Consider the following 72,089-nt stretch of genomic DNA (forward strand, 5'->3'; position numbering starts at 1 on the left):
GTCTCGAGACGACCAAGCTTGGTCGGTCTTGGCCGATTAGTCTGGTATACAGACGGCGGGCTGGTGTACACGTCCATACCTTAATACCTCATAGAAACGTGATCTGAGCCACTCAATTTGTCCGTAAAAGTTGAGTGGTCGAGATTAGTTTGCAATTGGGAGGTGTGACCACGCCTAGTTTGGGCGTGCGAATCGAGACGACCAGGCATGATATGCCTTGGCCGATCGGGTGTGGAGATATGTGGGCTCACAATGATCGTGTTGATACTTACTGGACCTGCTTAATCGACTCCTAGACCCTTCGTTCGATCAGGTGAAAATGGACGCTCGTGATCGAAAACCCTAATTAGGGTTTTGCCAGCCTTGCGCCATGCCTTGTTTGGGCGCACGAATTGGGGCAACCATCCATGTTTGGCCCTGACCGATCGGTCATGTATGTAGGCGGGCCCACAATGTTTGTGTTGACATGTTCTGGGCCCTTTGAATCTACATCTACACCCTCCATCTATGCCTGCGAAGATGGATGGTTGAGACTGATTTGCGACACATGTAATGTGTTGCAAACCCTAATTTGGCTGGAAGAATTGGCAAGAAGTGCTACCCTTTTGGGGATGCCGACCATGCGGGGTCCGCATTGCTCCGGTGTTGAACATTCCAATACCTGCTTGAGGGTTATGGATTCGATCTAAGTCATCCAATCATGCTGGTAAAGTTGGATGGTCGTGACTGTTTCTGAGACTGATACGGACAGTCCAGATGCTCGATCGGGCTAGTATAACACTCTGAGAGTTATAGCTTGTACGGGTATTTCGTACGTGCCTCCTTATTTAATGCTTGGAGATTCGTGTTGCTCTGCTCAGAGCAACACTCAGTCGTCATGCCGCACCAATATTGATAAGAGTGAAGCAATACAGGAAATACAAGGCTGGTCATGCATTAATTGGTAATGTTATAAGTTTATAGTGAAGAAGTATTCTCCACTTTATCAGTGGATTTATCCTTTGCAGGATGTTAGCGCATAGTTTTGTCTTTTACAATTTTAGCCTTAAATGAAAATCCACCATCCACAACACAGTAACAAAGAAAGACCATTTTCCTCTTCCCTTCATTGACCAAATGCTAGAAAGTTTGTCAAGACATAGTCACTATTGTTTCTTAGATGGCTATTCGGGTTATAACCAAATTCACATAGCACCCGAAGACCAACAAAATACCACATTTACCTGTCCTTATGGAACATTTGCTTATCGTCGTATGCCTTTTGGGTTGTGTAATGCACCCGCTACTTTTCAACGTTGCATGATGAGCATTTTCTCTGACATGATATATGAGTTTCTTGAAATTTTCATGGATGATTTCTCTGTGTTTGGGTCTTCTTTTGATGAATGTTTGCATCATCTTACTCTTGTGCTAATTCGATGTAAAGAAAAGAATTTGGTTTTGAATTGGGGAAAATGTCATTTCATGGTTAACTCAGGCATAGTTCTAGGGCATATCATTTCTGAAAAAGGCATAGAAGTAGATAAAGCTAAAGTTGATCTCATTCAACACTTTCCTCAACCTCGCTCTGTGAGGGAGATAAGGTCATTCTTAGGCCATGCCGGTTTTTACCGGAGATTCATCAAAGACTTTAGTAAAATTTCAAGACCATTGTGTAGTCTTCTTGCAAAAGATGTTGCATTTGTCTTTGATGACGCTTGTAAGGAAGTGTGGAAGAAATTGAAAGCTCTTCTCACATCTTCCCCTATAGTCAGAATACCCGATTGGACCTTACCATTTGAAATTATGTGTGATGCGTCTGACTATGCTGTAGGAGATGTTTTAGGTTGTAGAGTAGACAAACTCCCTTATGTGATATACTATGATAGTAAAATACTTAATGATGTGCAACTGAATAATTCCACCACTGAGAAAGAATTACTAGTTGTTGTGTTTGTATTGGACAAGTTTAGATCTTATTTGACCATGCTGCATTGAAATATCTTCTCTCTAAAAAAGATGCTAAAGCTCGTCTAATTCGCTGGATACTCTTGTTACAAGAGTTCAATCTCGAAATTCGAGATAAGAAAGGGTCTGAAAATGTTGTCGCTGATCACTTGTCTAGGTTGAATGGTGAATCTGTTGATGAATATTTGCTTATTAGAGAATCATTCCCTGACGAACAATTGATGCTTGTGTCTGAAATGCCTTGGTTTGTTGATATTGTCAACTACCTCGTCACTGGTAGAATGCCCTTGCATTGGTCTAAACAAGACCATTCTAAATTCTTGGCTGAAGTGAAATATTTCTTTTAGGATGACCAATACTTGTTTAAATACTGCCATGGCCAACTCATTAGGAGATGTGTCCCCAATTCTGAACAAAGAGATATCATCTCTTTCTGTCATGACCATGCATGTGGAGGCCATTTTAGTGCCAAGAAAACTGCTGCAAATATCTTGTGAAGTGGTTTTTATTGGCCATCGTTGTTCAAAGATAGTCATGCCTTTTGTATTGCTTGTGAACGATGTCAGAAATTAGGAAGTATCTCACGAAGAAACATGACGCCCTTACAACCTATTTTGATTATGGAATTGTTTGATGTGTGGGGTATTGATTTCATGGGTCCATTTCCTAACTCAGAAGGTATGTTATACATTCTTGTTGTTGTTGATTATGTCTCTAAGTGGATAGAGGCCATTGCATCCAATACAAATGACCATAAAGTAGTTCTTTCTTTTCTTAAAGAAAACATTTTCTCTCTTTTTGGAACACCTAGAGCAATAATCAGTGATGGTGGTACTCATTTTGTAATAGACCTTTTGAATCACTTATGCGCAAGTATGAAATCACTCACAAGGTAGCAACACCATACCATCCATAAACCAGTGGCCAAGTAGAAGTTTCTAATAGGGAAATTAAGCACATTCTTGAAAAGACTGTTAATCCGACTAGGAAATATTGGTCTTTACGTTTAAATGATGCTTTGTGGACCTATATAACTGCATACAAAACTCCTATTGGCATGTCCCCTTATAGACTTGTGTATGGTAAAGCATGTCATCTACCTGTAGAACTAGAACATCGTGCTTATTGGGCTGTTAAGAAATTGAACTTTGATCTTGATAAAGCTGGCACCCAAAGAAAACTTCAACTCAATGAGTTAGAAGAAATAAGACATGATGCATATGATAGTGCCAAAATGTACAAAAATAGAATGAAAGTGTTTCATGACGAACGCATTTTGCGCAAGTCTTTCACACCTGGTCAAAAAGTTTTATTGTACAACACTCGTTTGCATCTTTTTCCAGGAAAATTACGTTCTCGATGGTCAGGTCCATTCTTGGTACGTATTGTTTTCCCTCATGGAGCTATTGAAGTTGATAATCCACCAAACAATAACATCTTCAAGGTCAATGGTCAGAGATTGAAACCATTTCTGGAGTATCTTCCACCAGAAGTTGAGACCATGGACTTGGCAGACCCTGTTTATGTGGACTGAACTGGTTCACCCGTGTACATTCATATGGATTAAAAGTCCATTCTCTTTCCCTTTTCTTTTTCTTTTTGCATAATTTTTATGTGTGCTAACCAAACTTTTTGTCTTATCGTTCTATATCTTGTTGTTTGCTTTCAAAGCATTCATCCACTACTGGTTTCGCACCATCCTTTTTGCATCTGGTAATCTCTTTCCTTTAAATCTACTCTGCATTGTTCTTCTGGTATGTTGTTATAATTCTGCTTATTTATTTAAACATTGAGGACAATGTTTAGTTTAGGTGTGGGGGAGTATTTTGCATATAGAGTTTTTAGTCTTTTGCATCTTCAAAAAAAAAAAAAAATCAAAAATATTTGTAAATATTTGCATAAAACCTCCAACTTTTAGAGATCTTAGAGTCACTAGCATGCTTCTAGATATGTTTACATAGAGAGTCTGGCAGAAATAACTGAATTTGGAAGTACTGGAGAACACAATAGGGTTTCTTGGTTGTTAGAGCGTCAAAGTTGGATTTAACCATGCCGGAGGGAGAATTAGGTGCTGCAAAAATATTTGGTAGTAGAATTGTGATCACCCTTAGTGGAGACTACCTATTTTTACGTCATGCGAGGCACCAACCTTCAATTTTTATGACTATCTAAAAGTACTTTTAGAGTGTGTGTCACCGTACGTAAATTCCGGGTAGGAATGGTGAGCTACCCAACTTCGCACCACTTTCAGCACTATTTTTGATATTTTGAGTGCTAATTCCGTCAATCATGAGGATGACTAGAGCTGTCAAACGGGCAAGCTAGGGTCAACCCGTCCCTAGCTTGACAAGACATGGACGGGTTAGGGTCAGCCCTAGCCCTAGTACTATTCATGTACAAGCCAAAAACCCCAACCCTATCCCTAGACGGGTTGGCTCTAACGGGTTGCCGGTTGGCTTGTTAAATGGGGTGGTTGAAACTAAAATCACTTAAATGTATAAAAAATTTAGTGGGCAGAGGGATCACTACTCTGTAATCCTAAATCAAATGAAATTTGGATTATATTAAATCATTTAAGGAAATATGAACTTTGATTTCTAGAACAACACCCTAAAATTCTTAAATTAGTAACTTAAAATTCCTAAATTAGTAACTCACATGAAATTGACGGGTTGACGGGTAACCTGCGGGTTGACCCTAACCCGACTTGTTTTTACTAGGGCTAGATATGACAACCCTAACCCGGCTTGTTTAGACAACAAGCCAAGCCGAGCCGGGTTAAAACAAGCCAAGTTAGGTCCAACCCGCGGGCCGGGTTAGAAATTGACAGCTCTAAGGATGACGTCTAAAGATGAAAATTCCTTCTTGTAGTTTGATTTGTAGTTAGCACCACTCTCTCTCTCTCTCTCTCGAAAACATCAACAGATCCATAGAAACACATCATCATCAACGAGCAGAACAACGTCAGAATATTAGAAGAAAGTTGAAATAGTCAGAGGTTTACATGCAACAATTCAAGGAAAAGTAAAAAGTTCCAATTCAAAGTGAAGATACAGTATAAAAAGCAGAATATTATACACATTTGAAGAGGTATTTTACAAGAGCAAAGAAAAACAGAAAAAGATGAGAAATATTGAAGTTCATAAAATCAAGACAATACAGGTTGTGAAGAATTAAGTGATAAAGTCCTTCATCCATGGCTTTAGTAGTTTCATTATTATTTTGTTATTTTCAGTTTGTGCTTCAAAATCAAAAAAAAAAAAAAACCATGGTAAAGAAGAAGAATTTAAGAGGAAAATTCAAGCAACAAGGAAATTGAAGAGAAGAATTAGAAATTGTCAAGGTTCTAAGAAGTTCAAGAGTTCATCATCAACAGTTGAAGACCGAAGATCGAAGAAGTTTCTATGGATGTTGTGAGAGTGGTGTTGATTGCCGATCGGATGTGAAGGTAAGTGAGTACTCCCATCCTTGCTAATGATTGATTTCCTTTCTAAGAGATCATCAGAAAAGATTTTTTTTCCCACAATTTTGTGGAGTCTCCAGAAATTATTTCGGAAAGTTCTCCTTCCCACCATTCAACGTGTGCAGGATTTATCTCTTTACTCCTGTCTGCACACATGAGAGACTAAAAAAGCGGTCTTTTTGAGTGTAATTATCATGAAACCCTATTGGTGAGGCAGAAGTCGAGGCCTGTGATCACTCTCGAACCCGAATTCTTTCTTATGTTATGGTTATTTCTCGCTCAAATCTTAAGGATGAGAATGCGTTCTTTGGTATTTCTAACTTCGTGTTACTAGCATGCAGAAACTCTATGTCCTCATAGATCCTTGGATGCTTATGACTCTATTACGCTCTGAAGTTGGAGAAGATTTTGTGGGTACACCTCTGGTAAACCCTCACGAGACTACAACTCGTCCACTAGGGACACCTAGGGGTTTAAAGGCTTAGTGCATACGCTAAATGCATTCGATAGACCAGCGACAGTGGTATAGTTAGGATTTATTAATTTTTGTTTCACTTGAGGACAAGTAAAATTCAGGTTTGGGGGTATTTGATGAGTGCCAAATATTGCATATTTTTATACCTTTTTATTGGCATTTAACTCATCTTTTGCGCTTTAAAATCATATATCATCCCAAATTCTGTATTTTCATTGTTTTCAAGAATAAATACTTGTACTAATTAATTTTGTGTTTTCAGGTGCTAAATAAAGATTGGATGAATCGAGAGGCCAAAAGAGCAAAGAAATGGTGACAACGGAAGAGAGATAACAAAGGCTCCCGCTGGAAAGCAGTGAAGAATATCTTCTGTGAAGGATATTTTATGCACCTTATCAGCAAGTGAAGATTATCTTTTGCACCTCATCCGTAAGTGAAGAATGTAGTTTGCAAGACTCAAATACTAGGTGTGGGCTTGAGATATTAGCTTTGAAGAATGTTGGGCCTAGAAGAAGATATTTCAAGAGATAAAACCTAAGATCCCATACCCAAACTCGTTTCCGATCTGAGCCGTCAGATCCGAGTTAGATGGTCAACATCCAAGGCATCTCCACATTGCACATCAACGATTGATACTCCCGCCTCACAACCAAACTCCTACTTTTCTTCTCCAAATCAAACAGAAAGCCAAACACCTCCTTCATACTTTCATCCTCTCCATACCCTGCAAAACCATCAGTTCATCAATCTCTCCATCAATCCATTCCATCCCCGACGAATCTCTGATCTATAGCCATCGATCAACCTCCTAGTCTCTTTCTATCTTTATTATAGCTTCTTCCCAAAAACAGTAACCTTAGAAGTTATGATTGAGAGAGACAGAGCTAGGGTTAGCCTCAATAGCTAAAAGCAACCATCAAATCAAGAGTTGCAGGAAGAATTGCAGAGAGGGTTTGTCGGTAAAACACGAATTGAGTGAGTGGTGGTTCTTTAATTTATCAATTCTAGTATTTTGAGAAGGAATTGGGTATAAATAGGGTTCTCCGTGAATTATGTAATCATCCAATTTCAGTTTGACCAACTAGTTATCTTAATTAATTTGTGTTTTAATCATCTTCACCATGTTCTAAATTCACCTGCTAGGGTTTAGATGAAGCCCTAGTTTGCTACTTGTTATTTATGTTAATGGCAGTAACCTTGTTGTGCTTAATTATCTTAGAATAAAATTCAATCTTAGGACTTCAATACTTTACTTTCACAGTGTATGCCATGTATCCATTGTAGTTAGAATAATATTGTATTGAAGAACTACAACTCATGCTTAATCCAAAATATTGATCTTTTGATTAGTTGTGCCCTGAAAAGACAGTTAATGCTTAGGAGAAATACCTTAGTTGTGATTGAATCATTCATATCAAAGTGACCTTAGATATACAGAGGATTGACATCTCTTTTATTATCAGTTTTAAGGACAAGGTTAGTGTTATGAGCAGAATAACTGGTGTAAGTTAGTGGTGGACTCATAGGCCCTAGTACCCTCCTCATCATTTGTTTTACAATATCTTGCTTTACACTCTACTTTGTTATTTCATTTACTTGAAAATAATCTAGTCGTATCGGCAAAACCCCTTGTTGTTACTCTCATTCTGAATCAGTATAGTGATATAGTTTCAGCCTTACACCCTCAAAGTCTCTGTGGGATCGACATATGTTTGCACCTTACACAATTTCCACTGTGCACTTGCAGTCATTGTAGGTACTGTTTATAATCCTACCATCAATCTTCTTCTATTAGAGGAACCAACAGCACCGAAACGGACCAATGAAAAATTAGACCAGGAGGAATTGTAACCACACCCAAAAAATTCCTAGACTACATCGAGAAGGTTCGATGAAATAAGAGCTTAGCCACGGAAGGAAGCAAAAACCGTTGCCGCCGAATGGGGCGGTGAATTAGGGTTGCAGGAGGAAATAACTGGTTTTTAGGTGGGAAAGCGAAAAGTTAGAACACCCTGTTATTTGATGGTGTATGCTTAGATTTAGAGCTTTTGATGCATTATACTTATGACACATAATTAATAGGTTAGAAATCTACTTTTAGTAAAGAATCAGAATCAATAATATAAGCTATAATTATTCATAATTAATGTATGAATCACTCGAATATGATTGATGGTGGAATCATGACTCTCAATTATTCTCAATATTGATATCATCCTTTACTTATTGCTAGTTTAATTGAGAAATAGGTCTAGAACAACTATTCACAAATTTCAGAGAACGAACTCTATATTGTCACTTTTTTAAAACGAGCATCATTGTTCAAAGCTGCATGTCCATAAAAGCACAAGTTATAACTCTTACAAGGAGCTAATGGGCCAAGTAATTGAAGATCGCAAAATTATGGACCGAGGAATATTGCAGGAGAATAATTGATTTCACAAAAGGGAAGAAATATTTAATGTCTTGGCAAAATCAAAGAATCGTAAAAGAAACTAAACGTTTTCTACAAGTTTTTCTAACTTTTTGGGTTTCAATTTTATTAGCAGATCAAGGAACAATGCAGCTGATATTTTGGCTTTTGATGCAAGAAAATCTTTTCTGCATTATGTCGTGTTGCATACAATACCAAATTTCTTAGTTTTTATTTTATATTTAGATAAAATAATAATATTAGGAATATTGTTCCTAGTTTAACAAATGGACACAATGATATTTCTTGTTGCCTGATTCTCTAACCAGTTAGCATGTTTCCTGGTTATGGGCAAGCAATAGTTATGTTATCCGTTTCTTTTGCTTTGGTTTCTTAGAATTTGATGTTTTATAGTTATGAGGTATTTGGTTGGTAATAAGATCCTTATTCACAAAATAAATAAAAAATATTTACTTGACATATTGATAAATAAAAGAGTATTTTTTTAGATTAAGAAAAGTAGAAACTACCATTTAGTCCTAGAAATTATATAATGGAGTGAGTTTGGTCAAGTTAACTTAGTCAACTGTCTGTTTGGTTCTTTTTTTAAAGTATATATTATTGTTTGGTCCTAGAAATTATTATTTGGTCCTAGGATGGACAATACTCACGCGGGATGATGTCATGGATGATGTAATTGTATTTTGATAGCTACAGAAATACCCTTTTGGGACCATATATGTACTCAATTATTAAGAGATGAGGGAATCATTTAATTTTTGTTTTCTCTCTCCTCATGTTTCTAGATATACTTTCTCTCTGTTTTTTTCTTCTTCTTTTTGTTGATGAAGAAACGACGATGGTGATGATTGATTTTGAAGATTGATTTTCAGGTCTATAAAGATTGATTTGAAGATTACTAGATCGATTTTTCCGTTGTTGAAGACGATGAATATTTGGGTATGTTTTTCTTCTTTGTTGTTGTTGCTGCTGTTGAAGATGATGGAGACGATGAAGACGAGTTGTTGTTGATGTTGAAGATTCGAAGATTGTGAAGAGACAATTTACAAAGATTGATTTGATTTTCTCGTGAGCTTCATTTAATCTCTGTAAATCATCTTTTCATTCTTCGATTTTGTAGATCTGTGTTTTTTAATAGGTGTACATTTTGAATGAACTATGTTTTTTGTTCATAATAATGAAAGTTTTGTTATGTGCTCATTTGAAAGAATGAACTCTGTTTTTTTTGTTATGTATTCATTTTTAAGAATGAACCATATTCTAGTTTTTATTTAGTTTGTTTTGATTAGGTGTTCATATGAAAGAATAAACTCTGTTTTTTGTTCATAATAATGAACTTTGATTAGGTGTTCATTTGAAAAAATGAACTTTTTTTAGTTTTGGTTTTATTAGGTGTTCATTTGAAAGAATGAACTCTGTTTTTGTTCATAATAATGGAAGTTTTGTTGGGTGTCCATTTTAAAGAATGAACTCTATTCTAATTTGAATTTGGTTTGTTCTTGTTGTGTGTTCATTAGAAAGAATGAACTCTTTTTTTTTTGTCATAATAATGAAGTTTTGCTTTGTGTTCATTTTAAAGAATGAACTTTGTTTTCATATGTATTTTTAGTTTGGTTTTATTAGGTGTTCATTTGAAAGAATGAACTATGATAGTTCATCAGATAGAATGAACTCAAGTACGAAAATAAGTAGGAAGTTCAGAGTTCATCAAAGAGTGTGAACTAAAATAATTATGGAATAGAAGAGTTACGGAAATTAATGCTGAAATAGCACGAACGAGTGTCTTTGTCCATTTGATATTTTTAAATAATTATGTACCAAACAAAATGCGTTTTCCCAAAGGACCAAACAGACTTGTGAGTGTGACCACCTAAAAAAGGACCAAACGATTATTTCCTAGTAAGAAAAAAAAAAGGAAAGAAAAAGAAACAAAAATGATAAATCACAAATTACGACAGTCATCTATATATTGATCTGTTTTTTCTTTTCTTTTTAAAGTGCGTGCACGTTAGACTGAGTCTAGTCCAAACCGACAAAAAAAAAATCAAAAACCATGGAGCCAAAAGATCTAGTAATCCAAAAATCCAGAGGCTGAAAAACTATTTTTTTTGATATTGGTTTTTGTTTTAAATTTAAATATTATTTATCTTATGGGTTGTTTATGATTTGCTTTATTTATAATGAAACTAAAATTAATTAAGTAAAAAACTGAATTCTAGTTTTAGTTTTGGTTTCCATAATCATAAATTGATTGAGCTCATGCACTTCATTAAAACTTCAAAGGAAGCTCCATGGTATATCTCTGAAATGATTGAAGAAATCATTCATCGAATGCATCAAATCCCATGTCGTGTCATTCAACATAATTATAGAGAAGGAAACCAAGCAACGATGGACTAGCAAATTTTGCGGCAGACGGCAGCCAGGCGGGAAACCTCTCAACATCAATTTGGGACCAGAGAAATCGTCGTTTCATAATCAAATTCTTTTGAACAACTCTATGGGAATCACATTCCCACGTGTAATAACAATTTCGTTGGTTTTTATATTATCTGCATGCTTCACAAAAAAAGAAAAACATGATTGAGGAGCTACAAATTGAGGGACCTACAATGCAAAATAAAAATATCTCAAGGAGCTGTGTACAATTAGATATTTATTAGACAGCTGCCTCCTTAATTTAAAGCCTTAGCCCGATAAAGAGATAGATAATTCAATCTAACGGTTCAAACTCTGCTAGCCTCGGATGTTCTCCTAAACCTGAGGTTAGTTTAAAAGGAAAGAAAAAATAAAAATCAAAAGATGAACTTCATCTGATTAACTTCATCTTCCCCTTTGAATTAAAAAGTAAATTGTGGGCTTTTACTCTCTAACTGCCATTCAGTTTTCCTATTGCTTCTTGAGTAGCTTGGGTTCCTAAAATCTTACTTCGATCGCTCAGGTACTCTCTCGAACTTGTCTCTTGCGTTCAATTTGTGATCTGCCTTAGTTGTTGGAGATATGATTTTATTTTATTATTTGTTTACTTATTTTCAAATCACGGGTTTTGCTTACTATCATGTTTTCTGCTATTTTCGGTTCTATTGATGAAAATATTTGTATTAGTTTTTGAGTCTGGTGGAGATAATACATTGGTTGTTGCTCAGTAAGTGCTTGTTGAAATGTCAAAGAGAAATTGTGTTATGTATTTGAGTGAAGAAGAATAATGATTTCCCAATCAGAGTTCTTAGATTGTTCTTAACGTAATCCACATGGGTGTCAATAGTCTTTACCGTTTATACTGTTTTAAAACATATTGGTCACAGCATATTTTCTTAATCAACTTCAGCTCGGGCTGGAAAGAGATATGTTTGGATTAGCTCAATTTCTTTTAGATTGGCCTGTTAATTTTCGTGAATATGCCCATTTTGCACATCTAACCTATCATGATCGTTGACTTGGATATGTCGAGACGTTGAATTAAGTTTGTGACAAGCTGATTGTACTTTACCAAAATAACAACGATTGAGCTGACACCTTTGTTTCATATGGCACTTGTGGTGAAAATACCTAGGAGATACGTGTTGACCTAGTTATTTCTTTTTCGTATTCGTGTATTCTTATCACAACCAACACTGGTTCATTTCCTAAACTATTCTTGTAAATGTATACACACGCATATGCTTGCTTATATTGTTATACTGGGAACTAAAGTAATTCCAAACAAATCAGATGCTAGTGAAAGGAAGAAAAGTTGCAGGTAGGGGAGAAGAAATGGCTGCACATTATGCTTTTGCTCCACTTGAAGACGACACTATCATCAAACACAGGCTTCTTACTCGGACAACCACTACCAGGGGTGAGCCCCCATTGAAGAAAATTCAGAAAAAGTTCATCTCTTTTGCCCTTGAGATTGATAGGGACGCGGATAACTATGGTGCGTGTGAAAAGATGTACAAAGCCTTCTTACAGGAGATGGCCACTTTTGAACTTCCACTCCTCAAGAGCAAGGCAGTTATTGACGCAAACCTTAGAGAAAAGGAGAACTTCAACGAGCTACAAGGTGAATTACATCGACAGATCTCGCAAACACAGGCCGATATCGAAGATCTTAAGAAACACCTTGAAAAAAGTAAAATTGAAAGACAGCACAAGGAAGAATGTGAAGCTATCCGGAGGCTGATCTCGATGCAACCACCAAGGTCTGACACACAAAAGGATATAACTGAACTCGAGAAGGAGATTGCAGCATTGGAAGCAGAGAATACTGCTGGTTCAAGAACATTAGAGCTTCGCAAGAAACAGTTTTCGCTTTTGCTCCATGTGGTGAGTTTTTGGCATACAACACAACTTAATCTTTGTTGAATCTTAGATGAACTATTTTAGGTTTGCAACATTGTTCCAGGATAGATTTATCGTCATGGCCTGAACACCAGACCCACAGTTGCATAAAATTATAAAAAATTGTGTGCTTATTATTGTTGCAATCGTTGGATTTATGGTATGAGCAAATCATATGCACTCATTCATTACCTCCTAATATCTTGAAATTCCGAAGATCAGGGGATGACCAAATTCTTTTTTACTTGCAGGTGGATGAACTTCAAAATACCATAGAAGATGAGCAAAAGAGCTTGGCTGGGGAGCTTAGGGTGGCCATGGAGGAACAGAAAATCAGTCTGGAGGATGCAACTGGTGATGCAACTGGTGGTACAGAAGCAATGGCTATTGATTAGTCACTTTGTACTCCGTGAACTCTTCTGAAGAACACCTTGTAGTTACAAAATCAAGGATATTTATATATTCTTGTATGCGAACTCAGTAATGCGACTTGTCAGATAGCTTGTAGTGTGGGAATCTTGTGTTCTTTCCTCGAACTTGTGTGTCAAAGTCTGAAAATTGTTCCCTGAAGTTCACTTTTGTGTTGTTTTCAGTAATCTTAGCATGAAATTTGCTTCTTAAAATTAATTGCTCAGAAACCTTGTTCGTAAAAGCTAGCGTTGAACTGTAAAGTACAGTTTTAAGTTCAGGACTATGCATTCTGCTTAAAGTTCTTGTGAATGCGGACTGAATAAAATTATTTACTCAATCGGAAGGAAATGCTACAATACAACTAACAAACTGATGTGACCAAGTTAAGTTAAGAATTGATAATTACACAACATGAAAATAAGAATATTACACAAGTTATTAAACACACTGACAACCATCACTATCAGAGGTAATATTCCTCTTATTTTGGGCTGTTAAAAGACGACTACTTTCCTTACATTTAGACCATCTTGACACCTTTTCCTCACTCTTCCATAGCCTTGTGACCATTAACTTGAAAAAGCTTTTAACGTAGGCTGCGACGGTTGCTACAATCTCTCTGCAAAATAGAGTCCACAACATCAGAAAAAGTATTTTAACAAATACAAGTACACAAATACAAACCTATAGAATTGATAGTAAAGGTAAATTCAATATTCGGTTACATTCTGGGGTTCATAAGAGGCCGTGTGTAAAGGACTATATTACTCTTTCTGGTAGATGTGCGGAGATATAATCTTTTATTTCTTTCTTATTCTTTTGCCGTATAAATTTGAAATGGTGATGCAGTTCTACCACTTTTGTAGCTAGAGCAAGAGGGTTAATTACTCCTAAGATTTCTTAAGCGAAGGTGCCTTCCAATCTTTCCCACCAAAGTCTTAATAATATCAAGATTCCTGAAGAAGATATGAAGTACATTAGCACTCATTTTAGAAGAATGAAACTTCCTTTTAACAACACCATAAGTAATAAACCATGTGTGACTGGCAACAATCACAAACGTATTGTGTTTTACCAAAGTTGGGTTTTTTTCTACAGCAATCAGAGTGGCGGATTGAAATTCTGCGCTGTTTCTTTCTTGTACTGTTTATTTATGTGTCAACTATAACTCACATTATGCATACAGGTTTTAGCTAATGGCCTTTTCAAACTTGCTAACTAAGAAGTATATTCAACCCCAGTCATTTTATATGACAGAATAAGTAATAAATCATAAGTTTGGTGATTGACATCATTATGCAGAACCTAAAGTTAAAGACATATCACTTACAGTGGGGAACAAGGAGATCGACCGCCATTCACATAGTACACGAACAAAAGCGAATCATAATGTTGGCCTTGGATGTAATAAAACCCCGATAATCTCCGTACGAATTTAAAGCACAACTTCTTGTAGAATTGAATTGCAGGATTATTGTAAGATATGACGTGCAAGTAAACTGCTTGACAATGTGCTAGGTTTGATGCATACTTTATAACCTCTCGAGTAAGTGCAGCAGCTGAAAGTCCAACAGAAGATACATAAACATTTCAGATTTTCTCTAAATAATCATAACAAAACTCTAATATTTGTTCAACTTACATATAATAATGGGCCATTATAATTACAATGAAGACAGAATCATATAAGAAAACGGAAGTAGAAAATTGGAAAGAAAAATCCCACCTATTCCACGATTACGATAAGACTCTACCACGCCTAATGTAAGAATATAAACTAGTGTTTGATCTGTCCTGGTAGGATCATATCTGAGCATATCCCCTATCTGCCATAACAATTATAAAAATCTGAGTCAGATTACAAACTACAAAGATTTAGGGGTAACTACCTAATCAACAACTGTGACACAAACAACGGCCAGTGAAAACCTCGCTATCATTTGCTAAAATAGTACGTGCAGTAACAAATCCAACAAGTTCATCGCTTCGGCCATCAGTTCGACTACAGTCAACTGCCCCCCAAGACACAATATCCCGACCACTTACAGCGTTGTGGAAGAACTCACTTTCATACCTGAGAATATAATTGAAGTAAATTGCAAAGCTTTAAGGAAAAAGAAAAAAGTAATTAAACAATTTTGACATGAAGAAAGAGTTTTATTACCTAATGGGAAATAGATCACAATGAATTCGCTCAAGAACTCCAATATCAGAAGGTCGTAATTGCCTATACACAATATCTTGGTCTACCATTGAAATTTTTGGTGTCAATCCCCTTGAAAGATTTGATATATATGTTATGCATAACAACTTTTTTCTCCATCTATTCCATGTCAACAGGAGCCATGAAGTTGTATGTCGTCATCATAAACCTATATCTCAGTATCATCCAAATCCTATATATAAACCACAAATTAACCATAACTTAATGCATAAAAGATTCATTTCTTTTATTAACGAAATCAAAGAAATTAACTAAGAATAATGACTCAAATCTAATGGAAACTTCGTACCTGATTCCAAGTTAGTGTTTTTAGAAGAGAAACAAATGGATCGACTTTGTTCAAGTTTTTTCTAGAGAGAGAGAGAGATGCTTTGTCCGACTCTTGTTGTACAGAGAGGGGGGATGGGTTTCGCACTCCACAAACTCGGTTTGATTGTTACGGCCTACGGGTTATGTATTTCGTTAACCCTCAAGAGAATATGTTTTAGACACGTTACTTGGGGCACAGCTGAAGTGAGTCGACCTGACTGAGTTTTGTCTATCGCATTCAAGCGTAATAAAACCTACTGGAATTTATTTTATTTTTTTGCTGGGTCACCTACCGGAAAACTTCGAATCACGTTGGTTATTTGGGTCCGACTCGCGATCAGATATCTAACTTGGCTCATACATTTGACGGGGGATTATTTGAGTTTGGTATCATTTTATACCTGACATGTTCGACACATATTTGACTGGATTCAAAAAAAAAAAAAAAAATCATAACTCTACTTGTTAGCGCACAGCTCGGTCGAACTCGCAAGTTTCAAGTTTATTGTCAATGTTAGATGCACATAACTATATCTTGATTTCTACTCTATTAAAGTCAAGTCTTGGACTAGGATTAGAGTGTGGTAATTGAGTATAAGACATCATGGAATAACCCTCGAAGATTGAAGACAGAAGAACAAACAAAGAAATTTGCGAGAACTTCATCAACAAAGAGGTATGTGAAGAATGAATCATCATATTTACTCACAACATTTACCATTCTATTTATCAGGCTATGTCGTAGGATTTTAGCAGATTTAATATTGTAAAGAAGAAATTTCGAGTCAAGCTTATCTTGATAAATCTCTCAAAAATATGATTCATGCAATATCCTTGACAATCTAGGTTGAGAACATTTTATTGTTCATGAACTATTTTTGTTTCAAGTTGATCATTTTGAAAATTTCCAATCAATGATGTTTATGATCTATGGCAATTGGAAATGTTTCAAATCGTTTAAAGAGAGTTTTTAGAACATCTGAATTCCGCAAACAGGGTAGGTATGCATACCCGGTACGCGTACCGTGTTGATATGAGTTCCAGAATGTGGGGGAGGTACGCATACCCTTGGGATCTGAGTTTGCAGACTGGCCAAGGGACGCACACATGTTACGCGTACCCTTAGAGCCTAAGCTTTTGGATTGTCCATAAGTATGCATACCTATCCAGTTCTGATTTAAGCAGTGTTGATCTAAGATAACTTTGTTCACAAAATATCTTGAACTTGTGGATCATGGTTTAATTCTTGAGTGTTAGTGAATACCACTCATGCTTGTAAGTTCAATAGGCATACTTGCCAACATGAAACATCATTGTGCACAAATTCCATAACCCTGGACCATAATGCATATTCTGATGTATGATTTCAAGGAGGACTCTTCATATGCTTACATGGATTCCTAATAAGAATTTTATTAAAGGCGAGAAAGTGATTGCTTGGATCTCAAGTTATCTTAACTTGAATTCAAAGCTACTCAGAGCCTCGAAAGTATATCAATAGAGAGATTCTTGCAACATGATTTCTTAATCCCTTGCATTCTTGTGTCTGAGTTACTAAGCTAGAGCCGTCCTCTATAACGTAGGTTATTCGCGAACTACATTCAAGGTTACGATTTTGAAGACTTCAATTAGGGATTCATGAAGCCGGACCAGACTATATTTTACATGATAGTTCTTGTATCCATATCTCGTTGTTATTGATCTTTGAGGTTTTAGTTTTCTCAGATCAGATTCGAGATAGATAAAACTCACAAAGTTCTCTTCGTCTCAGACTTTGTGATTCTTCAAGATAAATATCTAAACTCTTTTTTGATTTGTTTGGATTGTACCTGAGATGTGGCTATTAATTCATGCTTCTAAACTAATTGAGTGCAAGTGTTCCGATTCCGTGAGGTTTGCTGGACTTTGTCTACTGCAAACAAATTTCCAGACTTAGATTGAAAAATCAAAAGGGAAATCAAATAGGCTTATCTGTTAGAGGCAGATTGGTATCAGAAATCTTCACTGACGTTGAAGCAATTCTTAGACTTTAAAAGATATCATCTAAGGGAATCAAGTGTGTGGAATCTTGCGAGGTTCAAAAGACATAAGGAACACGACTGCAGCTAAATTACTTAGAGGGTTAATTCGGTCAACTGCATTCCAGTTTGAAGTATGATAGTATGCTAGTGTCTGTAGCGGTTTAATATAGTATGGTGTTCAAAGCTGGACGAGGTCTTCTTTTTTTTTTGCAGTTTTCCTCGTTAACAAAACTTATGGTGTCTTGTATTTTTCCTTTTCCGCATTATATTGTTTTATCTTTATAATAGGAATAACATAACTAGTACGTAACTAATCAAGATAGTTTAAGTCCTTATTAATTGGGATAAAAAACAAGACTGGTTCTTCTTGAATTCGTATCTTGAAAGATAGATTTCAATTTGAAAGTATCATACTTGTTAGAATTTGGATACGACTAGATTGATCTTGGATATTGATTTTTGAGATTGTTCAAGAACTCTTCTACACAATCAGGTTCACGAATTTTTAGTCTAAACTTATATTGGTTATGGAAGAGAAAGATTTTTTTTTACATATATATATATATATATTGTTCAAGGGTCTTTGCTTTAGACCTACTTGCAACTGTATTGGTATTTTTCCATAAAGGTTTTCGAACGAAAAAGTTGGTGGTGTACTTGGTACCCCCTCCTTTTCACTATTAACGAACAATTTCTCAGTCATACTCAACGAGTCATGTTCGGGTGTAATGAGTCAAATCTGGATGACTCAGATCCATATGAGTCAGTTGAGTAAGAAAAAATACAAACTACCTGTAAGTTTATTTGAATCTATAGGATGTATATTTTCGTAAAAGATTCACGGATTTCTATAGATATTTAGTTTTGGATTAATTTAGATTTATAGGGATTCAAATAAAATTCCGACCTCTACAAAATTTATCAAAAATAAGACACATGCTTTGGAAAAAAATTCAATTCAATTTTTTTTTTGTACTACTCGTGAGTCAACCTGACTACAGAGGTAAAATTTCAGCAACGTTAGTAGCTTGCCATTTATTTGCAACCTCGCGATGACGGTGTTTTCTTTGAATAATTTGTTCCGAATCTTCTTCATCATCTGAAGAAGGCTCCGAAGATGAAGAATCACATCATTTTCTTTAGTGGAAATTCATTTGATTAACATTCTTTGCGAAGAAAATTATGCAACCCAAGCTAGTACAATATGTGTTTATGTCTCATACGGAAATGGAGGTGTTGTTCTAAAGATAGTGAAACAATATACACCAAATATCCATTATATTATATTTCTAACAAAAGCATGACGAAGATTTAACAACTCATTTTTAGTATGTGCATATACCAACTCATATTTTATGATGATGACCTTCACCATAAAAATCTTGTAGATGATATCAAACACCAAGATACAGAGCCAAAATTGTCGATGATTTGTAAAGAAACAATCCACCCAAAAGTATTTTCCCATTTATATTTACATAGATTTTATGTGGGGGTAATACTTAATTCTTACAGATGACTAAGATTGTTTGGTTATTACTTTTGTAAAATTATTCTCCAAGTTCTTGTTTATTGTGAACCATCACGAGTTTCAAAGTAAAACTGGTGTATCATGTGCATTACATGATCTATATAAGACATGTAAATACATCAATGATGAATAATGATAGACACATTTTTGTGTCTAAATTTTCCTCAATGTCTGTTTTGTTGGAATTCGATTTTTGTGCTAATATGGTGTTTTTATGTATTTTTAGGTATTTTTGGAAATAAACATTTTCTAAAATAATCGGCTCAAAAAAAGTTGCTAAAGGCACCCTCGGAAAACAGGTGTTAAACGGACTCCCAGCATGGTTAAGGGGCAACCCAATTGCTATGGGGCATCCCAATGCTACTCGCACCACTACTCTGGTTAGGGGGCATCTACTTCAACATTTCAAACAAAGAATTTGGCAGGAAACTCTTGCAGACGGCTGGTGAATTTTTGGATCAGAGGTTGAACGTGATTTTATCAGATTCAATCATTCAATTTGGTTGGGCTGGTCCTGTTAGGACTAAACAGGGTCGATATGTCTTCTTGGATCGAGTAAATTGGGCTGGATAATCGTTTCTCGACGAAACAAAGATGAGGATAAACTCGGATTTTCTGTATTGATTTCGGAGAGATTTTATCGAGATCTTCTGTTGGTTTTGGATTGATACCTTCCTGTGTAATCGAAACAGGGATGGTAAGTGTTTTAAATACGAGAAAAAAGGCAAGTTATGAGGATTATCCGTAAACAGAGAGTGTCTTATTCTCGGAATATTTTTGTTGAATATATATGGAAGATACGAATTGATTGGGGAGAACATTATCATTGGATGTTATTTTGCATTCACTGGGGGAAATGTGATCGTGTTGAATGGAGATAGGTAGTTGCAGACGCGTAAGAAGATAAAACAGGAAGGAAAATATTCCCGACTTAATGGTTTGGCAGCGAGAAGATTTGGGAGTTTATTACGAAGATTTTTGGTGCGGTGACTATATAAATGCGTGACAGGACTCACAGTGGGGTTGAGGAGCGTTAGGGGACGGAATAGAGGTGAGAATCGGGAGTTGCAGAGCTGGTCTCTGCTGCTGCCATTAATGAAAAAGAACACAGAACAGCAGTCAAGAACAGTCGCAGAAACCGTTGCCTATAGTTTCAAATTCAATATCTTTGTAACATTTTATGTAACAATTATTTCGAAATCGCAACAGTCTATTAGTGTTTCTCTGTAACAGTCCGTTTTGTAACAATTATAGCTGTTACAAAGGCCCTGTTTTATACCTTTTCTCCTTGTAAACACCTTTTTGAGTAATGAAAAATTCCTTTGAGTGTGTTTTCACCATGCGGAGCTAGACCCCATCACTGGGACAACGGAGGAAGCAACTTTTCATGATTGTGGTAAATGAATTAATTCTTTTATTGACTTTTTGCATAGATTAAATTTCTTTATGATTTCTATTAATCATTTGTTATTTTGTTAGATGCCGCATGCTTAGTTCTAAATACTTTAGATGCGTCATGCTTTTAACTTACAAATAATATTTTACGAAATCTATTTTTGGCAAAGAACTAGAGTCAAAACTTCTTTTGTTTGAGCTATATTATCTAGAGTTAATGACTGAACCATAACAATATGAAAACTAGTGGAATCCGGCGTCTCAGCGTCTCTTCATCTTGTGACAAATTGTGTATATATATTTTTCCTTATTTTCTTTATTAAGTCTTAAAACAAATTTTCAACAAATCTGAGTGAACGAATCATCTTACTACAACATCATTGAAAAATACCATCAATTTTTGGCGCCGCCGATGCGGATTTGTTTATAAATTTGTTTTTAGGTTTTATTTTATTTGTTCTTTTTTACGCGTTTTGGTATTTTTGTTTGCTTTCAGATTTGGAGCTAAGCTAAAGAAAACGGGAGAAAGTGCTGAAAAGAAAGGCAAAGCCAAAAAAGGAAAGAAAAGAGAAATCCAAAAGGAGTGAAGAAGAAGATTTTGTATATTATTTTTAGAAATTGTAATTAGGGTTATATTTTTGTAATCTTTTATTTTTGGACATTTTTTATTTTCGGACATTGAACTTTGGGACTTTATTTTATTTTATTTTTTAAACCCTACGGAAGGGTAGTTTTAAATATAAACTGTGTGCAGAGAAGGACGACGATTACGATATAGTCTCGGCCCCTCGGGTTCGTACACGACATTGGAGTTGTGGCCCGAGTCGACTTCAACGGTTCATCCCCCGTCTGGAACGGGAGGTAAGAATTATAAACACCCACGAATCCCATGTCAGCGGGTTTACTGGATGATTTTGTATGCCTATATGTTGAGGACCTGAAATTGGATTTAATTTTCTAGTAAAGGGAAAGCCCTGGCCAAATCAACATAAGGACTCGGATTTCATCACTGTTTCCTTCTTGCCCGCCTTAGGAACATGTAACCTACACGAACCTAAGCTTAAAATACTGACTAGAACGAGACCGATAGGGTAACGAGCTTAATAGGAAAGTCATTCGAAAAATATTGGTTACTCTTTTAAGCATACTTCAAAGTTCATGATGGTTTATGTGAGTTGAATGCGTTACTGCGCCGCCTTGTAATTCCGGTGAGGCCTTGGGTATCAAAGCTCCACTGAGCTTCCCTCGCCTCAATTCAACTTACTTTAACTCGGATTGATTCCAGAGGGGTTTGCTCAAATTGTAACGAATTCCCTTTCGAAGGATTAGAAGCTGGTATAGAAACAATCTAAGGGAGCCATCATGATTTTTGTTTGCTAGATAAAATAGGTTTGTTGTGGTCGAGTCAGCCTTGTTTGTGCTTGTGTAGAATTCCCTTGCAGTTAGGATGTCAAACTGGTATTATAATGGCCATCACAATGAATATGATTATCCAACTGAACAATATGGACATTACTCTTACCATAGTGTGAATAGTGGTTGGGAACGCCAACCTTTAGAAGGATATGGGTCATACCCTGGTGAGCCCAATTACTATCCACACATGCATCAGTCTTACGAGCAAGAAGATTATAGTACTAGTTCTTCGTCTCTAGAGGATACAATCAAACTATTGAAAAGTAGTCCTTTTTATGATCCCTCTGTTCCTATTCCTCCTTTAGAAGAGTCCCTCAGGAAGTTAGCTGAGTCGACGCGAAAGTTAGCTGAGATGAATAGTATAATTATAGACGAAAGAACTACAATAATGAGTGAACCTTCTTTAGAAGACCACCTCAAGCGGATAGCTGAGACGAACGAAAGAATTACTCGAAATTATATGAATTTCCAACACAGTGTTCCCAGTTTTACCCTAGAAAATAAGGATAGATTTTATTCACATAATCAAGATGACGAGGTTAGAATTGGTAACACTACTTGTTTTGATGAGGTTCGATCTTTTTCATGTTATTATAAAGATGATTATGATGAGGATAGTATTGATGAAGAACATGAAATATGTAGGCATAGTGATCAGGAATTTGTTACTCCGGTTGAGATTTATAATGATAGTATTGTTTCTAGTACAAATCCAAATAATTTTAATAAATATTCACATATTCAAAAGGATGAGGATTTGACTAGAGATATCACCGCTTTAGACGATGTAGTTCATGATCCTTTAGCCTGCAGTATGTTGGATAATCTATTATTTGATGTGCCTATCAGTGAATCGGAGGAAGTAACTATGATTAACACCTTAGTTAATGAGCCTTTACTAGAAACTTTCGCTGGTAATCCTTTATATGATTGTGATGATGGTTTAGAGGAAAGAGTTTACCCTAAGAATAATGTTTTAGAGTCTAGCGATTTAGAAACACTAATCTTAGAAGACCATAAACTCTTAGAGATGAGCGAGGATGAACCAGACTTAGAAGAATCAATTGACCATTTTCAGGAATCTGATGACCTAGAAATTAGGGAAGTTGTGACTAGTCTTTCTAGAGACACATAAAACTCTAAGTTTGGGGGTCATTCTCCATGTGCTTTATCTTTTAACTCTTAGAAAGTTCCCTCGTGTAGGACTTGACATTTGTGCCTCAACCATCTTACAAGATTATCTCCATACACGTTTTCCCGAACCTAGTAATATCCAAAAAGAAGCTCAGTTGTTAGAAATCCATCCTCTGGTTGATGTGGTTTACCCAGGAGATAATACCAAAATTGACTTTGTTTTCCCGCCAAAAACTTTTCTTCCAATTGTGGGAACCTATGATTTTCAGATGTGTCGGTTATTAAGTTTTGAGACTGAACCTAATTACTTTAGGAGAATAGGGTCGACACATTTTCTTAAGGAAGACCATCTCTTTCATTGTGGTCAGCTGTGTGAGTCAAATCTGATTGACTTAGAGGATCCCCAGTTATTCAGGCTTTTGTTATGCGCTTCTAAGTTCTTACTTGAGTATTTCCAGACTCTTCATCCTGATATTCAGAATGCCTTTAAGGAAATCCCACCAATGAAAGCTTTTTATCTAGACCCTGTTATAGAAACCACAACTAGATGTAGTTGTCTTAAACAGGAAACTAGACAAGGGCGTGCTTTATTTGCTAATTTTCTTGGGATGTTGTGGGTTCCTTTTACTTGTGATAGCCCTATTTGGTTTTGGTGATCCACAGTTATTCCGGCTATTACTTTATGATTCTAAGAGGTGACTAATTCCTTTTGATGTCTGGCTGAAGACTTTAATCTTAGCACTTCTTGGGAGGTAACTCATGCAATATGGTAATATCTTTCCTTAACTCTTTTGCTTCAAGTGGTAACAGTTTCTCCTTGTTCATGCTTTTAATTTTATCTTTAGAACATTGAGGACAATGTTAGATTTAAGTTTGGGGGTATGGAGAAACTTTTTAGTTGCAGTATAAATAAACTCCAGAGCCTAGAAATTTATGCCTATTAAGGATAGCACTAACCTATCTAAGTGGATGAAAACATCTTGGTTGTAGGAGTTGAGGAACCAATCTGATTAGATGGAAACATCTAAAGAGTCTATTCATAAAAGAACAGAGCTCAGATGTTAGAATTAAAAAAAAAAACATGGTACTTTCGCTATATCTCGTTGAATCCTAATCCTTCTGTTTTTATTTTTTAAGTGATTTGGTGGGGCACACGATTCAAGTTGTTACCTTTGCTAGGGTGAAATAGGGTGATTGAGATACAAAAAAAAAAAAAAAAAGAATTAAGACCAGACCATCAGACCAACCGGAATAAATTCAATAAAGTCGACCACTGGTGCCCTTGTATATGCCAGTTGTGTTGACCTAGAGTTAGGTTTATCGACCACTGGTCCCCTTGTATATGCCAGTTGTGTTGATATAGTCAGACCGGTATCTCAGTCTATTAGGATAGGTCCATCTTGGCAGAGGCCTTCAGATAGATATGGGAAACACCGTTCACTTTAAACCATCTATCTTTTATCTTTATCCATCTTCTTAATCTTTCCATGTGATTGGTTGACTCCGGTTATGATGTACAGAAACTATCTGAGTAGAGCCCTGTCACTTTATATGAATTCTAGTATGCTTGAGTGCAAACTCGTGTACAACAATTGGAATTTCGCATCAGGGTACTTCCTCCTGTAGTCAATAAGTATGCCAACCAAGGAGATTCTTTAGTGCCTTCCAAGGTTCTGCGTAGATATCTAGGGTCTGGAGTAATGGTTTTGTGGGTACACCTCTGGTAAACCCTCCAGAGATTAACTCGGTTTTATTTTTATTAGTTTTGCTCGAGGACTAGCAAATAATAAGTTTGGGCGTATTTGATAGACACATTTGTGTGTCTAAATTATCCTCAATGTCTGTTTTGTTGGAATTCGATTTTTGTACTAATACGGTGTATTTATGTATTTTTAGGTATTTTTGGAAATAAACATTTTCGAAAATAATCGGCTCAAAAAAAGTTGCTAAAGGCACCCTCGGAAGACAGGTGTTAAACGGACTCTCAGTATGGTTAAGGGGCAACCCAATTGCTATGGGGCATCCCAGTGCTACTCGCACCCCTACTCTGGTTAAGGGGAATCTTCTTCAACATTTCAAACAAAGAATTTGGCGGGAAACTGTTGCAGACGGTTGGTGAATTTTTGGATCAGAGGTTAAACGTGATTTTATCAGATTCAATCATTCAATTTGGTTGGGCTGGTCCTGTTAAGACTAAACAGGGTCGATATGTCTTCTTGGATCAAGTAAATTGGGCTGGATAATCGTTTCTCGACGAAATAAAGATGAGGATAAACTCGGATTTTCTGTATTGATTTCGGCGAGATTTTATGGAGATCTTCTGTTGGTTTTGGATTGATACCTTCCTGTGTAATCGAAACAGGGATGGTAGTGTTTTAAATACGAGAAAAAAAAACAGAGTGTGTCTTATTCTCGGAATATTTTTGTTGAATATATATGGAAGATACGAATTGATTGGGGGGAACATTATCATTGGATGTTATTTTGCATTCACTGGGTGAAATGTGATCGTGTTGAGTGGAGATAGGCAGCTGCAGACGCGTAAGAAGATAAAACAGGAAGGAAAATATTCCTGACTTAATGGTTTGGCAGCGAGGAGATTTGGGAGTTTATTGCGAAGATTTTTGGTGCGGTGACTATATAAAGGCATGACAGGACTCACAGTGGGGTTGAGGAGCGTTAGGGGACGGAATAGAGGTGAGAATCGGGAGTTGCAGAGCTGGTCTCTGCTGCTGCCATTAATGAAAAAGAACACAGAACAGCAGTCAAGAACAGTCGCAGAAACCGTTGCCTATAGTTTCAAATTCAATATCTTTGTAACAGTTTCTGTAACAATTATTTCGAAATCGCAACAGTCTGTTAGTGTTTCTCTGTAACAGTCCGTTTTGTAACAATTATAATTGTTACAAAGGCCCTGTTTTATATCTTTTCTCCTTGTAAACACCTTTTTGAGCAATGAAAAATTCCTTTGAGTGTGTTTTCACCATGCGGAGCTAGACCCCATCACTGGGACAACGGGGGAAGCAACTTTTCATGATTGTGGTAAATGAATTAATTCTTTTATTGACTTTTTGCATAGATTAAATTGCTTTATGATTTCTATTAATCATTTATTATTTTGTTAGATGCCGCATGCTTAGTTCTAAATACTTTAGATGCGTCATGCTTTTAACTTACAAATAATATTTTACGAAATCTATTTTTGGCAAAGAACTACAGTCACAACTTCTTTAGTTTGATCTATATTGTCTAGAGTTAATGACTGAACCATAACAATATGAAAAGTAGTGGAATCTCGCGTCTCAGCGTCTCTTCATCTTGTGACAAATTGTGTATATATATTTTTTCTTATTTTCTTTATTAAGTCTTAAAACAAATTCTCAACAAATCTGAGTGAACGAATCATCTTACTACAACATCATTGAAAAATACCATCAAATAAGCTTAAAACACATATTTGATGTAGTGTGGTACTTATTATACAAAGGTTTGTATCCAAGAAACAAAACTAAACCTATGAACTAAGATCATAATGTCACAAGAAATTGTCCCAAATGATAATTTATATACGATTGGTGAAGTCGAATGCAGTGTGACATGTCGTTTTAGTAAGGACTTAGATTGTTCACTATTTCACTTGGTAGAGTTGTGCATTTAAAATACTGGTTAGAATCTATGCATAAGGATATAGATAGATTGTCTGGCATAAGTGTTATATTGTATTTCTTGAAAGTCTGTAATCTGAAGTCCTTAGGACTGATATGTTGTAACCATTAGATCTAGAATCTAATAGATGTGACAAAATTAGTTTGGCTAAAACCTTTTGGTAGGGATTTTCCTTTGAAAGAATCACATTGAATTCACTGTACACATGGGATTGTAACCTGAAAGTTATTTAGTCACTGGTAATGGTAACCCGATCAACCACTGGCAATGGGTGATAAGCGATTATTTTGAACACTAAACTTTTGGATCCTGATAGTGAAAATTAGTATTGCAGCAGAACATATATATATATATATTAATAACATCTACATATTGATACGAAATCATAGTCTCGACTTGTAAAATCACACATTTATCAACCTCCATATGTTAATAGTTTTGTGCGTTCCCGAGAGTATTAATATATGGAGGTTCTACTGTAATGTCTTCTACCTTTATGAATAAAGGTCAATTACTAGCCTTAATGAAGTCTAGTTCTTGGTGAATAAGTTTTAAAAATGACATAAAACCTATGTGCTCACGGAAGTGGTGTCGCTTCTCATTAAAGTGAGGTTTCTCTTTGGATTGCTCAGGAAACTAGGTAAGCACAAGGCCATAAAAGTGCTAAGCGACAATCAAACTCATTATTATATGGGTATGGTGTTTCCGGTTGCGTCACAAGAAGTAGGCGTTTTAAATCCAAGACCAGCATTAACTTTGACATTATTTTGAGACATGTACAGTAAACAAAAGTTTAATCTCAGTGATACTCTTGTGTATGCATAAAAACATCACATTACTCGTTTAAACTATTAACACGCTTATATTTAATCCAATGGGAGATTCTTGAATATTCTGATCAACTATTCAATATACATATTAAATATATTTTAGTTATCTATGAATAGATACGTTCCAGAGATATAATCCAAGTCGATTTATGTAACTGATTTTTGTTTAACCTAAGAAGAGAGAATTGACTTAGTTACAAACTGATTTAACTTGACTTTTCAAGTTCAAAGGTTCGTATGTTCAACACAGACATATGGATGTGTTTCATACAAGTTAGCATGAGACACAACTCTTTGGAATCTATAAAAGAATCCAGGTAAACAAGACTACAACAATAGTAATCTCTTCTCTCTTCTTTGATTGTGGCGTTATAGAACATGTAGTAAATATCAACAGAGTTCAAGGGTGATTTCCTGATACTGTTGATTGTCAATCACACGAAGACTTGTTATATCTTGGAAGCAATTTTCAATCGCTCCCTGTAACAATTCTAATCGAATGGGAACAAATAACGCTTTACAAATAGTTTCTCTAAGCATCTCAAGTCTAATTATTTCTTATCACATACCGTAAATTTCTAACATGGGCAGAAAAGAATGCCTTGACCGGTATTCAAATTTTTTATTAATGGGAGATCAATATCACTCCGACGGCAAGGCAAAAGATTTTGGACGAAGCAAGAAACATAACCGGAAATAACTAACCTTAGCTAAAGTATTTAGAATATTTGGGACACTGGACCAACACAGTAATAACATATAAGCGGGGTATTTTTTTTTTCGTGTAAAAAAACGGTAGCCAGATAGCTACGCATGTTATCTATCTACCGCTTCTTTACACCTAAAATAATACCCTACCTATGTGTCATCGTCGTATTGGTCTATAACATTCAGTTCAAGACACACCACCAGCCCCAACGGGTTCACCACTTTCCAATTAAGGGCTGAAAAGCATAGATGTGTAGCAGCTTCGGTAGAAACACCTTAAGCAGCTAATCACTTTATGCTAGCACAACACTCATTAAAGAAGAATCCTATTATTGGGGTTATAGGAGGGAGAGTTCTTGGGGGCTAAAATGATGTGTGTAGCTAAAAAAAATGGATAGGGGACTCAAGGTATATGAAAAAGTCAAAAATACTCTTGCCTAAATTTCACTATTCATTAAAAAAAAAAACCTAAATTTATAATCTTCTCCTTCTCCATCTCATTTACAAATCATGGTGATCATGATTTCATCATGATGAAGATCATTAAAAAAAAACAACTAAATCTATTATCTTCTTCCCATCCTTCTCTTCCCATTCATAAATTGTGATAAAGATGATGATCATAGTTTCATCATGATGAGAACGACGATCATAAAGAAAACCCAAAATTATAATCTTCTCTTTCTCCTTTTCATTCATAGATCATAATAAAGATGGTGATCATCATAAAAAGAAGAAACTAAGAAAACCCACCATTTATTTTTGCTTTTAAATGGTTAAAAAATATGACTCTATGGATTTCGGGTTAAAAAAAAAGTTTATGAAAGTATTTACGGTTGGGAGTTCTTAGGTTCCCAGCCGAAAGTACATGTTTCGGATTGGTTTTCCCAACTGAAATCAATTTTCTGATGTTTTTGGTTTTCAGAACCAGTTACGGCTAGGAAAACCCAGCCTTAACTTGTTCTAAAAACAAAAATAATCAGAAAAATGATTTCGTCTAGGAGTTCTTTATTTCCCCGCCGTAAACAAAAAATACGACTTGGAACACCATTATTTCCCAACCGTTTTTTCGTTCTACGATTGGGTCGACAAATTATCCCAGCCGAAAACCAAGCCGAAGTGCAGTTAAGGCTGGGAAAACCTAGCCGTAACTGGTTCTGAAAACCAAAAAAAAAATCGAAAAACTTTCGGTTGGAAAAACCAAGCCGAAACATGGAATCTCGGTTGGGTCGACAAACTATCCCAGCCGTAATCTTGATTCACGGTTGGGAATCTAAGAACTCCCAGCCGTAAATACTTTCAGAAACTTTTTTTTTTTACCCGAAATTCATCGTATTGGATTTTTTTAACCATTTAAAACAAAAATAAATAGTGGGTTTTCTTAGTTTTTCTTTTTACGATGATCATCATCTTTATCATGATCTTTGAATGTGAAGGAGAAGGAGAAGAAAATACTTTTGGGTTTTCTTGATGATCATCATCCTCATCATGATGAAATTATGCTCATCATCTTTTCAAAATTTATGAATGAGAAGAGAAGGATGGGGAGAAGATAATAGATTTAGCTTTTTATGATCTTCATCATGATGAATCATGATCATCATCTTCATCATGATTGTAAATGAGAAGGAGAAGGAGAAGATTATAGATTTAGGATCTTTTTTTTTTTTTATGAATAATGAAATTTAGGTAAGGTACATATATTGTGATAAAAGATAACCTCATTTACTATTTCATGACCCTAAAAAGCTCCAAAAGACCATTGACTTTCAAAGCCCCAATAATAGGATTCTTAAAGAACTCTTATTTTTTAAGTAACAGTTGATTATGAATAAAAGGATTTTCTATTCTCAAGAAAGATACATATATTGCACATTATTTCCCTAACTCAAATTAGAGTAACATATATCTCTTCGGCAACAACATAAATAAATAGAGGGACATAATTATTCTTCACCAAGGCTTTTGAATCGAAACCCACTTGGCCTAACTGTTGTCGCGTGCATTCTCACCATATCCATTAGGCACACAAGCTCGACTACAATCCCACACCAAACGTATAAAGAGAAAAATAGTACTCTCTCTGTTTCTAAAAGACCGTCCTTTATTCCTTTTTCGTCAGTTTCAAAATTGTGTTCAGCTTCTGTTTATAGTCATACTTTTTTAATGAACTCTCTAATATACCCTTGAATTCTTTATTATCATAAATCCATTTTTAACGTGACCCAATCTAAAATATTAAAGAAATTAGTATAATTGAGGAAATAAATATATCCTTCATTCCTTTCAAGGAAATATACATTTAACTCTAAAAATTAAATTCCTTATAAAGTTTATACTTCGTAAATTCGATATCTTTTAAATTTTTCTTTTATATTTCGTATTTATAATTCTCACAACAATTGTGGATTGTCTTTATTGCTATCATTTTTATTAAAATAAAATAGGTAAGTAACTAAGGATAGTCAAGTAAAATAATATGGTCCCCTTAATATTTTGAGAAAGTCAAAGCGGACTGTCTTTATGAAACGGAGGGATTAGTAATTAGTTTAAATTAGAAGAAAGGCAAAACACGCAAATAAATCAAAAACAGTAGGATAAATGTCCTCGGACACACTTTTCGGCTTGTTTTCATCAGCAGCATTCAGTGAGAAAGTTGAGATGAGCTCCTTGTGGCCTGATCTGAAGCTGTAGCAAGTCCTTGTAACATTCGGACTATTTCTGTAGTGTCTTCCAAATAGTACTTTGCTTTGCTTGGTTTTTGGCCAACCGTGCAAGCAAAAACTTCAGCTACAGGGGAGAGAGACGGGCCTTCCACCGCACTTGTTATGACTTCAAACATGTCCTCATCTGATCGATCGTCACCAATGCAAAGAACAAAGTCAGGTAGCATGCCCTTTTGTTGCATTGTTGATAGGAGACGTTCTGCTACCAGACCCTTGCTGACACCCTGAGCAAAAAAAGGAATTTAGAGTTTTTAAGACATAAAGCAGAACACTCACCAATTAGCTCCAAGGTTAGGGCATACCTGAGGTTTAACTTCGACAATATGTTGGCCACTCTTGACAGAGACTGGCTCGTTCGCAAGAACACTTTCTAGGTGATCAAGTAGCTCCTTAGCCTGGCATGACCCAAAATCTGGATCTGCATACTGGTAGTGCCAAACAAGTGCACTCTCTTTGGTCTCTATAGTAGAACCATCAGTTGTTTCAGTGTACAACTTCATCACGGGCTCTGCAGTCTGTTTCCAGTCAAAGTCCACCACATTCACACAAGTTTCCCAATCCTCGTCTTGGTTTAGCCTGGAGTGGAAGGAGAAACAAAAGTTTTTGACATAAGCATACAAAACCACAAATTTCACAAACTAAAACTGGGTGGTCTCGACAAACATAGAATATCCGATTGCTCAGTGAAGTACCATAAAACGAGGAAATGAGGTTACAGCATGCAATACAAGAACAAAAGATAAACAGTCCACTTTTTTACTTTTTAAGCAGATGAGAAAATTGTATACCTTGCGAAGTAACCATGTTCAGCTGCGATACCAAGCTTCTCACAAGATGAAAACCACTCAGTCAGAGTTGTCTTATCTCTCCCACTAACAAGGAAGACAACATTCTTCGGGTCCCTGCACAAACTGTTCAAGAAACCAATTGCCTCCGGATTCGGAGTTTTATTGATGGATGTCTGTGGCATCATAGTACCATCATAGTCCAACAGAATAGCTCGGTTTTTTGTTCTTTTATATGCAGAAACTATATGCTCAACTGAAAGCTTCCTGAAGTTCGGGTCAAGTGCGATAACTCTAAATCCTAAACCAAACCCAATTCCCCAACATCTTCTCCTCAAATGATCCCTGCATGCTCTCTCTAGATCCTGTAAGAAACTATGTGCCCAATACCCCACGTCGTGTGTGCTTACATATCTGTAGTGTTTTTCGTGACGTAACTGTTTCTCAGACTCAGGGACCCCCAAGGCAGAGTCCATAGCTTCAGCCACAGCATCAATGTTCCATGGATTAACACGGATCGCTCCGCTCAGTGATGGAGAACAACCAATGAACTCTGACACCACCAACATACTCTTCTTAAGGGTGGATGGGTTTACTTGCAATGCCACATCTAGTTTCTCATTTCCATGTCGGCATATAATATATTCGTAAGGTATGAGATTCATACCATCCCTCACTGCTGTAACAAGACAGCATTCAGCAATCATGTAATAAGAAATTCTCTCATAAAACTGAAGTGGGGTATCAATCAAAATCACTGGTTTATAACCAGGTCTCCCAAATTTCGCATTTATCCTCTCTGCGGTTGAGCAAGTCTCACTTTGAACCTCTTGGACATCTCGCCCTCTTCCTCTTGCAGGGTTTGCTATTTGAACCAACACAACCTTTCCCCTCCAATGAGGGTGTTGCATGAGCAGTTGTTCCATAGCGAGCAATTTCAAGCTGATCCCTTTAAAAATGTCCATGTCATCAACTCCCAGCAACACAGTTTGACCTTTAAATGTATCCATTAGCTCAGCAACTCGTGATTCAGTCTCCGGAAGATTCATCACCGACCGAAGCTGACCCATGTGAATTCCTACAGGGAGAATTTTAATACTGACTGTGCGACCATAGTACTCGAGCCCTATGTAACCTCGTTTGGACTGATAAGCTAGGCCAAGCATTCTACTACAGCATGAAAGGAAGTGCCTGGCATAATCGAAAGTGTGGAAACCAATTAGATCAGAATTTAGTAGGGCTCGAAGAAGCTCATCCCGAACAGGAAGTGTCCTGTAGATTTCAGATGACGGGAACGGACTATGAAGGAAAAACCCAAGCTTCACCCTATTAAACCTCTTTCTCAAAAAGGTTGGTAGCACCATTAAATGGTAATCGTGAACCCACACAAAATCGTCGTCAGGGTTGATTACTTCCATTACTTTATCCGCAAATATCTTGTTGACAGACACATAAGCTTGCCAGAGAGAACGATCAAACCGGCCACCAAGATCAGGTGAGAGGGGAAGCATGTAGTGAAACAAAGGCCACAAGTGCTGCTTGCAAAAACCATGGTAGAATCTAGTGAATAGGTCAGGTGGAAGAAATGCGGGAACACATTTAAAGGTCTCAAGCAAGGTTTGAGCAACATCATCTTGTTCACTCGGATCGATTTCCTCTCGTAAGCAACCTACATAGATCACTTCAACATCTTCTCCTAGACCATCTTTGAGCTGTAAAAGAAGCGAGTCCTCGTCCCAGCTGAAATTCCAACCCCCACCATCGGATCTTCGATGGGCGCGTAGAGGAAGTTGGTTTCCAACTATGATCATTCGTTCCTGAGAGATTGAGGACGGAACATCTGAACTAACACTATTGCAATTATCATCATCCAGTTCAGAGATTATCCCTGCCACAGTCATGACTCTAGGAAGCCTCTTTCCAACACGGCCAAATGTTGAAGTATCACCCGATGCAAGGTCCAAAAGGTTGGAATAAGACCTTGAAACCATTATGAATAATGTATGAAGAGCACCAAAAACAGGAAAGTTTATTCAAATGATTTCTTCTTTTCACCAATTCATACAATCAAGCCCTACCAAAACAAAAGAATAGATAACAAAGACGAAGAAAGATAATCAATATAAAAGGATGAATTTTGAAGTTTCATTTAGATATGAATTCAAATTTTTACCAGTGATCTTGGTTGTAGCAACCAGAAAGAGCTTCTCAAGATCCTTGATCATTCATGATCTTTCCTACATCAACAAACAACAGTCAAAAGAGCAAAGCTTTTCTAACCACAACAAATTACAGTTGAAGAAAACCCATCTGATCAGAACAATTAAATGCGATTAATGAAGAAAACCGCCAAGTGTCAGATTTAAGCAGTGCTCACAATAAAGAAATTAGGACACTTTTGAAAAAAAATAAATGAAAAGCAAACATAGAAAGAACATTCACCCAAACTCGAGAACAAAAAACTTTCTATCAAGTACTACTTGTATTTAGTAATCAACAGATCGACATCATGTGTTCTGAAAGAAAAAGTTACCTATAACAAACAAACATACAAAGGATGATGACTAAAAAAAAGAGTGAACTTGAGAGAGTGGTGAACAAAACGCTTACCCGGACACCATTGTGAGTACTGTTTGGGAAAGCAAACAAACATGAGAAAGAGCGATTTTTAATGAACACAACCTTTTCACTTGGGTTCTGGAGAAGGACTGAACTTTCACGCAAATAAGTGGCATTCTTTATGCTTGTATTTTCTTTTCAGACCAAAAAGCTTTTTGATTCCTTCACTCACTCATTCTCTCTCATCAGTCCCACTCACTCAAGAGGGAAGGAACGGACAACAATCAACTGCGCCTATAACTTTAATCTAGCCACTTTCAAGTTTCAACCAAGGTTACTTTTGTTTTCCCTCAGCAGGGCAACTGTTGGCTCAAATCTAGTCGGCTTCAGCTCATCTGCGTTGGCTTGTCTCGACATAAAGTGTGTATGAACCCTTGACTGTTGTTGTTTTTGTGTGCGGTCGAGGACGATCCAACGGTTTATTTCGGGGAAAAAGACATCATACCAAGTTTTTGCAATCGTTGACACTAAAATGAATGCGAGAACTTTGGATGCTATAAAGATTGCTTATCAAATTGATGGTATGGTGGGACCAAACCAACTAACAAAGGCTTTTCTGATACCTACCACGGACCCAATTTAAGACTCGGTTTCATTTCTCGCTCCAGGATAAAATTAGCACCCTCGTAAACTCTGTTTCGTTTGCGAACTAAAATCCCAAGAATTTTAATAAAATAACGTATGCGAACTTGTTTTGTAAACCGTGGCATTATGTTCGTGAATTGGTTTTTGTATAAGTACTTTGTACAACTACAAACTATTCATGAATATTTCCGTGAGATAGTGAACATTTGAACAACTCTCTTAAAACATATTTAGATTCAATTGATTATCTATCATGATTGATTGATCATCATATTTGATCAAGAAGTGTTAGATGAATATGGCTAAACTATAAGTGTGCATGTGGCTAACTTCGGTTAACTATTGTTGAGCCAACGGTTATACACGTTTAAGTATGGTTCATCCATATCTAAATATAAGTATATTTCATTTGTGTGTATCAAGCTAATATCATCTAACGGTGGAGATTGATTGCTTATTTTCTAAACAGACTTAGCTTGAATCTTAAATCAGGAGTTCATCTAACAGTGAGTATCAATTGCTTTGTTACTAAGTTATTTTAGCTTTGATTGTAAGCAACCCTGATTTGACAGACTATATAAGAGGGAACTCTAGCATCTGGGAAACCTAATCCTGACACTCTCGTGTGTCATAATTGCAAACTAGAGTCGATTCTTCATTAACCTAGGGTTTTCCGAAACCATTATTAGGTTAACGACTTGAAGACTCATTTGGGATTCGTCCAGATCCAGCTATTTTCTATGTAGTTGTGTATACTGATCTTACTTTTTCTATCTTATTGAGTTTAATCTTCTCTAAGGTTTTCTCGGATTTATCTCTGATAGGTAAGATATAAAAAGTAATCACAACAGTTCTTCGTCTCAGACACTTGTGATTCCGCAATAACTTCTTCTATTAATTAATTAGGTTATTGTGAGGTGACTAATATCTCTAGGCTGCTCTTCGGGAGTATAAGACCGGATTACTAGTTGAGTTTCCTGTACACCTTGATCTTTATCTTAAGATGGAAACAAAACTAGAATATACTTATCTGTGAGATACAAATTTGTTTATAAGTTTTAGACTTTGGGTCGTAGAAACTCTTAGTCGTGGGTGAGATCAGCTAAGGGAATCAAGTGCGTAGAGTCCCGTTGGGATTCAAGAGGCGTAAGGAACGCGACTCTACCTTAATCGGTGTGAGACTTGGTTAGGTCTCAACTACATTCCAGGCCGAAGTTAACTTGTAATAGGCTAGAGTCTGTAGTGGTTTAGTGTGGTGTTCAAATATGGACTAGGTCCCGAGGTTTTTCTACATTTGCGGTTTCCTCGTTAACAAAATTTCTGGTGTCTATGTTATCTCTTTTCCGCATTATATTTGTTTATCTAATTGAAATATCACAGGTTGTGCGTAGTTTAATCATAGTTGATAAATACGACCTTGTTTGTTGGATAGGACTTGATTGACACTTGCGCATTGGTCTTTGGTACCGTCCAAGTTATTTCTCATATCAATCAGTCTCACGGATTTCTATCTAGTTGATTTAATGATTGTATTGAGAAAGAGATAAAGCTCTTTGATATCTTTCTTGATTGAGTCTCACTTTTAAGTTGGTGCTCTCGAAATTATATTGGAGTTTAGTCCATACAGATTGTCGAACGAAATATCGGGTGTGGTTGGTATACCCCCGCGTTTTCAATAATCTTCATGCATAAAGGTCGTGCCGACACTAAGTGATTTTGTTATAGCATAGCTCGGTTGAACCCACCAAACGTTGGTATGCCAAGTTTGGTTGTCATATTTTTGTGAACCAAAACTCATTTAAAGAGTCGCTTGATTATGTACTAGAGTCAACTTCGTATAGGTTAGCTTGAAAGTACTAGGATATGAGACATTACAACTATTGCGAAGACTTGAAGAAGTGAAGAAGTAAGGAGATACAAGGACACCATCATCCTTCCACTTGAGGTTAGTGATATTTGACTTGAACTGTTTCATTCCCTAATGTATCTTTCAAGTCGTGCATATTGAAAACATAAATGCGAAGCATGAATGATTACACTCTAGTTAGACGTAGTATTAAGGAATACAATACGAAGTATGACACTTATATTTTGGACTTCGTATATAAGACATCGACATAATCGTTTGAATGCTATTGTGATTATGTATGGGTATGAGGTGAAGATTTCATCCTAGGAAACAATGTTTTACATTCGTTTAAAGGAAGTAAATTCATGAACTTGTTTCGAGAATCGAAAGGCAAATCACTAGGTTTATTGGTATTATTATTCATTGCATATCTTTTGAACTACCAATATGTGTGATTAGTATAACCGCCCATGACTTGTTTATGTTCTTGGTAAAACTATTCACAAGGCCTGACTTTTGTATTGGTATGACTTTTATTAGTGAAACCGATCTTAAGTAATCACCTGAGATGGTATGATCGATTTAGTGTTATTGGTATGACCAACTCTAGGCAAAGGGGAACCGATCCTATGAAGAGGTGTAACCGATCACAAAAGGGGAATTGATCCTTGTAAGAGGTGCAACACGTTTTTAGTAGATGGGGAAACTTATCCTATGAACATGTACAACAAGTTTTTAGTGAAAGGGGAACCGATCCTATGGACATGTGCAGCAAATACAAGTAGTTACCATAAGTATGTGGGGAACCGATCCTAGTACCTAGTCAACCGAATTTTTGGAAAGCTAGTGTGACGATGCACAATACTCACATGGAGGTAGAACCGAAACTTGTTTTGGTGGGACCGTGAAACCCATGATTTGTGATTGAGTGTTCTTAATCAATCACATAGTTCTTGAGAGTCAGATGAACCAATTCTAAACTCGTTTGGAAGTATGGCAAATCTGTTTCAAGATTGTAAGTATGAAAGAGGACTTACAAAGTAATGATGTCGACATTATTTGAACATGTGCAGTAACGCTTATCTTTTATTGTTCAAAGATATTCCTTAATAGCTAAAGGAAAAAATCCCGAATCGAAAAATAAGTTGAGAATCTTTTAATTAAGGTTTTTAATTTTATTTTTGGAAAATGAAAATTGGTAATGTGCATTTACTAATTGGAGATTTTCTAAGAGATTTTCGGTCAATGTTTGGACAAAGCATTTCCAGGAATTATGGAAACCGAATCTGGAATATATTGTGTATCTTGAGAATATTTTTGATTTTGGAAATTCCTTGGTGTCCAAACTTCCTTGGTCTATAAATACCAAAGTTTTCATTTCTAGCAAACTAATCCTCAGAGCCAGCAAAACTACCTAGTTGTGTTGTTACTCGTGGAGCCACCTATTCTTAGAGGAAAGTAACCTAATTAGGCGAAATATCTTACAGCCGCTCAGTTTAAAGACTTCTGTGGGATTGAGAAGCTCTATTAGTACCGTTGGTGGGAAACTAGATAATTGTGGTTTATTATTAGTTTTCGATTGATTTAATTGACTAACGGTTGTTGAACTTTGATTGCACCTAGTTTGTTTATGCTTGAGAATCTTCTCTTCTGATATAAGATTCACTCAAACTAGATCGAAGTTTCGACGGGGATCTGTAGACTGTTTGTAGATCTAAAGACGTCTTGTGATAATCCATTGTTAACAGACTCCGTTTTGTGCGTGATTGATCACAAGAGATTAAAGTTGATTGTGTGCAGGTGTTTATTGAAGATCTAAGAAGATTGAAGACAAAGAAGACTTTGAAGATTTCTGATTTGGGTTCATAATCTTTGGTGTGCACAATACTTGTTTCGGTTAAAGATGATCCAACTATAATCAGTTTATCCTTGTGGTAGATTGGATTGATTAGTTGAGTAGATCGGCATCAATACGTTTCTTTGTGATTCAAGGTATTGATTGTAAAATCTAGACGATTACTTCGGTAATTGTTAGTAGATAGATCTAAGGACCTGACAAAGGAGTTTATTGGGATAAACGGAAGAGCATTTTGTCGAACTCAGATCACTTGGTTGAAAAGAGTTTCTACCAAATAGATTTGTTGTTCCTTTACTGTTTGGAATACGAACCAAAGGAATTGTTCCAAATACGTGACTTATTACAAGTTGGAGGCGTGGGAATACAGACGGAACTAGGTGAACTATAGGTTTAGTTGCTTGGTTTCAACTATACGAAGTTGGTTTGATTTTGTATAGCGGCTTAATCCTGAGAGTATTCAATTCTGGACATGGTCCCGGGGCTTTTCTGCATTTGCGGTTTCCTCGTTAACAAAATCTTGATGTGTCATTTACTTTATATTTCCGCATTATAATTGTTTTATTATAATTAAAGTAAATTTCACTTTGTACGTTAACAAGGCACTTGATGTCAAATCCTATTGGTTTCGGTCATTACCGTACCTTTATCAAGTGAACACTTTGTTGTTGTATTGTCTCGATTCACATCCATAAGCGATCACACAAAGTGTATTGGATTTCTCCACTTGTCTGATATAATTATTCACGTGTTAGGTCAGTCCGGACTAACCCTATTTCAAGTGGACGCTGTGTTGAAATAGTCCTTGAGTGATTGTTGCTCCAAGAGGTTTATACACAGGGAGTCTTGTATAGGTTGTGATCAAAAGTTTAAGATTGAGGTATATTTGGGTACCCTTGTCTTTTCAGATTTTTATACTTTGATTTCTTTTTAGCACATAATTTAAAGTTCAGGCCCATTTAAACGTTGACTTGTATATCACAGAGTACATAGCATTAGTTTATCATCACGGGGACCTTGATCTTCTTCTTAATTTTACCAACTTCTTTTATTTCATTAAATTAAACTTAAAACCCTTAGATTTTCTATCACTAATTAAACTCACTCATCTAATCTAACTAGGACTACTAAACCTATATATTAACTAAGATGGAGGCAATTGATGATCATGGGGTAATAATGGTTGTGATTCAAGCACTGTCGGCATTGTCGTGTGACAATATGTTGCCGAATGTATTTTAGATAGAGGGTATTTCAATTACTTCATTGTTTATTTATCTTTTTTTATTTTTTAGTATCCCCCAATTTGTGAAAGTATCCCCAATCATGGATTCTTATTAATGGTTAACTAGTTACAAAGAGAAGATGAGACCGGCTCAAATATGCTCCCATGGAACAAAACTGAGTAGGAAAACCTAGGCGGTGATTATGTTTTTAAGTGGTTTTGTATATGGAAGTAAATGAGAGAAAAAATATAGTAAAAACAGAAAAACTTATTTATTCTTTACTTTGCTAGAATTATACTCCATCTAGAAGTTTCATTTCCACATATTATTTTAAATATAGACAGTTCAACGTTTTTATATCGACTTGTACGAGCAAGTCCAGTGGGACTTGATAAAATTTCCTATTTGATGGTTCACGTGGATAGGCTAACTCGATTTTGGAATAAAGTTTCTCGGGAATGATTTAATAGCCTCGGTTCAAATTGATCCGATCATCGGTCCAACTTGATATGGTCGGCCAAGTCTTGGTCAGCAACTAAAAATTTGTATACCATTAACCAACGACCATATTATGATTTTATTTATAGAAGTCACCTCTTATCCAGTAATTAACACACACAACTAATATTTATTTTCTAGTTTCAAAAGAATTCATCAAATTTCTTCAATTTATTACTTGATTTCAATATTTCAATCAATTTTTTTTTGTATGGATATTAACGAGCAAATGCATATAAATGCAATAATCTTTCTCTAATACCAAACAAGTGTTTATGCAGCATTTGCATCAAATTGATGAAAATCAGACGATGAAAGAATGATCACCAACACAATAATAAAATTGTGGACAGGGTAAATGCCCCGAGCTCTAGAACCAGCACTAGTATTGAGAAGAATATATACATGGAGATTCCGGGAGGAAGGCTACCAATAGATGACACATGATTCTTTTATAGATGGGTGGGTGTATTTTGATGAATATTTCCAATATCGACTTCGCATTGCCACACCACCTGGTCATTAGGATTACTGGAGAGCTTTGTAGGGTAAACCCTAAATTCAACTACCAATTTGATGCGAGAAATATACTGGGACATAGTCTTGAACAAAATGTCATAACAACACTAAGGATTTTGTCTTATGGGTGTCTAGTAGATGCTGTGATGATTATATTCATATTGAAAAGAGAACATTATACCAAAATCTTAGTATGTTTTGCAACTATGTATTCAATATTTTGGTCAATGTTATTAACGACAACCAAAGCAAGATGATGTCGAACGACTACTAAAATAAAATGCGCAAGAGGGGATTTCTCAGAATGTTGGGTAATCGTGATTGTACGCATTGGATGTGGTATGAATGTCCTTATGTTTGGGAAGGTCAATATAAGAGCCACTAGACAAAACCAATTTTTGCTCTGGAAGCGGCGGCTTCGTATGATTGTTGAATATGACATACTTTTTAGTTTTTGTTTTACTTCCAAATTTAAATAATGATATCAATATTTATCATACATCCCCTTAGTTTGATGAATTGAAGTATGAAACTGCTTCAACTGCAAATTTCACCATCAATGGAAAAAATTATAACATGGGATATTTTTTGGCAAACATAATTTATCCAGCGTGATCAACTTTAGTTCAAGATTACACTAAGATACCCGAGGAAAACAACGATCGAAGGTTCTTTAACAAGAAGCAGATAGGGAAAGGATGTCGTACGAGTATTTGAAATTTTTAAGAGGAAGTTCCACTTAATTTGTGGACCATGTCGTTCGTTTAAATCATTATAAATGATTAGGATTATGTTTACCTGCATCATTTTCAATAATATGGTAATCGAGGAAATCCAACGCCAGTTGGACAAGTTATCCAAATACATATTTGAGGCGTGATGTTGGACCTCATCGTGGAATGCCCGCAAGAGAGTATAAAATAGTGGAAATATAGTTCAAAACATAGGTTTATATTTAAGACTAGGGGAATGCGCACAGTGGGGTTGAATGCGGAATAAGGCACCCTCACAATCTTTAATTTTTTTACTTTTTAATTATCATTTCAATTAATTTATATCTTTTAATGTAGTTTGAGTTGTGTAATGAACAATCCTTGAGACTGGAATTTTTAAGTATTACATTTGAAATAAATAAGCATTTAAATTCAAAGCAAGGATTATATTGATATTAAAACTACCTATTACATCGGAAAGAAAACGAATTAATATATTACAAAAATTTAAAACTAATTAACTAAGTATTATATCCAAATTAACACTAATAACTAAACCAGTGTAATGCCACCATCGATATCCTCATGTAAGGGGTCTTCGTAATCGGCATAAATGTCAACTGTTGTTGGGTGTTGTAGGCATGCCTTCTTTGCCTGAAGTTCATCAAATTCATCTTGTCGGATTCGTAGTTGTGCAGAATTCATCCTTGACGTGTCCATTCTGAGAATTCCTCTCATGTGCACATTAAGGAAAAATTTTCAACCGCTTTACGACCTTTTTCTTTTTTGTAAGCCCTTTTCTTATGCTCTATTATTCTTTGTGAATTTTTTTCTTCATATTTAGACTCACAGAAAAAGTTTGAGATTCTGGGTGTAGAAGGTGTAATTTTTGAATTGAAAAGAGTTGAGTTTATAGAAGAAGAAAATAGAACCGTCGGATGAACTAGCATTCCTTTGCCAAAATTCAAATTTGATGAATTTGAATTTAAAATAATAATAGTAAATTTCAAAATTGATGTCCAATGCTCATTCAAGGATTGTCCGATCAACCAAGATTGAGTCGCTTGACTAAAGTTAAGTCGATCAACTCAGCTTGAGACGACAACCCTTTTGCGCCGCCCACTATGGATATGGACTATGGAGTGGGAATGGGAAAATTTGCTCCATGTATAGCCCACGTTGTCCTTGCTCTAAGGCATATTCATATGCACATGCCCAAAAAACATGTTTGGCATACCAGGTGGCATGGCAAACAAGTTGCACCATTATGGGAAAACCACGGAGCGACAGAGTTTCCAGCGAATGATCTTGACAATATCACCAGCGATAAAGTCTTTATCGCCAGCGCTACCATGAATATCGCACGATATTAACTCTAGCGCTAGCGTTATAATTAATATCGCCAACAATCGACTTTCTAACGCCTATAAATACTGCACCGTCCCATCTATTCCCTCACATTTTACCTCATCTTCCCTTCTCAACTTTTCTCTGCTCATTTGTTCTCTTCGCTAAGAAAATTCTATTTAGTTTTACTTCCTAAACATATGTGGCAAGTGAGAAAAGAAAAAGAAACAGAAAACTAAAAGGGTCTACTAGTATCCCTGCCAGTGGATTAAGTTTTGTTGTGGATAAAGAATATGAGTTTCAAAATGTTAGAAAATTAGCTGGTGATGGTGTACTCCCCATGCACATATCTAGCCATCCGAAGCGAGTTAATTCAGTCAATCTAAGAGGTAGATGGTCTGAATTCCATACGATGTTTGGGTTACTTCCCCTTGTTGTTCAAGAGAGAGACCGAAGATATCCTTGGCGACATTTATATCATATACATCCTAGAAACCACATGACTCAAGGAGTTCAAGTTATATTCGAACGATGGTGGAAGACTATAAACACGTTCTTTTTCAAAGATTGTGAATGCGGTAAGAAAGTTTTTTCTAGTAATTAAATTTTTAGATTATGTTTTTTGTTTTATAAATTCAACAAACTCTAATTATGGTGTAGTAGGGTAAAAACTGATTGTGCTGAAAATGGTAAATTGGGTGTGCCGTCGAGAAACGAATCTAAACCCTAAATAAATGTACTTCACAAGAGTACTTTAGATTCGAGAGATCAATCTGTAAAATTCTGGCCTAAACTAAGAAATGGTTGTTCCAGTCATGCTTCGGTCACAAAATGAAGGAGAAGAGTTGATCTTAGGGAGGGAAGCAAAGAAGGTGTTAAGATTAGAATGATGAACTATGAAAGTGTGGTTGTTTTATGACTTGTATCAGAATGTAGAACCCACTTCCAGAATGTAAGATATAAGTTCTTGGTGTTTTCTGAATACTTGTGTTAATGAACTCTTGTCGTTAGAAATAGATTGAAAATCTATTTATAAAAGTCATAGTCGAACACACACTGATCTTATAGGAAGTGAAAGTACTTGAGTGATGGAGAAATGGAGATCGTGTAGAATGGTAAAAACCACGTCCCTACTATGAGGGGAAGACTGGTTGGTTTTACTCCCACTACTTTTCTACTGCCACTAATTGTCCGTCTTTCCTGACACTTTCTCGTAATGGGCGTGTTGCACGCCGCACGTTGTAAACCGCCAGACCAATACCCTGATAAACATCCCCCAGTTTGTGACATGTTTGATGTCTCGAGTATTTTGGTACAAAATATGGAGCAAGTTACACAAAGAATGTAACAAGTCTCACACGTTATTTTTGAGTGGGTCTTACTTGCAAGACCTAATTATTTCGACCAATCACGCGCAAGCTAGGCGGCAGGTAGTCAGTCGTCATAGGAGGGGGATGACAGGTAGTCATCATGGCATCTCATTGGTCGATCCAAATTAGATCTAAGACGATCAAATCAGCTATCCAAGTTGGGTGGTTAGATATGATTTACGGAAGTTTATGTTATTTCATGAAATTTCATAATCAGAAAATTCAGATGTTACACCCTCACTAAAACTGTTGTAGAATTCTCATACGAACTCGGATTTTGATGATCCGCTCCTCCATTCTTATTAAAAAAAAATTATTGTCTTCCTACTCGGGAATATTTAGGTTTTGAGCTCGTTTAGGAGGTGAAAACTTCCCGACAGTAAAAACTCAGGAGGAATTCTGTCAGTTTTCAGCCATGACCTAGCTCGCCTTTTAAGATGTATCTTTTAGATCGTTAATCCGATTGATGTGATTTTTTAGTATGTTATACTAGACATCCGTATGAAACTTTTGGAATATAGATCATGTCCATATTCTTTAGAAGTTGCTCCCAGTTGTTCGGCCAACCTTGGGTGATATTTTGGATATCGTTCAACCTAGTTAAATCGATCTGATTGGTGAGAGTGGATCATGTAGGCTATAAGCAGGTAGATATCATGGAGCTTGCAACTTAGAAGCAATTTTATCGGCCGACGGAAAACCATCTTTAATTAAAAGTGTAGATTACAGCTTCAGAGTGATCTGATTGGTCGATGGGAAAGAGGGGCCGACAGACAACCATCTTTAATTAAAATTGTTGGCTGCGGATTTGGAGCAATTTGATTGGTCGATGGGAAAGAGGGACTGGAGGCCAGCAACATGGGGCATGGCCGGTTGGTGATAGGCAGCGCAAACTAGGGCAAATCGGTCGGCCAAGTGAAGCGGTCGTGCTCCTTTTTCCGCTGCCTTCATTCGTCGCAATTTCCCTTTATTCCTTATTTTCCAAATTTTAGTAGGATTCTGCTACCACTAGTTCCATGATGGATAAATTCCCTAGTTTGCCTAGGTTTAGTCTCGACCAATAGGGATCGACATATTGCGCAGGCCGCAAAAAACCTAACTTTTGTATATTGGTAAAATTAGGTTAAACATTGAATTTTGCGAGTTGACACAAAATTAATCAATTTTGGTGAATTGATACGAAATTACTAATTTTTTATCTCAGAGCGCAGCGCAGCGTGCTTCTGACTGAGTGCCTTCATGTGCATCTTAATGTTGACATTTCGGGAAACTCATGCTACCCATCTGCGAGTAAACATTAATTGTCTGTCAATATTAAGAGTTCAGCCGGGGAACATAGCATAGATACTCAGCAAGCTCCGGCATTAATGAATAATGCAGCTAGGAGCTTAAATACTCATTAGTCTCTATACTAATGAACAATTCATCTAGGAGCTTGAGTTTCAATACAATATGAAGAGAGGCATATGCACTCATCATATTTTTATATATTCTTCAAATTCCTTGCGGAATACATACATATCATGGTCTACTACTTCTGATGCCGGGACAGGTAGACAAACTTTTACAGTTTTCGCCCTAAAATAAAAACCACCATCAACATTAAGTCCCCTTCTTAGCACGTAACAGTGACATTGTTGCGGGGTAAGCACTAGATGGTGACATACGAAAAATAAAATTAATAAGATAAAGTAGATAGATGTTACTCGTGAGATATTAGTTGGTTTGGACTTCTTTGGCAGTCGTACTGGTGAAGTAGCTAGCGAGATGAAGAAGTCCTTTCCGGATTTAGAAATTCTTCAGGTATAAAGGGATATTTTTCTCTTTCCTGTTTTGCACGAACAACGTGACCAACCCATCATCGTATACGCCAATCGATAGCAAGGTAAGTTTATCTCGTCTTCGTTTTTTTTCCCGTTGTTGTTGTTGTTTTTGTCAAGTCGTATTAACTTATCAACTCTATTGACAGCTAGAAGCATCCCTTTCATTAATATCATTGGTAACAACAATTAGTTGAGTTTTGACAGCGGCGGCAGGACAGATATCAGCAGCAAGGCCAGCAGAGAGACGAACATAGAAGAAGGAGCTCGAGGTAGGTACTCTTCTTCTTCATATGTTTTTTTGAGGTATAAACCCTAGTTGTATCTTAGTCGTGAGTGTAATATCCACGAGTAGCTGATCAAAGTTGAACATTTAGCTTGGTGTGAATGACTTTCTTCGTTAGCAGCGGTAGAGTAAGCATAAACGGCAACGAAGCAATCTCCAATAGTTATGATCGGCAACAAGGGGAGCAAAGAGAACTCAAAGTAAGTGTTTTTTTTCTGTTTTGCACGTGTAGCCCCCCAACAGTAACCGAGAGCGTAAAAATTTTGTTTGGATAGGATGTCACCTGGAGATATTTTTGCTGCTAAGCAATGAGGCATTGATGATTCCAAAGACATGCCAAATACAAATGATGACTTCTCCAAAATGTCCTACATGACTGTTAGGACTCATCCTGATCACGTAACGATTCTTCTTCCTGGCCCAGAGGGTGTAGAATCTGTACCATCGATCTATCCTGAACGTGTAATAAGGTTTTGTCTCCAGAAGAATGAGTATCCAGACTCTCCAGTGGATTTCAAAATTTTCCAAATTCCATTCAGTATCCTCTAGATAAGGTAGAGGCAGTATCCGGGAGAAATAAGTTCAGTCAAAGAGGATTGCAGGTGGCTCAAATAATCTTGCTCAACTTCTTCCATAATTTTAATGTTTTGGGAAGATGAATGCCTTTGTTAGATTTGCGCTAGCTGCATGTAGTCAGGATGACAATGCATTCAAGATACCTTCAGAAGAAAAGGAGAAATCTAGTAAATATAGAATCGCTTCCATATGACAACGATGAAAACCGAACAGATTCAGGATACAATGACAACGAAGGCGGCACTCTCCATTATTTGGGATGATGTTGCAGGAAGGACCGAGAGATAATCCAGGGATGGAGGCGACCGATGATGTTGAGGATGTGACTGCGCCCTCGACCCTCAATTTGGTGCTCCTCTTGTAGATCATGTGTTAATTGGAGGGTTCAGCGTGTCAGCTAAGTATACCGAGTTGTACGCCCGAATATGGAAGAATTATGGACACATTTCCACGACCAACTGTGTGGTACGATCAGGCATGCTTCTTCTGAATGAGTGGTCGCAAATCGAGAGTATCATCAAGACATGTGTGTAGACTTCGGGTTTAATGTTTCCTGGTTATATGAAGGGATTTCCAAAATCCAAAATTCGCGAACTGAAATGGATAGACTTCCTTCCATGAATCTCATTAATCATAAAGAATTGGAAATTTGAGAAGCTGTCTCAGGAGTTGAAGTTGAAGCAGGCTGCTCTTCGGGGTATGAAAGGTGTTTTCTCCAGGAAAGATGAGACGTTCCTTTGTGGTTTGATTTGGTTTTGAACAGGTAGGCGATTGCTTTTGAAAGAATATAGGTTTTGTTTTGTGAAAGAAATGATGCTTCACTTGGCTAATAGACTGAAATCCTAACTATGAATGCAAATTGGTGCAAACATTCTGGAGGAATTGTAAACATTGTATGAAAACAAGGTAAATACTAGGGAAATGACAACATAACGTTTTAGGCATTGACATGATCATCTATCGTGTATTGTTGCTCCTTCCAGCTTGTCAGTACCAAGGAGCTTGTAATAGTAACCTTGTATGATTTCGGCAACTAGGTAAGGCTCCTGGTACTTTACCTCCAGACTTCTTGTATATTGAGACTTCTTTTAAACATTTGATAAAATATTGACAGGGAACAACTTCCTATTCACATCTCCTAGTCGCAGTTGGGTTGATGATCGAATCAAGTCCCCAATTATTGATGAGATGAGGATTATCCGGTCGTAAAAGAGGTTATTCGATAAGACTTACTTGTGCGTGGAGCATCTGTATGTACGATCTTGCATTTTCAAGAGTGATGCAGTCGTAGGCACTTATGGACTTCCCTTCGTAGTCCCTCACTATGGTTGGACAACGAGTAGCTCCTCGCTTTGGAATCCTTGCATCCTTCAGAGTCTGGATAGTGCCAACGTTGAGATCAGTGCCTACGTCAATTAGCACCTTTCCAAACTCGATATCTCCAAGATGAGCAGTGGTTAAGATCCCCAGTCATATATGCCAATCATGTCTTCCAGAAGAGATTTGGGCTTGGGGGTAGTTTCATCGATCGAAGGTAGTCTCTTGCCCGATACAACACAATTTAGAGTGGCAAAGATATCTTGACGTTGTTCCTTGGAGAAATAGAGAATTTCACATACATGCTCTATGGTTGACTGTACAATTTTATAGATGGAGTCCCCAGAAAGCATGCAACAACTTATAATAGGAAGATGGTCTTTGTATACTCCTTCAGTTCCCAGTTGAAGTTCCCATAAGTCGATATTCTCCTGCAAGATGCGCTTCAATCTATTGCAGTCGCTCGTAGGATGGTTGACGAACCTATGAAGGCGACAATACTTGGGATCTTCCATTTCTTGCTTAGTTGGAGGACGTCTGATACGAGGTGGTTTGATGACGCCATGATTAGAGATTTAATGGGGGTTGTAGTAGTAGTGGTAAGGATGATTTGAACTCTAAGACTTGTGAAGGTGAAGGATTTTTAGATTTATAAAAATTATATACAAAAATATTGACAAATTGGTAGAGAGGTACTGGGACTAGGATTCCGCCAAATTCATTTCTTAAGGTTCAAATAATAATTCTTTTATCAATAATAGCTCGAAAAATATATTAAATATATCGACTCTAATTTATTTCCAAGATAGATTCTCAAAATATTAGGTGTAAATGTTAAGCATGAGACATCAAATCATCTAAGATAAGCATGACCCATCAAATCAAATCATAACTAATTAATTTAAATCATAATTTCAATTAAAATTAATGCAAAAGTCATGAAAAGAATTAAATATAATTACCCAAGTGTGAAATAAGGCTTCCTCCATCGCCCCAGTTTGGGGTTTAGCTCCTCATATTAATCATAATCTCAAAATACATGTATAAAGCTCAAAAGTTGATTAAAGGGAGTAAAACAATTGAACAGAAAAATCGCAACAGAAATAACTGTTGCAAAGGCGTTGTTCAACCGTTACAAAAGGAACGATAAAAAGCTGAAGTGTCGTTGTCGCGCGTTGTAACTACGACTGTCAATAAACGACGGTTCTTGCAAGTCTGTTCTTCGTGTTCTTCATCTTCATCACGAACAGCAGCAGCAGCAGCAGAGAATTGGTGATTCTTCCTCTGCAGCTTCCTCTCTTCTCCTCCCCACTCTCGACACCCTCTCTCACTTCAATTGTACGTGTATTTATAGTGAATTGAGGCCAAAAATCCGACCATTGATTGCGTATATACTCTCTTTAATTCGATTATTCCTCGCTGCCAAAAATAGAGAATAATTGCCATTTAAAGAATTTTCTCACGTCAACTTGCTTCCTGCACGCTCCCATTCGACTTATTCACGCCTCAACACTCTTCCAACGCCAGCAGAACTCCCCCACGCACACAAGAACTTCAATTTTGCTCGTGTTACAGTACACGTGCTCTGTTTTGGGTGTGTGAATCATACCGAAAATTCCAGCCAAATTTGATCGATCATGTCACCCATAATATGTTCCTTAACCTATATCACATCTCTATACCAAATTTGAGCCATTGAATCGACCCATAACCCCTTCATTTTGACGATCGAAATTCTGTCAGGAGTGAAAATGGTTTTCCCGCCAAAACACGAATTTGAATGTTGAAGATGATATGCCCCTTATCCTGAACTGAGGTGCGAATAGAAGATGCCTTGGGGGTGACTTGGGGGTGCCCCTTAGTAATTAGGTTACCCCTTATCCAAAAGTGAGAGTCTGAATAACACTTGTCCTCCAGGTGCCAAAATCAACTTTTCGAGCCGAATTTTCCAAAAATGTTTATTTCCTAAAAATACATAAAAACACAATATTAGTACAAAAAAAGAGTTCCAACAATACGGACATTGAGGACAAATTAGACACAAAAATGTGTCTATCAAATACCCCCAAACTTATTATTTGCTAGTCCTCGAGCAAATCTAATCTAGAAAGTAAAATGACTACACTTAGCACGTGCAGCAAGCCGTTAAAACACTAGGTGGGCCTAGTGGCGGAGTGTTTTCTCCGGAGGGTTTACGAGAGGTGTACCCACAAAACCTTTACTCCAGACCCTAGCTATCTACAACGAACCTTGGAAGGCACTAAAGAATCTCCTTGGTTGGATTACAATACTACAGGAGGAAGTACCCTGATGCGAAATTCCAATTGTTGTACACGAGTTTACACTCAAGCATACTAAAATTCATATAAAGTGACAGAGCTCTACTCAGATTGTTGCACTATGGACATCATATTCGGAGTCAAACTAATCATATGGAAAGAAAAAAAGAGATGGAAATAGAAAAATGTAGATGGTTTTGATGTTAACCAAATGATCGATGTTTCACATATCTGTCTGAAGGCCACTGCCAGAATGAACCTATCCTAATGGACTGCGATACCGGCCTGACTAATATCAACACAACTGGCATATACAAGGGAACCAATGGTCGATAACCTAACTCTAGGTCAACACAACTGGCATATACAAGGGCACCAGTGTTCGACTTTATTGAATTTATTCCTTTTGGTCAAATAATCTGGTCTCATTTTTTTTTTTATCTCAATCACTCTAAGTCACCCTAGCATTGGTAAAAACTTGAATCGTGAGCCCCACCTAATCACTTAGAGTACATAGTTTAAAAACAAAATAAAATAAAAATAGAAGTGAAAAGGACTCAACGAGATATGGTGAAACTATCATGTTATTTCTAACACCTGAGCTCTGTGCTTTTATGAATAGACTCTTTAGATGTTTCCATCTATTTAGATTGGTTCCTCAACTCCTACAACCAAGATGCTTCCATCCACTTAGATTAGTTAGTGCCATCCTGAATACGCATAAATTTCTATGCTCTGGAGTTTATTTATTGCAACTAAAAGCTAACAAAAAGTTTCTTCCCCACCCCCAAACTTAAATCTAACATTGTCCTCAATGTTTTAAAGATGAAATTAAAAGCATGAACAAGGAGAAACGGTTACTATTTGAAGCAAAAGAGTTAAGGAAGGATATTACTGTGTTGCATGAGATTGGGTTACCTCCCAAGAAGTGCTAAGTTTAAAGTCTTCAGCCAGACTTAGAAAAGGATTGGTAAACTCGAACCATAAAGTAACAGACGAAATAACTGTGGGTCTTCAAAATCAAATAGAGCTGACCATAGGAAACTGCAGTGAACCAAGAAAATGGACAAGAAAAGCATGCCCTTACCTAGTTTCCTGAAAACTATCGCTAATTGTGGTTCAGGTTCAGGTTCTATGAAAGGGTCTAAATAGAATATTTTCATTGGCTGCGTTTCTTCATAGATGGGATCCGAATCACTAGGTCTTAGAGTCTGTAAAAACTCAAATACGAACTTAAAATCACGAAGTAATAACCTAAATAATTGCGGATCCTCTAAGTCAATCAGATATGACTTACATAGTTGACCACAGTGAAAGAGGTGGTCTTCCTTAAGAAAATGTTTCGACCCTAATATCCTAAAGTGATTAGGTTTAGTCTCAAAACTTAATAACGAACACATCTTAAAATCAAAAGTTCCCACAATTGGTTGAAAATCTTTTGGTGGGAAAACAAAGTCAATCTTGGTATCATAGCCTGGGTTAACCACATCAACCAGAGGATGGGTTTCTAACAACTGAGCTTCTTTCTGGACATCATTAGGTTCGGGAAAACGTGTATGAAGATAATCTTGTAAGATGGTTGAGGCACAAATGTCAAGTCCTACAGGAGGGTATTTTCTAAGAGTTAAAGCACACGGAGAATGATAATCACCCCCAAACTTAGAGTTTTCTGTGTTTCTAGAAAGACTAGTCACAACTTCCTTAATTTCTAGGTCATCGGATTCCTGGAAATGGTCAATAGATTCTTCTAAGTTGGGTTCATCCTCACTCATTTCTACGAGTTTATCATCTTCTAAGACTAGTGTTTCTAAATCGCTAGATTCTAAAACAGTATTCTCAGGGTAAACTCTTTCCTCTAAACCATCATCACAATCATATAAAGGATTATCAGAGAAAGGTTCATAAACTAAGGTTTTAATCATAGTTACCTCCTCCGATTCACTGATAGGCACATCAAATAATGGATTATCCAACATACTGCAGGTTAAAGGATCATGAACTACATCGTCTAAAACGGTGGTATCTCTAGTCAAATCCACATCCTTTTGAATAGGTGAATAATTATTAAAATTATTTGGATTTGTATTAGAAACAATACTATCATTATAAAGCTCAATCGGAGTAACAAATTCCTGATCACTATGCCTACATATTTCATGGTCTTCATCAATACTATCCTCGTCATAATCATCACTATAATAACATGAAAATGATCGAACCTTATCAAAACAAGTAGTGTTACCAATTCTAACCTCGTCCTCTAAATTAGGCAAATATTCACTATTGATATCAAGGGTAGAATTAGAAACCCTATTTTGGAAATTTAGATTATTTCGAGCAGCATTAGCCAATTGTTCATTTTCTGCCTCTAGACGTGCCTGAATTTCACTGAGCATAACACTTATACGTTCACCACTCTCGTTTATTATCTCAGAATATCGTGTACACTCTTCTTTTGAACTATTCATTGCAACTAAACATTTATACGTCCTTTCAATCCGTTGTTGGGTCTCTTCTAGAGATGGAACAGGTTCAGAAATATCATAATCAGGACTAGTTTCCAAAAACGAGTAACCAGTACTACAGTGTTCCTGATTTTCTTGCTCGTAAGACCAATTCGCGTGTGGATAGTAATTGGGCTCACCATGGTATGAACCATAACCTTGAAAAGGTTGGCGTTCCCAACTACTATTCCCACCATGGTCATAAAAACTGATGATGTCCATATTCAAATTCAGGTCGATACTCATTGTATTGGATTCTATCATACCAGTTCGACATTCTTAATTGCAATGGAATTCTACACAACCATAAACAAGGCCGACTCGACTCTACCAAAACAAACCTAAAGATTTCTAGCAAACAAAAAACATGATGGCTTCACTTAGATTGTTTTCTAGACCAGCTTATATTCCTTCGAAAAGGAATTCGTTACAATTTGAGCACACCCCTCTGGAATCAATCCGAGCTAATGTAAGTTGAATCGAGGGGAGGGAAGCTTAGTAGATCTTTGATACCCAAGGCCTCACCGCATTAGAAGGCGGCGCAGTCACGCATTCAACTCACAAAAACCATCATGAACTTTGAAGTGTGCTTAAAGAGCAACCAATATTTTTCGAACGAGTTTCCTATTAAGCTCATTACCCTATCGGTCTCGTTCTATTCCAAATTTTAAAGCTTGGGTTCGCGTTAGGTTTCGTTTTCCTAAGGCGGGCAAGAAGGGAGCGGTGATGAAATCCGAACCCTTATCTTGTATTGGCCAGGCCTTGCCCTTTACTAGGAATTTAAAAACAGTCCAAATTCGTCCTCAATCAATAAATCACCTCAAGGAATACAGTAACTCGCTTACAGGAGATTCGCGAGTGTTTCGATGGACTTACTTCCCGTACCAGACGGTGGATGAACCGTTGAAGTCGACTCGGGCCACGACTCCTATGTCATGTACAAACCCGATGGGCCGAGACGATATTGTAATCGCCGTCCTTCCCTGCAAACAGTTTATATTTTTTTATTTTTTTTATATAACCCTTCCGTAGGGTTTAAAATTAAAATAAATTGTCCAAAGTCCAGAATAAAGTCCAAATAAAAATTCCAAAAATTACAAAAATTATGACAAATAAAGCCTATTTACAAATTCTAAAAAAATAAAAATAAAAGCTATATACAAAAAAAAAATAATAAAAATTAAATCCTAAAAAAAATTATGTCTTTTTTTTTCTTCTCCTTTAGCTTTTACCTTTTAGCTTTAAGCTTTTTGTTCCCAAGTCCTTAGTATTCCACTTCGAACCTGTAAATCAAAGACACAAAAAGAAACGTAAAAAGGAACAAATAAAATAATAAAAAATAATAAAAACCTAAAAATTCTATCTAAGCACAAATCCGCGTCGGCGGCGCCAAAATGATTAGAGATTTAATGGGGGTTGTAGTAGTAGTGGTAAGGATGGTTCGAACTCTAAGACTTGTGAAAGTGAAGGATTTTAGATTTATAAAACTTATATACAAAAATATTGACAAATTGGTAGAGAGGTATTGGGACTAGGATTCCGCCAAATTCATTTCTTAAGGTTCAAATAATAATTCTTTTATCAATAATAGCTCCAAAAATATATTAAATATATCGACTCTAATTTATTGCCAAGATAGATTCTCAAAATATTAGGTGTAAATGTTAAGCATGGGACATCAAATCATCTAAACTAAGCATGACCCATCAAATCAAATCACAACTAATTAATTTAAATCATAATTTCAATTAAAATTAATGCAAAAGTCATGAAAAGAATTAAATATAATTACCCAAGTGTGAAATAAGGCTTCCTCCATCTCCCCAGTGTTGGGGTTTAGCTCCTCATATTAATCATAATCTCAAAATACATGTATAAAGCTCAAAAGTTGATTAAAGGGAGTAAAACAATTGAACAGAAAAATCGCAACAGAAATAACTGTTGCAAAGGCGCTGTTCAACCGTTACAAAAGTAACGATAAAAAGCTGAAGTGTCTTTGTCGCGCGTTGTAACTACGACTGTCAATAAACGACGGTTCTTGCAAGTCTGTTCTTCGTGTTCTTCATCTTCATCACGAACAGCAGCAGCAGCAGAGAGAATTGGTGATTCTTCCTCTGCAGCTTCCTCTCTTTTCCTCCCCACTCTCGACACCCTCTCTCACTTCAATTGTACGTGTATTTATAGTGAATTGAGGCCAAAAATCCGACCATTGATTGCGTATATACTCTCTTTGATTCGATTATTCCTCGCTGCCAAAAATAGAGAATAATTGCCATTTAAATAATTTTCTCACGTCAACTTGCTTCCTGCACGCTCCCATTCGACTTATTCACGCCTCAACACTCTTCCAACGCCAGCAGAACTCCCCCATGCACACAAGAACTTCAATTTTGCTCGTGTTACAGTACACGTGCTCTGTTTTGGGTGTGTGAATCATACCGAAAATTCCAGCCAAATTTGATCGATCATGTCACCCATAATATGTTCCTTAACCTATATCACATCTCTATACCAAATTTGAGCCATTGAATCGACCCATAACCCCTTCATTTTGACGATCGAAATTCTGTCAGGAGTGAAAATGGTTTTCCCGCCAAAAAACGAATTTGAATGTTGAAGATGATATACCCCTTATCCTGAACTGGGGTGCGAATAGCAGATGCCTTGGGGGTGACCTGGGGGTCCCCTTAGTAATTAGGTTACCCTTTATCCAAAACCGAGAGTCCGAATAACACTTGTCCTCCGGGTGCCAAAATCAACTTTTCGAGCCGAATTTTCCAAAAATGTTTATTTCTTAAAAATACATAAAAACACAATATTAGTACAAAAATAGAGTTCCAAAAATACGGACATTGAGGACAAATTAGACACAAAAATGTGTCTATCACGCCATCTTGTATCCACACCTCCAAGAGTTCAATCACCTCCTCCACTGGAAAGGGAAAATCCTGGAATGATGGGGTCTCATTTAACCTGTGTGAAATGGGAGTCGGACGCTTAGATTGCTGATAGTCATTCCCCAGATGTTTTCACTTTCCACCCTCACTAGTGATTGATTGGAGGTTGGATATTTTATTGGAAGGACGCCTGCTTTCCTGAACATATTTACGAGCTTCTTCATTCTGGGATGGTTCAGATCGACTGAGCAAAGCAGTAGCGGATCTCTTAGCAGCTTTTGATGCAATATGGGAATAGATATTTTCCAAGAATGATGCATATAATGGAATCGCCTTTTCATCGCAAGGACTCTGATGAGGATGTGATCTTCTTCTTGAGTTTGAGGAAACATCTCTTGACCTTCATGAGCAGACAAGTTAGGTTGGTGGTTACCTTTCTGGTCAGCGTGAGTATAGACTTCATTTTCCTCACCAGGAATATGAATCTTGGAAGAAGGACTACTACCATTAGTATTGATTCGCAATGAATTGTTGATAGTGTTTCCCCCAGAATGAATACATGTTGGTTCCTTTAATAATTGATCCGTGAGGGCTTTCAAAAGTGAAAATACTTCGTCCTGCGTCTTGACAATAATAGCTTGATTGACAATATCATTCAGGATTTCATCAAATCATGAATAGTTGTTAAATATTGAGAATCCATAGCCTCGGCAAGGGTTTTGAATCAAAGAACGGATTCAAGAATAACATGTGAGGTATTGTCGGTGTTGGGAGAAGTAAAATTGGGATTGAGGATTTCTGAACCATTCCTAAGATCAACCATCTTGAGAAATTGAGGAAATCGAAAATGAAAAATTGAGAAATTGATTTTGCAACCGATAGATTAATCTCCCACTGTGGTCTCCAATTTGTAGTAGGGTAAAAACTGATTCTGTTGAAAATGGTAAATTGGGTGTGCCTCTGAGAACGAATCTAAACCCTAAAAAAATGTACTGCACAGGAGTACTTTAGATTCGAGAGATCAATCTGTACAATTCTGGCCTAAACCAAGAAATGGTTGTTTCAGTCTTGCTTCGGTCAGAAAATGAAGGAGAAGGGTTGATCTTATGGAGGGAAGCAAAGAAGGTGTTGAGATCAGAATGATGAACTATGAAAGTGTGGTTGTTTTATGAATTGTATCAGAAAGTAGAACCCGCTTGCAGAATGTGAGCTATAAGTTCTTGGTGTTTTCTGAATACTTGTATTAATGAACTCTTGTCGGTAGAAATAGATTGAAAATCTATTTATACAAGTCATAATCACACTGATCTCATAGGAAGTGGAATTAGTTGAGTGATGGAGAAGTGGAGATCGTGTAGAATGGTAAAAACCACGTCCCTACTATGAGGGGAAGACTGGTTGGTTTTACTCCCACTACTTCTCTACTGCCACTAATTTTCCGCCTTTCTTAACACTATCTCGTAATGGGCGTGTTGCACGCCGCACACTGTAAACCGCCAGACCAATACCTGATGAACGTCCCCAAGTTTGTGAAATGTTTGATGTCTCGAGTATTTTTGTAGAAAATATGGATCATGTTACACAAAGAATATAACAAGTCTCACACATTAATTTTTGAGTGGGTCTTAGTTGCAAGACCTAATTATTTCGACCAATCACGCGCAAGCTAGGCGGCAGGTAGTCAGTCCTCATAGGAGGGGGATGACGGGTAATCATCATGGAATCTCATTGGTCGACCCGAATTAGATCTAAGCCGATTAAATCAGCTAGCCTAGTTGGGTGGTTGTGATGATTTGCGGAAGTTTATGTTAATTCATGAAATTTCGTAATCAGAAAATTCATATGTTAGACCCTCACTAAAACTGTTGTAGAATTCTCATACGAACTCCGATTTTGATGATCCACCCCTCCATTCTAATTAGAAAAAAATTTACTATCTTCTAGCGCGGGAATATTTAGGTTTTAAGATCGTTTAGGAGGTGGAAACAGCCCGACAGTAGAAACTCAGGAAGAAATCATGAGGAATTCTGTCAGTTTTCAACCATGACCTAGCTCGCCTTTTAAGATTATCTTTTAGATCATTAATCCGATTTATGTGATTTTTTAGTATGTCATACTATACATACATATGAAACTTTTGGCATATAGCTCGTATCCATATTCTTTAGGAGTTGCTCCCAGCTGTTCGGCAAACCTTGGGTGACCTTTTGGATATCGTTCAACCTAGTTAAATCGATTCGATTGGTGAGAGCGGAGCATGTAGGCTATAAGCAGGTAGTCAAAATGAGAGGGTCTAACAACCACACCCAACAATTCGTTTGGAAATCTGAGAGGACTTACTCCAATACACTTTCTAGATAATCAACTAGACAGACAGACTCAATCTAGAATAAAGTATATCAAAGAGTTTAATATTTCTAACTCTTAATTCAATCCGCAATCAGCAAATAGAAAACTGCGATCCCAGTAGAATAAAAGAGGAATTACTTGACGGTACCAAAGACCAATGTTCAAGTGTCAATCAATGTAAATCAACAACCCAAGGTTGGATATTCTAATTGATTGATCTTAACGCACAACCTGTGATATTTCAATTATATAACAAAATATAATGCGGAAAAGAAATAACACAGACACCGGAATTTTGTTAACGAGGAAACCGCAAATGCAGAAAAACCCCGGGACCTTGTCCAGATTGAACACCACATTGTATTAAGACGCTACAGACACTAGCCTACTACCAATTAACTTCGGACTGGATTGTAGTTGAACCCTAATCAATCTCACACTGATTCAAGGTACAGTTGCGCTCCTTACGTCTCTGATCCCAGCAGGATACTACGCACTTGATTCTCTTAGCGGATCTCACCCACAACTAAGAGTTGTTATGACCCAAAGTCGAAGACTTGATAAACAAATCTGTCTCACACAGAAAAGTCTATAGGATTAAATAAATCTGTCTCCCACAGAAATACCCAAGAGTTTTTGTTCCTTCTTTTGATAAATCAAGGTGAACAAGAACCAGTTGATAAACCAGACTTATGTTCCCGAAGAACAACCTAGTATTATCCATCACCTCACAATAAACTTAATCGACTAGCGAAACAAGTTATTGTGGAATCACAAATGATGAGACAAATGTGTTTGTGATTACTTTTCTATCTTGCCTATCAGAGATATAAATCTCAAGCCAATTTTACAATTGCACTCAATCACGATAGAAACAGCAAGATCAGATCACGCAACTACAAAGTGAATAGTTGGGTCTGGCTTCACAATACCAATGAAGTCTTCAAGTCGTTAACCTACAAGGTCTCGAGAAGAAACCTAAGGTTAAAGGAGAATCGACTCTAGTTATGCAACTAGTCGCACACATGAGGTATGGGGATTAGGTTTCCCAGTTGCTAGAGTTCTCATTTATATGGTTTTCAAATCAGGATTTACAATCCAAGTTACCTTGGTAACAAAGCATTCAATTTTCACTGTTAGATGAAAAACCTGATTCAACCAAGCTAATATCTTTCTTTCTTAAAAAAAAAGGAAACTACCCATGGAAAAGGCACACTGGGTAGCGAAATTTATTAAAATCAAGAAAAAAGAAAGAGGGGGATAGACCTTACCTCCAACAAGACAAGGAGAAGAAAAAACAAGAAAAAAAAACAATTTAACAATTATATATTACGAAAACGATACAACGGTAAAATAGAGTTATCAATGAGGGCCTTCCGTCTAACGAAATCTAGAGGTTCACTCCACCAGACTCAACCATGGCCTCGTGCTTAGCCAAAAGATCTGCCACTGAGTTGCCTTCACGATACATATGAGTACAAACCAACTGAATTGATGAAGCGAATTTCAAACAGTTATTCCAGTGTGTAGAAAGCCTCCAAGGGACTAAATCAGGATTCTTTATCGCTTGTAAAACAAAAATAGAGTCACACTCCAGCCAAAGCCTTCGTATTCTCTTTTGCAGGCTAAACGGAACGCATAAATTTCTCCCCAAATCTCGGCGTACACATAATTTTTAACCCCCAGGTTCTGAGCTAGACACCCTTTGACCAGATCATGAGAGTCACGAAACACCACCCCCCAAGCTAATATCTTTCAACCGTTAGATCGAACTTAGCTTGTTACACACAAATGAAATGTACCCACATTTAGGTTTATGTAACCGTACCCAAACGTGTACACCATGTTGGTTCACAAATACTTAACCGAGGTTAGCCATATGATTAATCTCATATCAGCATTATTCATCTTAACGGTAACTAGTTCAAATGACTCAAATGAAACTAGTTAAAGAGTTGTTCAATTGTTATATTCTCATGGATTTATACAAGAATATAATTGAAGCAAAATCATTTTGATTCACTTGAATCGATACATGAACATTATAGCCACGGTTTGCGAAGATTGCATTCCTTATTGATAAATGTTTTAGGTTCATGTACGACTGATTTTAGAAAGTAACCTACGTAAGTATGCGTACGGGTATGCGTACTTAAGTAACCGGATTTGAGTTTGTTTTAATTTTCAAACGCAGTAGAAATTCACGGACGTGAACTTTCCGTCAGTATGCGTACGGGTACGCATACTTACCCAGTCTTCTACAACCTTTTTGTATACACACAATACTTTAGGCTCCTAGTTTTGGACTTATACACTAATGTGCGAACACACTATGCTTATATCCAAAGATGGTTATAGGATTCTAAACTCTTTATTTCAGTCATTGAAACATTCTTTTATAATGACAATAGCCGTTTTCACACACTATTAGCATCAAAACAATTTTCAAGATATTGAAATAATCATTATCGAAACATTCCAAGTCTTACACCAAATGATTGTATCACACAAACCATGTAATATGTTACTCGGCAATTTTATCATGCTATAAGATGAACTTGGTCGAAGCGAAAGCTTACCAACACATATTTCGAGAAATATGTGTTGCGAGGTATACTCAGCTCGAAATCTCAAATGTGTATAGAGAAAACTATATCGTAACACGACTTATGTCTCAATATAGGAGATAGAGTAGAAATAGAATTTCCAAGTGATAGATGAGTTTAAGTCTCCACATACCTTTTGTCGATGAAGTTCCACAAGCTCTCCTTAGTAGTTCTTCGTCTTCAAGTGATAAGTGTCGTGAAGTCTAAGCTCAACTACACAAACTATGTCCTAGTCCAAGACATTTATAAATAGGCTAGAAATCAAGACTTATAGTTTTGATCACTAACATTGACAAACATGCTTGAGATAGCAACGCATGCGAGTTCGACCGAGCAGTGCTTTAACAATCTCTCCCTTTGTCAATTTTAGTGACAAAACTATTAGTACATATGGATTACAAAATAAATAAAAATTGTAGCTTCTCATCCAAATGCTTGATCTCCTTGGCATCTTCAACGCGACTCGAAATCTTCGTCACTTCCAAGTACTCCATGATCCTAAAGGTTGTAAGTTCAACATCATAGTTGTTGAAGATCCGTAGCGATAACAATGAGAAAACAAATGCTCTCAATCATTATTATACAATGTCATAGTATTATTACACAACATCAAAGTTCAATTGTATCACAACTTTGATAACAATACTATGGTGATATGTATCACTCCCCCTTAGTCAGTACTTCATCTCGACATGAAAACCACTCCCCCTTACATAATGATTCGTAAACCATATGTATTTGTAGTATCACACTACACATTAATTCTCCCCCTTTTTGTCAATATAAATTGGCAAAGGTACGAAAACTAGTGGGATCCTCATGAAATTTTCATAGAAATACTTCATGACCAAAAGAGAATACCATATCAACTTATTTAGATGTCATCATAAAGCCGAAGCTAAATGCATTCATCAAGGAGTTTATAAAGATACAAGATAACCCCTACAATATTCCACAGTCGCACTCCCGACAAAGATTTGGCAATTAAGCACAAGTTCAAAAAGAACTCTCCCCCATAAAATGTCATTCCCGAAAGAAAAAAGGCGACCTTAGTTTCACAAGAAAAGAAGGATTTCTCTGGACATAACCAAATTACATGAGAACCTGAATTTGAATCCAAAGTATTCAATTGAATTAACCACAATCCATGATTAATCCAATCGAAATGCACAACTAAATTAACCACAAGAAAACCCATGATTAATTCAATCGAAATGCACAACTAAATTAACCACAAGAAAATGATCAATTCAATTGGTCATGCTCGTCATAGAGAACTTACGGAGCAACAACTAAACTGACCACAAGAGAATGATCAATTCAATTGGTCATGCTCAAACATAAGAAAACTTATGGAGCAACACAGTATATGCACAAAAATGTGGATCGGAGATTGACCAATACTGCGGAATAAACAAGGATTCATTCTATTTTCCATCACTATTTGCACAATGACATACAATAGACTTAATCCTTGTAAGAAAAAGTTTTATCCTTTCTTCCATCAAAACAATGACATAAAAGGCTTTAACTTTTGTAATGTCAAAAGTTCATTCTATCTTCTATCAATACTTTCATACCGACATAATAGAGATAACTTTTGAACAAGTATGGGACAGTCACAAGTTCACGGACGTAAACAACATATCCCGTAACAATTTGCAATATATAGAATCATAAAGATTAAAATTGTAAAAATCATCTTCCAAATAACTTAGAATTTAAATAAATAAATCTAAAAACATTGAAGATGAAAATCGTTGGACATAGCTATGTGTAGTCACAATAATGGCTATTCCAACCCTAGTTACTAGACATAAAAAAGAAGATTTACTAGACATTGAGACCTCTGAAGAATTCTTTATCGTCCTCGAACTCCTTGTTGTTAATATCCGTGGGAACATAAGGTTCATGGAGAAAGGAGTAAATTCCAACAAACCTTGTAGGATGATGATGTCGAACCAGGGCCTTCTTAATTTCGAGAGTTCTCATAACAAAAGCCTTTATTTGTTGAATCTCCTTCCTTGCTTCCTTCAACTCTTCAAGAACATCAGAAAACTTCTGAGAATTTGAAGGAACAACTCTTAGCTTCCTCACATTCCTTATTTTCTCTTCAAAGTTGGAGGTAACGTAGATTTTTCTTTTTCCTTCATGATTGATGGCTTAACAATCATATAAACATCTTTTCCATCAGAACACATGATGCTTGGATTCTCCATACGTGTATGGGTTTGTGAGAGGAAATCACAATATAAACTCAACAGGCAGTCTTAAGATGAAAAGAGTTTCAGAGAAGGAAAAAGATGTAGGGTCACGGAACCTTAAACAGCACAGGTTCATGTACGCACAATTCACAAGCCTAGAGAGAGTAGAATTATCGAGAATAACCCTATTTTATTGAATACACAGGGAAATCATCTTCCAATATCAATTGAAAAGGACAAATCCAAATTTGTAAACCAAAGCGAAAACAAACTAAAAAGAAAAACTACTTTTCTTTTCTTAAAGCCTGAGGTGTGCACAATCTTGTCTCTTTTTGATCAGGCACATGGGACAAGATGCACGAAACAACACAATCAAGTTGTGTTGTGGTGAACAACAATTTGTCCATCCCATTTTTGAAAGGAATTCATAGAACCCTGTCTATCAAATTTTTTAGACCATACACGTTTCTCTAGTGGTCTTGACCTATCTTTGGAAACCAACTTATTTGAAGAGGGTAAAATCTTACATACCTCAGCAGTTTTTTGAACAAGTTTGAGCTTGTTTGCTAGGCGATTTGCTCTTCTTTGAAGTCTCTTGACATGTCTCATATTGTGTTTGTACTTGAAACACTTTGAAAGTTCATGACCCTTGAGTGAACAAAAAGAACATGTCACTGGATAAGATGATTCAGACGCCCGAGATGTGCAAGCTGCTAGGCACAGAGTGGAACCTGAAAAATCAAACATAGAGTTTCCAACAGAAAGGTTAATTTCTTCTTCCAGATTGGTTGAGTCTTCTTCTGGAAGGATATCAAGATTGATGTATGTATTGCTACAATTATCAAAATCAATATCTTCACGAAGAAGTGCAACACTTGATTTTTCGTCTTCGTTGGAATCATAGTGATCAGACATTTCATCGAGGGTTGCAGCAAGACCTTTGTTTCCAATGTATTTTCTACGGTTCGAACACTCACTCGCAAAATGACCAAAACCTTTACACTTAAAGCATTGTAGCATATCCTCGTCATCAGCCTCGTCAACATCCCTGTTTTTAGGAGGAATGCGATTATGAGGTTTAACTGACGACCTAGGTTTGTCTCTGGAAAACCGTTTACTTCTCTTCGATAAAATATCCCTAAACTGTCTTGTGATTATAGAGACTGATTTGTCAAGATATTCATCTGATGAATCAGTCTCAGAATCCCCAGAGACACAAACACTTTTACTTTTGTCAAGTAATTTAGTGTTCCTTTGTGTTTTGAAGGTAACGTCCTTTCTAATTTTGGATGTATGCTCATGATCAAAGATCTTTAGCTTCCCAACCAACGTATTTCTGGAGAGAGCATCAAGGTTATTTCCTTCAATGATGGCATGCTTCTTAGAATCGTATCTGGATGGCAACGATCTGAGAATTTTCATCACAATGTCCTTTACAGGAATAGTCTTACCCAATGCAAAAGATGCATTAACAATTTCAGACACTTTGTGATTAAACTCATCAAATGAATCTTCATCTGCCATACGAAGGTTTTCCCAATCGGAATTTAGGTTTTGAAGCCTGGCTTCCTTTTCACTGGTATTTCCATCGAATATGGTTTCTAAGATATCCCAAGCATCTTTAGACCGAGTGCATGTAGTCACATGGTGCTGAAGATCTAGGGTAATGGCATGTATGATGGCATTCAAACCGTCGGAGTTTTGCTTTGCAGCAAGTATCTCAGCAGCATCATATGCACCAATATCCTTAGGAACGGTTTCATTCCCTACTGCCGCAACGGAGCATCATTGCCATTAACTATATAAACCCATGATTGAAAATCACGCGCTTGAAGAAAGGCACGCATAGCAATTTTCCACCACAAGTAATTTTAGCCATCAAAGACTGGTGGTACGTTTATAGAGATACCACCTATGTCCATATCAAGTCGCTACAAACACATACTTGTAAGGTCTTTAATGTGTTTGCCTGCTCTGATACCAATTGAAAATGCGGGGTCTAACAACCATACCCAACAATTCATTTGGCAATCTGAGATGACTTACTCCAATACACTTTATAGAGAATCAACTAGACAGTGAGACTCAATCTAGAATGAAGTATATCAAAGAGTTTAATATCTCTAACTCTTAATTCAATCCACAATCAGCAAATATAAATCTGCGAGCCCGATTGAATATAAGAGGAATTACTTGAACGTTACCAAAGACCAATGTTCAAGTGTCAATCAATGTAAATCAACAACCCAAGGTTGGATATTCTAATTGATTGATCTTAACGCACAACCTGTGATATTTCAATTATATAACAAAACATAATGCGGAAAAGAAATAACACAGACACCAGAATTTTGTTAACGAGGAAACCGCAGATGCAAAAAAATCCCGGGACCTAGTCCAGATTGAACACCACACTGTATTAAGCCGCTACAGACACAAGACTACTACCAATTAACTTCAGACTGGACTGTAGTTGAACCCTAATCAATCTCACATTGATTCAAGGTACAGTTGCGCTCCTTACGTCTCTGATCCCAACAGGATACTACGCACTTGATTCCCTTAGTTGATCTCACCCACAACTAAGAGTTGCTACGACCCAAAGTCGAAGACTTGATAAACAAACCTGTCTCACACAGAAAAGTCTATAGGATTGAATAAATCTGTCTCCCACAGAAATACCCAAGAGTTTTTGTTCCGTCTTTTGATAAATCAAGGTGAACAAGAACCAACTGATAAACCAGACTTATATTCCCGAAGAACAACCTAGTATTATCAATCACCTCACAATAAACTTAATCGACTAGCGAAACAAGTTATTGTGGAATCACAAACGATGAGACGAAGGTGTTTGTGATTACTTTTCTATCTTGCCTATCGGAGATATAAATCTCAAGACAATTTTACAATTGCACTCAATCACGATAGAAACAACAAGATCAGATCACACAACTACAAAGAGAATAGTTGGGTCTGGCTTCACAATCCCAATGAAGTCTTCAAGTCGTTAACCTACAGGGTCTCGAGAAGAAACCTAAGGTTAAAGGAGAATCGACTCTAGTTATGCAACTAGTAGCACACAGGAGGTGTGGGTATTAGGTTTCCCAGTTGCTAGAGTTCTCCTTTATATAATTTTCAAATCAGGGTTTGCAATCCAAGTAACCTTGGTAACAAAGCATTCAATATTCACCGTTAGATGAAAAACCTGATTCAACCAAGCCAATATCTTTCAACCATTAGATCGAACTTAGCTTGTTACACACATATGAAATGTACCCTCATTTAGGTTTATGTAACCGTACCCAAACGTGTACACCATGTTGGTTCACAAATAGTTAACCAAGGTTAGCCATATGATTACTCTAGTATCAACCTTATCTTAACCATAACTAGTTCAAATGACTCAACTGAAACTAGTTAAAGAGTTGTTCAATTGTTATATTCTCATGGATTTATACAAGTACACAATTGAAGCAAAATCGGTTTGATTCACTCGAATCGATACATGAACACTATAGCCATGGTTTGGAAAGATTGCACTCCTTATTGATAAATGTTTTAGGTTCATGTACAACCGATTTTAGAAAGTAACCTACTTAAATATGCGTACGGGTATGCGTACTTAAGTAACCGGATTTGGGTTTGTTTTAGTTTTCAAACTCAGCAGAAATTCACGGACGTGAACTTTCCACCAGTAGGCGTACGGGTACGCGTACTTCAGGTACCCGGATGAGTTTGGTTTTGGTTTTCAAACTCAGCAGAAATTCACGTACGTGAACTTCCGTCAGTATGCGTACGGGTACGCATACTTATCCAGTCTCCCACAACCTTTTTGTATACACACAAGTATGCATACTTTAGGCTCCCGGTTTTGGACTTATACACTAATGTGCGAACGCACTATGCTTATACCCAAAGATGGTTACAGGATTCTAAACTCTTTATTTCCGTCATTGAAAATTCTTCTATAATGACAATATCCGTTTTCACACACTATTAGCATCGAAACAATTTTCAAGATATTGAAATAATCATTATCGAAACATTTCAAGTCTTACACCAAATGATTACATCACACAAACCATGTAAGATGTTACTCGGCAATTTTCTCATGATATAAGATGAACTTGGTCGAAGAGAAAGCTTACCAACACATATTTCGAGAAATATGTAAGCGAGGTATACTCAGCTCGAAATCTCAAATGTGTATAGAGAAAACTATATCGTAACACGATTTATGTCTCAATATATGAGATATAGTAGAAATAGACTTTCCAAGTGATAGATGAGTTTAAGTCTCCACATACCTTTTGTCGATGAAGTTCCACAAGCTCTCCTTAGTAGTTCTTCGTCTTCAAGTGATAAGCGTCTTGAAGTCTAAGATCAACTACACAAACTATGTCTTAGTCCAAGACATCTATAAATAGGCTAGAAATCAAGATTTATAGTTTTGATCACTAACATTGACAAACATGCTTGAGATAGCAACGCACGCGAGTTCGACCGAGCAGTACTCTAACAGGTAGATATCATGGAGCTTAAATCTTAGAAGCGATTTTATTGGTCGATGGTAAAGAGGGGCCGACGAACAACCATCTTTAATTAAAGTGTAGCTTATAGCTTTAGATCGATCTGATTGGTCGATGGGAAAGAGGGCCTGACAGACAACCATCTTTAATTAAAAGTGTAGGCTGCGGCTTTGGAGCAATTTGATTGGTCGATGGGAAAGTGGGACTGGCGGACAACAACATGGGACATGGCCGGTTGGTGATAGGCGGCGCAAACTAGGGAAAATCGGTCGGCCAAGTGGCGTGGCCGTGCTCCTTTTGCCGCTACCTTCATTCATCGCAATTTCCATTTATTCCTTGTTTTCCAAATTTTAGTAGGATTCTTCTACCACTAGTTCCATGATGGATTCCTAGTTTGCCTAGGTTTAGTCTCGACCAATAGCGATCGAGATATTACGCAGGCCGCAAAAAACCTAATTTTTGTAAATTGATAAAATTGGGTTAAAAATTAAATTTTGCGAGTTGACACAAAATTAATCAATTTTGGTGAATTTTGTATGTTGATACGAAATCACTAATTTTTTTATCTTGGAGAGCAGCGCAACGTGCTTCTGATTGAGTACCTTCATGCGCATCTTAATGTTGACATTTCCGGAAACTCATGCTACCCAGCTGCGAGTAAACATTAATTTCCATATCATGTCAATATTAAGAGTTCAGCAGGGGAACATAGCATAGGATAGATACTCAACAGGCTCCGGCATTTATGAACAATGCAGCTAGGAGCTTAAATACTCATTAGGCTCTATACTAGTGAACAATTCATCTAGGAGCTCGAGTTTCAATACAATATGAAGAGAGGCATATGCACTCATCATACTTTGATATATTATTCAAATTTCTTGAGGAATACAGACATATCAAGGTCTACTACTTCTGATGCCGGGTCATAGGCCTGTCAATGGAAGAATATCCGTCGGATATTTAGAAATCCGATATCCGATAATATCCTATAGGATATCAAAATCAGATATCGATTCCGATAGGCTAAGCTGTCGGATATCCGATAAATATCCGATAGTATCCGGTTATAACAAAAATGCTTAAAAACCCTTGTAAAACATTTTCATAATTGACACTTATGGGATATTTATCCGACAATATCCGATAATATCCGATACTAGACTCGAAATTAGGATAAATTATAAATAAGTTCCTATACTATCGGATATCGGATATTAACATTTCGGATGGGGTCTAATCCGTTTCCGATATGTTAAGGAAGAAATATCCGATAAAATATCCGATCTGATATCCGATATCCGATAAAACGGATAAAATCTTATAGGATCTCGAATACTCGGAAACAGATACCGGATATCGGACAAAATTGACAGGCCTACCGGGTCAGGTAGACAGACTTTTACAGTTTTCGCCCTAAACTAAAAACCACCATCAACATATGGATATGATGTTAAAAAGGAGTTACACCGATAGATTTGTACATGTTAACGGGAATTTCATGTGCTGGAAACTTACTTCCATTTAACAGACTAAAATGGTTATCAGAAGATAGATGGAAACAAAGACTTCCTTCATACTCAACTGATGTAGAACGAAATGATATATATATAGACAAATAAAAGTAAATGGATTAAAAGTGGTTGGGTTGAAAAGTTTTTTGCAACGTTGTGCTAGGAAAATGAATGAGAACAGGTTAGGAAACAATGAATATTTGTTCCCTACGCATTATGAGGAGCTCGAACGTATGTTTGTGTTGTGGACACTAGGCCAATGTCTATTTCCAAATGTTTTCTCGAAGCATTAGAATATTTAGAGCAAGCACCAAGATATGATTGGGGGTCTCCAATTTTATCAGATTTTTACATATCCCTCGGTAATTGCTCAACGTGTGTCAAAGATAGTTTTAATGCTTTTTGGGAGTGTTGGAGGTAAGAACCAAAAATTATGTAGAACAAGCCTTAACCTTGTCTCCATGCCGTATGAAGCAATCCCTGAGTTCGAAGAAGAACAAAATCAGAGAATGGTACAGCTAAGCCTTAAAAGGATCGTGTTATACAACCCTATTTCTGGAAAGGGTGTTTGGTATTATGGTGAAAGACTACTTCTTCAGTTGCAGAAAGAACAATGATAGCCGTCATCCCCTATCCAAGTGAAGAGGTTTCTGAAGACGACTACTTGAAATTGATAAGGGAAGGTCATAATTGGCAAGAAGCTAATGAAATGATCCAGGAGTCGATTGAAAAAACTGACTACCTATATTGGTTTAACACTATTTTCAAACCCAATATTGCTATGCAACCGCAAAGTTTGGGTCGGATGGATTTCCTAGATTTAGGTAGGATGCCACTTGGCAATGAATTTGTTCCTTCCTAACCTCCATTAGATACGGGCGACGCATTTGCATATCCTTATCAAGCGGGTTCATCGTCAACTACGCCACCATTTTTTTGGGATGTACAGAACCTACATCTGGAGAGATTGTTACTTATCCAATTGTTTCCAGTGCACCTGATCGGACTTATCCATACTGGGGAGTCAATGCTACACCGGAGCAGTATCAGACCCAGTTGAACGATTATCATGCTCTATTACATGGATTTCAGAGATTCCACTTGGATGAGTTGCCAAAACTGAGAGAAATCATGATGTTTGATATGAGTCAAGGATTTTACGGCCATGATGGTGCAGGTAGTAGTAGAGGCATGAGTACCAATGTTAGCGGTATGAGTCCCAGTGGTAGAGGAATGAGTCCGAGTAGTAGAGGAATGACTCATTTGAGTCCCAGTGGTAGAGGCATGAGTCCTAATCGATCAAGTCAGCGAATTCGTGGAAGTGAAAGAAGTTTGAGAGTTCGTTCTATGCAGGAGGTACCAGAAAGTTCTACTCCAAATGAAGTGTTAGATACTCAAGTAGTATGTGAAGGTGATGAATATGTTGGCATGGAAACATCCCCCCCCCCTCCCCAAAATTCCCTCAAGCTCATCATCATTTCAACCATTTCATCAAACTCCTCCAACATATCAACAACACGCATTTCAAGATTTGTATCATGTTCCCCTGCGCCCTGAACCCATTATTTATCAAGGTTATAGTGATTCTGATGAGACTCAACCACCAAGTGAGTCTTAAACCGGCTAGCTAATTGATATGTTGAACAACACTCTTGATCCAGAAAATGCGGGAAATTGGGTCTTTGGTCAGGAAGGAAATGGCCAAGAAAATGAGTAGTTTATGGACGTAATTTAGTTTAAATATTTCAAATATAATCTTTTTATTTTAATTAATGGAAGCTATCTTTTAGATTAATATTCAAAAATTAACCTTAATTGTATAACATAATACTTAAAAATTGAATCCTTGCACGTCAACCTTGTAGAGTTCATAACATTCGTCATGACTAAACCATCTTCTGTTGTCTTCGGAAAATTTGGTATAAGCTCTAATTTTTAGTTCCTCAATTGACAACCCAGAATTATCCCATTTTATCATCCGCATAATTTGTTGATACTTTCTCACATCGTTATTGATGAAACAATAACGATTTTGAAGACACTCATTTGTTCTTCTTGAATTTACGTGACTTAACGTCATAAACCTTTGAAACACAATGTCCCATAATTTAGAAGTCTCTAAACTGAAATCTCTATCGCTTGTAACTGAAATCCAACATCGAATTAGTGAAACATCTTCTTCTCGAGTGAAATCCACTTCGGTTATGTGAGCACTAAGCATGTTGAAATAAACTTGAAGTTGAGATGGTGTGAGTTAAAATGGGTATTTATAGGAGGGAATAGTAGTCGTTGGATGAGGAACTGATGAACGATGTTCAAGTCAGCGAGCGATGTAGTGACTATCGCTAGCGCTGGAATGACCAACAAGCGATATTTAGATCATCTAGTGATGGACACTCTATCGCTCGCTGGAAAGTCGTTCGTGTATGCGATATGTTGTAATTGACATATAGACATATATATTTGGCACTTTGGCATACCCATAATGGATGCATATATGGCAAAATCTGATATTGGCCATGTGCTTTGGAATAGGCCTAATGCAGCTAGTAGCAGTGGTAATGCTTGCCATGTCTTTGTAACGGCCACTCTCTACCGAAAACGTTATTTTATTCTCTTTTGTTTCTGTTTATCACCGCCAAGTCTTGGTCGTCTTCTTCACCTTTTTCACCGACTTGGGCGTGGAGTTGGTGTTCTGCACAAACTCTCGCTATGATGAAGAAAGGAGGTCAAAAAGGGAAACAAAAGCAGGATTTAAGAGACGAGAAATGGACTGTTAAACCCTTAAACGAAGATGATCAAAATTTCACAACACCAGCTCACCAACAACAT

General features: G+C 36.8%; 4 protein-coding genes across 9 annotated transcripts in view; 2 read left to right on the forward strand and 2 right to left on the reverse strand.

The window, feature by feature from the left end:
- The first annotated feature begins 11,041 nt into the window (after nt 1-11,041).
- On the forward strand, nt 11,042-13,285 carry LOC113297412 (THO complex subunit 7A-like). The gene is made up of 3 exons (XM_026545865.1): nt 11,042-11,260; nt 12,031-12,624; nt 12,891-13,285. The coding sequence occupies exons 2-3, from the start codon at nt 12,031-12,033 to the stop codon at nt 13,032-13,034; spliced, it is 738 nt and encodes a 245-aa protein (XP_026401650.1). The 5' UTR covers nt 11,042-11,260; the 3' UTR covers nt 13,035-13,285.
- Nucleotides 13,286-13,359: 74 nt separating this feature from the next.
- On the reverse strand, nt 13,360-15,704 carry LOC113297411 (histone acetyltransferase MCC1-like). Of its 5 annotated transcripts, none has more exons than XR_003333469.1 (7): nt 15,564-15,704; nt 15,215-15,446; nt 14,980-15,124; nt 14,777-14,876; nt 14,381-14,609; nt 13,776-14,006; nt 13,360-13,669 (listed from the first exon to the last, which is right to left on the reverse strand). XR_003333469.1 is itself a non-coding variant. In XM_026545862.1 (7 exons), the coding sequence occupies exons 2-7, from the start codon at nt 15,301-15,303 to the stop codon at nt 13,659-13,661; spliced, it is 642 nt and encodes a 213-aa protein (XP_026401647.1). In that variant the 5' UTR covers nt 15,304-15,446; nt 15,564-15,704; the 3' UTR covers nt 13,360-13,658. The 5 variants fall into 5 exon arrangements, 3 of the variants coding, with proteins under 3 accessions (XP_026401647.1, XP_026401646.1, XP_026401648.1); XM_026545862.1 differs by having other exon boundaries at nt 13,939-14,006; XR_003333470.1 differs by having other exon boundaries at nt 13,539-13,669; nt 13,819-14,006.
- A 14,989-nt stretch (nt 15,705-30,693) lies between these two features.
- On the reverse strand, nt 30,694-34,552 carry LOC113297413 (alpha,alpha-trehalose-phosphate synthase [UDP-forming] 5-like). 2 transcript variants are annotated; one of them, XM_026545866.1, is made up of 5 exons: nt 34,406-34,552; nt 33,969-34,032; nt 31,799-33,869; nt 31,313-31,586; nt 30,694-31,234 (listed from the first exon to the last, which is right to left on the reverse strand). In XM_026545866.1, exons 3-5 carry the CDS (start codon nt 33,784-33,786, stop codon nt 30,929-30,931), a joined length of 2,568 nt encoding a protein of 855 aa, XP_026401651.1. In that variant the 5' UTR covers nt 33,787-33,869; nt 33,969-34,032; nt 34,406-34,552; the 3' UTR covers nt 30,694-30,928. The 2 variants fall into 2 exon arrangements, with proteins under 2 accessions (XP_026401651.1, XP_026401652.1); XM_026545867.1 differs by having other exon boundaries at nt 33,969-34,027; nt 34,406-34,545.
- Nucleotides 34,553-71,887: 37,335 nt separating this feature from the next.
- The window catches only part of LOC113297414 (E3 ubiquitin-protein ligase RNF14-like), a 3,801-nt gene continuing 3,599 nt past the window's right edge, over nt 71,888-72,089 (forward strand). Inside the window, exon 1 of the mRNA XM_026545868.1 lies at nt 71,888-72,089. This exon is cut by the window's right edge and continues 408 nt beyond it. Coding sequence (XP_026401653.1) covers nt 71,970-72,089 — 120 coding nt within the window. The 5' untranslated portion in view covers nt 71,888-71,969.

Source organism: Papaver somniferum, chromosome 7 (genome assembly GCF_003573695.1).
Source record: "Papaver somniferum cultivar HN1 chromosome 7, ASM357369v1, whole genome shotgun sequence".
In the NCBI taxonomy this organism is placed as follows: Eukaryota; Viridiplantae; Streptophyta; class Magnoliopsida; order Ranunculales; family Papaveraceae; genus Papaver; species Papaver somniferum.

Excerpts from the sequence above, each read along its gene's own strand:
- LOC113297412 (XM_026545865.1), top strand. The coding sequence starts at position 12,031 with ATGCTAGTGAAAGGAAGAAAAGTTGCAGGTAGGGGAGAAGAAATGGCT. Across the intron at positions 12,625-12,890 it reads TTTCGCTTTTGCTCCATGTG|GTGGATGAACTTCAAAATAC; the intron begins GTGAGTTTTTGG and ends TTTTACTTGCAG.
- LOC113297411 (XM_026545861.1), bottom strand. The coding sequence starts at position 15,303 with ATGGTAGACCAAGATATTGTGTATAGGCAATTACGACCTTCTGATATT. Across the intron at positions 14,877-14,979 it reads TTTTAGCAAATGATAGCGAG|ATAGGGGATATGCTCAGATA; the intron begins GTTTTCACTGGC and ends TTGTTATGGCAG. Across the intron at positions 14,610-14,776 it reads TTATCGTAATCGTGGAATAG|CTGCTGCACTTACTCGAGAG; the intron begins GTGGGATTTTTC and ends TTGGACTTTCAG.
- LOC113297413 (XM_026545866.1), bottom strand. The coding sequence starts at position 33,786 with ATGGTTTCAAGGTCTTATTCCAACCTTTTGGACCTTGCATCGGGTGAT. Across the intron at positions 31,587-31,798 it reads GAACATGGTTACTTCGCAAG|GCTAAACCAAGACGAGGATT; the intron begins GTATACAATTTT and ends CTTCCACTCCAG. Across the intron at positions 31,235-31,312 it reads TTGTCGAAGTTAAACCTCAG|GGTGTCAGCAAGGGTCTGGT; the intron begins GTATGCCCTAAC and ends TTTTTTGCTCAG.